Raw genomic sequence first — 60948 nt, forward strand, 5'->3', positions numbered from 1 at the left:
CAGGTCATATGAAGTATAATTATCTATAAAATAGCCACAATCTATGTGGAATCTAAGTCAACATTTAAAACTTTTAGGTTTAAAAGTTAAGGTCCCCAAGCTAGCTTGAGATAGCTTTAGCCAAAGCAAACCCAGCTGGCTCCAGATAATTTAAGCCAAAAAGGTAATATGAAGTATAGAATATCAATAAAATTGCCACAATCTATGTGAAATATAAATCAACATTTAAAGCTTTTAGGTTGGAAAGTTAAGGTCCCCCAACTGGCACTAGATAGCTTAAGCCAAAAGGCCCCCCAGCTGGCTCCAGATAGCTTAAGCCAGAGGCCCCCCAGCTGGCTCCAGTTCGTTTAAACCAGAGAACCCCCAGCTGGCTCCAGATAGCTTAAACCAGAGGCCCCCCAGCTGGATCCAGATAGCTTAAACCAAACAGGTCATATGAAGTATAAATTATATATAAAATAGCCACAATCTATGTGGAATCTAAATCAACATTTAAAACTTTTAGGTTTAAAAGTTAAGGTCCCCAAGCTAGCTCCAGATAGCTTAAGCCAAAGGCCCCCCAGCTGGCTCCAGATAGCTTAAGCCAGAGGCCCCCCAGCTGGCTCCAGTTCGTTTAAACCAGAGAACCCCCAGCTGGCTCCAGATAGCTTAAACCAGAGGCCCCCCAGCTGGCTCCAGATAGCTTAAGCCAAAAAGGTAATATGAAGTATAGAATATCAATAAAATCGCCACAATCTACGTGAAACATAAATCAACATTTAAAGCTTTTAGGTTGGAAAGTTAAGGTCCCCCAGCTGGCACTAGATAGCTTAAGCCAAAGGCCCCCCAGCTGGCTCCAGATAGCTTAAGCCAGAGGCCCCCCAGCTGGCTCCAGTTCGTTTAAACCAGAGAACTCCCAGCTGGCTCCAGATAGCTTAAACCAGAGGCCCCCCAGCTGGCTCCAGATAGCTTAAGCCAGAGGCCCCCCAGCTGGATCCAGATAGCTTAAACCAAACAGGAGATATGAAGTATAAATTATCTATAAAATAGCCACAATCTACAGTATATCTCAAAAGTGAGTACACCCTTTAGATTTTTGCAAATATTCTGTTATATCCTTTCAGGGGATAACATTATCCTACTGAAACTTTGATATAACTTAAAGTAGTCAGTGTGCTGCTTGAATAACAGTATAGATTTATTGTCCTTTGAAAATTACTCAGTACACAGCTGTTAATGTCTAAACAGCTGGCAACAAAAGTGAGTACACCCCATAGTGAACATGTCTAAATTGTGCCCAAAGTGTCAATATTTTGTGTGACCACCATTGTTATCTAGCACTGCTTTAACCCTCCTGGGCATGGAATTCACCAGAGCTGCACAGGTTGCTTCTGGAATCTTCTTCCACTCCTCCACGACGACATCACGGAGCGCACGGATGTTGGACACCTTGCACTCCTCCACCTTCCTCTTGAGGATGCCCCACATGTGCTCAATTGGGTTTAGGTCTGGAGACATACTTGGCCAGTCCATCACCTTAACCTTCAGCTTCTTCAGCAAGGCCGTTGTCATCTTGGAGGTGTGTTTAGGGTCATTATCATGTTGGAAAACTGCCCTACGGCCCAGTTTCCGAAGAGAGGGGATCATGCTCTGCTGCAGGATGTCACAGTATATATTGGAATTCATGTGTCCCTCAATGAAATGCAGCTCCCCAGTGCCGGCAGCACTCATGCAGCCCCAGACCATGATGCTGCCACCACCATGCTTGACTGTAGGCAAAACACATTTGTCTTGGTACTCCTCACCAGGGTGCCGCCACACACGCCGGACACCATCTGACCCAAACAGGTTTATTTTGGTCTCATCAGACCACAGGACATGGTTCCAGTAACTCATGTTCTTGGATTCATTGTCTTCAGCAAACTGTTTGCGGGCTTTCTTATGCATCGGTTTCAGAAGGGGCTTCTGTCTGGGGCGACGGCCATACAAACCGATTTGATGCAGTGTGCGGCGTATGGTCTGGGCACTGACAGGCTGACATCCCACTTCTGCAACCTCTGCAGCAATGCTGGAAGCACTCGCACGTCTATTTTTGGAAACCAACCTCTGGATATGACGCTGAGCACGTGGACTCAACTTCTTTGGTCGACCCTGGCGAGGCCTGTTCCGAGTGGAACCTGTCCTGGAAAACCGCTGTATGATCTTAGCCACTGTGCTGCAACTCATTTTCATGGTGTTGGCAATCTTCTTATAGCCAAGGCCATCTTTGTGAAGCGCAATAATCCTTTTTTTCAGCCGCTCAGAGAGTTCCTTGCCATGAGGTGCCATGTTGTCCAGCATTCAGAGAGAATTGTGCCCAAAACACCAAATTTAACAGCCCTGCTTATCATTTACACCTGAATCCTTGTAACACTAACGAGTCACATGACACCAGGGCGGGAAAACAACATCATTGGGCACAATTAGGACATGTTCACTATGGGGTGTACTCACTTTTGTTGCCAGCTGTTTAGACATTAACAGCTGTGTACTGAGTAATTTTCAAAGGACAATAAATCTATACTGTTATTCAAGCAGCACACTGACTACTTTAAGTTATATCAAAGTTTCAGTAGGATAATGTTATCCCCTGAAAGGATAAAACAGAATATTTGCAAAAATCTAAAGGGTGTACTCACTTTTGAGATATACTGTATGTGGAATCTAAGTCAACATTTAAAACTTTTAGGTTTAAAAGTTAAGGTCCCCAATCTAGCTCCAGATAGCTTAAGCCAGAGGCCCCCCAGCTGGCTCCAGTTCGTTTAAACCAGAGAACCCCCAGCTGGCTCCAGATAGCTTAAGCCAAAGGCCCCCCCAGCTGGCTCCAGATAATTTAAGCCAAAAAGGTAATATGAAGTATAGAATATCAATAAAATTGCCACAATCTATGTGAAATATAAATCAACATTTAAAGCTTTTAGGTTGGAAAGTTAAGGTCCCCCAACTGGCACTAGATAGCTTAAGCCAAAAGGCCCCCCAGCTGGCTCCAGATAGCTTAAGCCAGAGGCCCCCCAGCTGGCTCCAGTTCGTTTAAACCAGAGAAGCCCCAGCTGGCTCCAGATAGCTTAAACCAGAGGCCCCCCAGCTGGATCCAGATAGCTTAAACCAAACAGGTCATATGAAGTATAAATTATATATAAAATAGCCACAATCTATGTGGAATCTAAATCAACATTTAAAACTTTTAGGTTTAAAAGTTAAGGTCCCCAATCTAGCTCCAGATAGCTTAAGCCAGAGGCCCCCCAGCTGGCTCCAGATAGCTTAAGCCAGAGGCCCCCCAGCTGGCTCCAGTTCGTTTAAACCAGAGAACCCCCAGGTGGCTCCAGATAGCTTAAACCAGAGGCCCCCCAGCTGGCTCCAGATAGCTTAAGCCAAAAAGGTAATATGAAGTATAGAATATCAATAAAATCGCCACAATCTACGTGAAACATAAATCAACATTTAAAGCTTTTAGGTTGGAAAGTTAAGGTCCCCCAGCTGGCACTAGATAGCTTAAGCCAAAGGCCCCCCAGCTGGCTCCAGATAGCTTAAGCCAGAGGCCCCCCAGCTGGCTCCAGTTCGTTTAAACCAGAGAACTCCCAGCTGGCTCCAGATAGCTTAAACCAGAGGCCCCCCCAGCTGGCTCCAGATAGCTTTAGCCAAAGGCCCCCCAGCTGGCTCCAGATAATTTAAGCCAAAAAGGTAATATGAAGTATAGAATATCAATAAAATTGCCACAATCTATGTGAAATATAAATCAACATTTAAAGCTTTTAGTTTGGAAAGTTAAGGTCCCCCAGCTGGCACTAGATAGCTTAAGCCAAAGGCCCCCCAGCTGGCTCCAGATAGCTTAAGCCAGAGGCCCCCCAGCTGGCTCCAGTTCGTTTAAACCAGAGAACCCCCAGCTGGCTCCAGATAGCTTAAACCAGAGGCCCCCCAGCTGGATCCAGATAGCTTAAGCCAAACAGGTCATATGAAGTATAATTTATCTATAAAATAGCCACAATCTATGTGGAATCTAAGTCAACATTTAAAACTTTTAGGTTTAAAAGTTAAGGTCCCCAAGCTAGCTTGAGATAGCTTTAGCCAAAGCAAACCCAGCTGGCTCCAGATAATTTAAGCCAAAAAGGTAATATGAAGTATAGAATATCAATAAAATTGCCACAATCTATGTGAAATATAAATCAACATTTAAAGCTTTTAGGTTGGAAAGTTAAGGTCCCCCAACTGGCACTAGATAGCTTAAGCCAAAAGGCCCCCCAGCTGGCTCCAGATAGCTTAAGCCAGAGGCCCCCCAGCTGGCTCCAGTTCGTTTAAACCAGAGAACCCCCAGCTGGCTCCAGATAGCTTAAACCAGAGGCCCCCCAGCTGGATCCAGATAGCTTAAACCAAACAGGTCATATGAAGTATAAATTATATATAAAATAGCCACAATCTATGTGGAATCTAAATCAACATTTAAAACTTTTAGGTTTAAAAGTTAAGGTCCCCAATCTAGCTCCAGATAGCTTAAGCCAGAGGCCCCCCAGCTGGCTCCAGATAGTTTAAGCCAGAGGCCCCCCAGCTGGCTCCAGTTCGTTTAAACCAGAGAACCCCCAGGTGGCTCTAGATAGCTTAAACCAGAGGCCCCCCAGCTGGCTCCAGATAGCTTAAGCCAAAAAGGTAATATGAAGTATAGAATATCAATAAAATCGCCACAATCTACGTGAAACATAAATCAACATTTAAAGCTTTTAGGTTGGAAAGTTAAGGTCCCCCAGCTGGCACTAGATAGCTTAAGCCAAAGGCCCCCCAGCTGGCTCCAGATAGCTTAAGCCAGAGGCCCCCCAGCTGGCTCCAGTTCGTTTAAACCAGAGAACTCCCAGCTGGCTCCAGATAGCTTAAACCAGAGGCCCCCCAGCTGGCTCCAGATAGCTTTAGCCAAAGGCCCCCCAGCTGGCTCCAGATAATTTAAGCCAAAAAGGTAATATGAAGTATAGAATATCAATAAAATTGCCACAATCTATGTGAAATATAAATCAACATTTAAAGCTTTTAGTTTGGAAAGTTAAGGTCCCCCAGCTGGCACTAGATAGCTTAAGCCAAAGGCCCCCCAGCTGGCTCCAGATAGCTTAAGCCAGAGGCCCCCCAGCTGGCTCCAGTTCGTTTAAACCAGAGAACCCCCAGCTGGCTCCAGATAGCTTAAACCAGAGGCCCCCCAGCTGGATCCAGATAGCTTAAGCCAAACAGGTCATATGAAGTATAATTTATCTATAAAATAGCCACAATCTATGTGGAATCTAAGTCAACATTTAAAACTTTTAGGTTTAAAAGTTAAGGTCCCCAAGCTAGCTTGAGATAGCTTTAGCCAAAGCAAACCCAGCTGGCTCCAGATAATTTAAGCCAAAAAGGTAATATGAAGTATAGAATATCAATAAAATTGCCACAATCTATGTGAAATATAAATCAACATTTAAAGCTTTTAGGTTGGAAAGTTAAGGTCCCCCAACTGGCACTAGATAGCTTAAGCCAAAAGGCCCCCCAGCTGGCTCCAGATAGCTTAAGCCAGAGGCCCCCCAGCTGGCTCCAGTTCGTTTAAACCAGAGAACCCCCAGCTGGCTCCAGATAGCTTAAACCAGAGGCCCCCCAGCTGGATCCAGATAGCTTAAACCAAACAGGTCATATGAAGTATAAATTATATATAAAATAGCCACAATCTATGTGGAATCTAAATCAACATTTAAAACTTTTAGGTTTAAAAGTTAAGGTCCCCAAGCTAGCTCCAGATAGCTTAAGCCAAAGGCCCCCCAGCTGGCTCCAGATAGCTTAAGCCAGAGGCCCCCCAGCTGGCTCCAGTTCGTTTAAACCAGAGAACCCCCAGCTGGCTCCAGATAGCTTAAACCAGAGGCCCCCCAGCTGGCTCCAGATAGCTTAAGCCAAAAAGGTAATATGAAGTATAGAATATCAATAAAATCGCCACAATCTACGTGAAACATAAATCAACATTTAAAGCTTTTAGGTTGGAAAGTTAAGGTCCCCCAGCTGGCACTAGATAGCTTAAGCCAAAGGCCCCCCAGCTGGCTCCAGATAGCTTAAGCCAGAGGCCCCCCAGCTGGCTCCAGTTCGTTTAAACCAGAGAACTCCCAGCTGGCTCCAGATAGCTTAAACCAGAGGCCCCCCAGCTGGCTCCAGATAGCTTAAGCCAGAGGCCCCCCAGCTGGATCCAGATAGCTTAAACCAAACAGGAGATATGAAGTATAAATTATCTATAAAATAGCCACAATCTACAGTATATCTCAAAAGTGAGTACACCCTTTAGATTTTTGCAAATATTCTGTTATATCCTTTCAGGGGATAACATTATCCTACTGAAACTTTGATATAACTTAAAGTAGTCAGTGTGCTGCTTGAATAACAGTATAGATTTATTGTCCTTTGAAAATTACTCAGTACACAGCTGTTAATGTCTAAACAGCTGGCAACAAAAGTGAGTACACCCCATAGTGAACATGTCTAAATTGTGCCCAAAGTGTCAATATTTTGTGTGACCACCATTGTTATCTAGCACTGCTTTAACCCTCCTGGGCATGGAATTCACCAGAGCTGCACAGGTTGCTTCTGGAATCTTCTTCCACTCCTCCACGACGACATCACGGAGCGCACGGATGTTGGACACCTTGCACTCCTCCACCTTCCTCTTGAGGATGCCCCACATGTGCTCAATTGGGTTTAGGTCTGGAGACATACTTGGCCAGTCCATCACCTTAACCTTCAGCTTCTTCAGCAAGGCCGTTGTCATCTTGGAGGTGTGTTTAGGGTCATTATCATGTTGGAAAACTGCCCTACGGCCCAGTTTCCGAAGAGAGGGGATCATGCTCTGCTGCAGGATGTCACAGTATATATTGGAATTCATGTGTCCCTCAATGAAATGCAGCTCCCCAGTGCCGGCAGCACTCATGCAGCCCCAGACCATGATGCTGCCACCACCATGCTTGACTGTAGGCAAAACACATTTGTCTTGGTACTCCTCACCAGGGTGCCGCCACACACGCCGGACACCATCTGACCCAAACAGGTTTATTTTGGTCTCATCAGACCACAGGACATGGTTCCAGTAACTCATGTTCTTGGATTCATTGTCTTCAGCAAACTGTTTGCGGGCTTTCTTATGCATCGGTTTCAGAAGGGGCTTCTGTCTGGGGCGACGGCCATACAAACCGATTTGATGCAGTGTGCGGCGTATGGTCTGGGCACTGACAGGCTGACATCCCACTTCTGCAACCTCTGCAGCAATGCTGGAAGCACTCGCACGTCTATTTTTGGAAACCAACCTCTGGATATGACGCTGAGCACGTGGACTCAACTTCTTTGGTCGACCCTGGCGAGGCCTGTTCCGAGTGGAACCTGTCCTGGAAAACCGCTGTATGATCTTAGCCACTGTGCTGCAACTCATTTTCATGGTGTTGGCAATCTTCTTATAGCCAAGGCCATCTTTGTGAAGCGCAATAATCCTTTTTTTCAGCCGCTCAGAGAGTTCCTTGCCATGAGGTGCCATGTTGTCCAGCATTCAGAGAGAATTGTGCCCAAAACACCAAATTTAACAGCCCTGCTTATCATTTACACCTGAATCCTTGTAACACTAACGAGTCACATGACACCAGGGCGGGAAAACAACATCATTGGGCACAATTAGGACATGTTCACTATGGGGTGTACTCACTTTTGTTGCCAGCTGTTTAGACATTAACAGCTGTGTACTGAGTAATTTTCAAAGGACAATAAATCTATACTGTTATTCAAGCAGCACACTGACTACTTTAAGTTATATCAAAGTTTCAGTAGGATAATGTTATCCCCTGAAAGGATAAAACAGAATATTTGCAAAAATCTAAAGGGTGTACTCACTTTTGAGATATACTGTATGTGGAATCTAAGTCAACATTTAAAACTTTTAGGTTTAAAAGTTAAGGTCCCCAATCTAGCTCCAGATAGCTTAAGCCAGAGGCCCCCCAGCTGGCTCCAGTTCGTTTAAACCAGAGAACCCCCAGCTGGCTCCAGATAGCTTAAGCCAAAGGCCCCCCCAGCTGGCTCCAGATAATTTAAGCCAAAAAGAATATATAAAGTATAGAATATCAATAAAATCGCCACAATCTATGTGAAAAATAAATCAACATTTAAAGCTTTTAGGTTGGAAAGTTAAGGTCCCCCAGCTGGCACTAGATAGCTTAAGCCAAAGGCCCCCCAGCTGGCTCCAGATAGCTTAAGCCAGAGGCCCCCCAGCTGAATCCAGTTCGTTTAAACCAGAGAACCCCCAGCTGGCTCCAGATAGCTTAAACCAGAGGCCCCCCAGCTGGATCCAGATAGCTTAAGCCAAAGGCCCCCCAGCTGGATCCAGATAGCTTAAACCAAACAGGTCATATGAAGTATAAATTATCTATAAAATAGCCACAATCTATGTGGAATCTAAATCAACATTTAAAACTTTTAGGTTTAAAAGTTAAGGTCCCCAAGCTAGCTTGAGATAGCTTTAGCCAAAGCAAACCCAGCTGGCTCCAGATAATTTAAGCCAAAAAGGTAATATGAAGTATAGAATATCAATAAAATTGCCACAATCTATGTGAAATATAAATCAACATTTAAAGCTTTTAGGTTGGAAAGTTAAGGTCCCCCAACTGGCACTAGATAGCTTAAGCCAAAAGGCCCCCCAGCTGGCTCCAGATAGCTTAAGCCAGAGGCCCCCCAGCTGGCTCCAGTTCGTTTAAACCAGAGAACCCCCAGCTGGCTCCAGATAGCTTAAACCAGAGGCCCCCCAGCTGGATCCAGATAGCTTAAACCAAACAGGTCATATGAAGTATAAATTATATATAAAATAGCCACAATCTATGTGGAATCTAAATCAACATTTAAAACTTTTAGGTTTAAAAGTTAAGGTCCCCAAGCTAGCTCCAGATAGCTTAAGCCAAAGGCCCCCCAGCTGGCTCCAGATAGCTTAAGCCAGAGGCCCCCCAGCTGGCTCCAGTTCGTTTAAACCAGAGAACCCCCAGCTGGCTCCAGATAGCTTAAACCAGAGGCCCCCCAGCTGGCTCCAGATAGCTTAAGCCAAAAAGGTAATATGAAGTATAGAATATCAATAAAATCGCCACAATCTACGTGAAACATAAATCAACATTTAAAGCTTTTAGGTTGGAAAGTTAAGGTCCCCCAGCTGGCACTAGATAGCTTAAGCCAAAGGCCCCCCAGCTGGCTCCAGATAGCTTAAGCCAGAGGCCCCCCAGCTGGCTCCAGTTCGTTTAAACCAGAGAACTCCCAGCTGGCTCCAGATAGCTTAAACCAGAGGCCCCCCAGCTGGCTCCAGATAGCTTAAGCCAGAGGCCCCCCAGCTGGATCCAGATAGCTTAAACCAAACAGGAGATATGAAGTATAAATTATCTATAAAATAGCCACAATCTACAGTATATCTCAAAAGTGAGTACACCCTTTAGATTTTTGCAAATATTCTGTTATATCCTTTCAGGGGATAACATTATCCTACTGAAACTTTGATATAACTTAAAGTAGTCAGTGTGCTGCTTGAATAACAGTATAGATTTATTGTCCTTTGAAAATTACTCAGTACACAGCTGTTAATGTCTAAACAGCTGGCAACAAAAGTGAGTACACCCCATAGTGAACATGTCTAAATTGTGCCCAAAGTGTCAATATTTTGTGTGACCACCATTGTTATCTAGCACTGCTTTAACCCTCCTGGGCATGGAATTCACCAGAGCTGCACAGGTTGCTTCTGGAATCTTCTTCCACTCCTCCACGACGACATCACGGAGCGCACGGATGTTGGACACCTTGCACTCCTCCACCTTCCTCTTGAGGATGCCCCACATGTGCTCAATTGGGTTTAGGTCTGGAGACATACTTGGCCAGTCCATCACCTTAACCTTCAGCTTCTTCAGCAAGGCCGTTGTCATCTTGGAGGTGTGTTTAGGGTCATTATCATGTTGGAAAACTGCCCTACGGCCCAGTTTCCGAAGAGAGGGGATCATGCTCTGCTGCAGGATGTCACAGTATATATTGGAATTCATGTGTCCCTCAATGAAATGCAGCTCCCCAGTGCCGGCAGCACTCATGCAGCCCCAGACCATGATGCTGCCACCACCATGCTTGACTGTAGGCAAAACACATTTGTCTTGGTACTCCTCACCAGGGTGCCGCCACACACGCCGGACACCATCTGACCCAAACAGGTTTATTTTGGTCTCATCAGACCACAGGACATGGTTCCAGTAACTCATGTTCTTGGATTCATTGTCTTCAGCAAACTGTTTGCGGGCTTTCTTATGCATCGGTTTCAGAAGGGGCTTCTGTCTGGGGCGACGGCCATACAAACCGATTTGATGCAGTGTGCGGCGTATGGTCTGGGCACTGACAGGCTGACATCCCACTTCTGCAACCTCTGCAGCAATGCTGGAAGCACTCGCACGTCTATTTTTGGAAACCAACCTCTGGATATGACGCTGAGCACGTGGACTCAACTTCTTTGGTCGACCCTGGCGAGGCCTGTTCCGAGTGGAACCTGTCCTGGAAAACCGCTGTATGATCTTAGCCACTGTGCTGCAACTCATTTTCATGGTGTTGGCAATCTTCTTATAGCCAAGGCCATCTTTGTGAAGCGCAATAATCCTTTTTTTCAGCCGCTCAGAGAGTTCCTTGCCATGAGGTGCCATGTTGTCCAGCATTCAGAGAGAATTGTGCCCAAAACACCAAATTTAACAGCCCTGCTTATCATTTACACCTGAATCCTTGTAACACTAACGAGTCACATGACACCAGGGCGGGAAAACAACATCATTGGGCACAATTAGGACATGTTCACTATGGGGTGTACTCACTTTTGTTGCCAGCTGTTTAGACATTAACAGCTGTGTACTGAGTAATTTTCAAAGGACAATAAATCTATACTGTTATTCAAGCAGCACACTGACTACTTTAAGTTATATCAAAGTTTCAGTAGGATAATGTTATCCCCTGAAAGGATAAAACAGAATATTTGCAAAAATCTAAAGGGTGTACTCACTTTTGAGATATACTGTATGTGGAATCTAAGTCAACATTTAAAACTTTTAGGTTTAAAAGTTAAGGTCCCCAATCTAGCTCCAGATAGCTTAAGCCAGAGGCCCCCCAGCTGGCTCCAGTTCGTTTAAACCAGAGAACCCCCAGCTGGCTCCAGATAGCTTAAGCCAAAGGCCCCCCCAGCTGGCTCCAGATAATTTAAGCCAAAAAGAATATATGAAGTATAGAATATCAATAAAATCGCCACAATCTATGTGAAAAATAAATCAACATTTAAAGCTTTTAGGTTGGAAAGTTAAGGTCCCCCAGCTGGCACTAGATAGCTTAAGCCAAAGGCCCCCCAGCTGGCTCCAGATAGCTTAAGCCAGAGGCCCCCCAGCTGAATCCAGTTCGTTTAAACCAGAGAACCCCCAGCTGGCTCCAGATAGCTTAAACCAGAGGCCCCCCAGCTGGATCCAGATAGCTTAAGCCAAAGGCCCCCCAGCTGGATCCAGATAGCTTAAACCAAACAGGTCATATGAAGTATAAATTATCTATAAAATAGCCACAATCTATGTGGAATCTAAATCAACATTTAAAACTTTTAGGTTTAAAAGTTAAGGTCCCCAAGCTAGCTCCAGATAGCTTAAGCCAAAGGTCCCCCAGCTGGCTCCAGATAGCTTAAGCCAAAGGCCACCCAGCTGGCTCCAGATAGCTTAAACCAGAGAACCCCCAGCTGGCTCCAGATAGCTTAAACCAGAGGCCCCCCAGCTGGATCCAGATAGCTTAAACCAAACAGGTCATATGAAGTTTAAATTATATATAAAATAGCCACAATCTATGTGGAATCTAAATCAACATTTAAAACTTTTAGGTTTAAAAGTTAAGGTCCCCAAGCTTGCTCGAGATAGCTTTAGCCAAAGCAAACCCAGCTGGCTCCAGATAATTTAAGCCAAAAAGGTAATATGAAGTATAGAATATCAATAAAATTGCCACAATCTATGTGAAATATAAATCAACATTTAAAGCTTTTAGTTTGGAAAGTTAAGGTCCCCCAGCTGGCACTAGATAGCTTAAGCCAAAAGGCCCCCCAGCTGGCTCCAGATAGCTTAAGCCAGAGGCCCCCCAGCTGGCTCCAGTTCGTTTAAACCAGAGAACCCCCAGCTGGCTCCAGATAGCTTAAGCCAGAGGCCCCCCAGCTGGATCCAGATAGCTTAAACCAAACAGGAGATATGAAGTATAAATTATCTATAAAATAGCCACAATCTATTTGGAATCTAAGTCAACATTTAAAACTTTTAGGTTTAAAAGTTAAGGTCCCCAATCTAGCTCCAGATAGCTTAAGCCAGAGGCCCCCCAGCTGGCTCCAGTTCGTTTAAACCAGAGAACCCCCAGCTGGCTCCAGATAGCTTAAACCAGAGGCCCCCCAGCTGGATCCAGATAATTTAAGACAAAAAAGGTAATATGAAGTATAGAATATCAATAAAATCGCCACAATCTATGTGAAATATAAATCAACATTTAAAGCTTTTAGGTTTGAAAGTTAAGGCCTCCCAGCTGGATCCAGATAGCTTAAACCAAACAGGTCATATGAAGTATAAATTATCTATGAAATAGCCACAATCTATGTGGAATCTAAGTCAACATTTAAAACTTTTAGGTTTAAAAGTTAAGGTCCCAAAGCTAGCTCCAGATAGCGTAAGCCAAAGGTCCCCCAGCTGGCTCCAGATAGCTTAAGCCAAACAGGTCATATGAAATATAGAATATCTATAAAATAGCCACAATCTATGTGGAATCTAAGTCAACATTTAAAACTTTTAGGTTTAAAAGTTAAGGTCCCCAATCTAGCTCCAGATAGCTTAAACCAGAGGCCACCCAGCTGGCTCCAGATAGCTTAAGCCAAAGGCCCCCCAGCTGATTCCAGATAGCTTAAGCCAAAAAGGTAATATGAAGTATAGAATATCAATAAAATCGCCACAATCTATGTGAAATATAAATCAACATTTAAAACTTTTAGGTTGGAAAGTTAAGGCCCCCCAGCTGGCTCCAGATAGCTTAAGCCAAAGGCCCCCCAGCTGGCTCCAGATAGCTTAAGCCAGAGGCCCCCCAGCTGGCTCCAGTTCGTTTAAACCAGAGAACCCCCAGCTGGCTCCAGATAGCTTAAACCAGAGGCCCCCCAGCTGGATCCAGATTGCTTAAGCCAAAGGCCCCCCAGCTGGCTCCAGATAATTTAAGACAAAAAGGTAATATGAAGTATAGAATATCAAAAAAATCGCCACAATCTATGTGAAATATAAATCAACATTTAAAGCTTTTAGGTTTGAAAGTTAAGGCCTCCCAGCTGGATCCAGATAGCTTAAACCAAACAGGTCATATGAAGTATAAATTATCTATGAAATAGCCACAATCTATGTGGAATCTAAGTCAACATTTAAAACTTTTAGGTTTAAAAGTTAAGGTCCCAAAGCTAGCTCCAGATAGCTTAAGCCAAAGGTCCCCCAGCTGGCTCCAGATAGCTTAAGCCAAACAGGTCATATGAAGTATAGAATATCTATAAAATAGCCACAATCTATGTGGAATCTAAGTCAACATTTAAAACTTTTAGGTTTAAAAGTTAAGGTCCCCAATCTAGCTCCAGATAGCTTAAACCAGAGGCCACCCAGCTGGTTCCAGATAGCTTAAGCCAAAAAGGTAATATGAAGTATAGAATATCAATAAAATCGCCACAATCTATGTGAAACATAAATCAACATTTAAAGCTTTTAGGTTGGAAAGTTAAGGTCCCCCAGCTGGCACTAGATAGCTTAAGCCAAAGGCCCCCCAGCTGGCTCCAGATAGCTTAAGCCAAAGGCCACCCAGCTGGCTCCAGATAGCTTAAGCCAAAGGCCACCCAGCTGGCTCCAGATAGCTTAAACCAGAGAACCCCCAGCTGGCTCCAGATAGCTTAAACCAGAGGCCCCCCAGCTGGATCCAGATAGCTTAAACCAAACAGGTCATATGAAGTATAAATTATATATAAAATAGCCACAATCTATGTGGAATCTAAATCAACATTTAAAACTTTTAGGTTTAAAAGTTAAGGTCCCCAAGCTAGCTCCAGATAGCTTAAGCCAAAGGTCCCCCAGCTGGCTCCAGATAGCTTAAGCCAGAGGCCCCCCAGCTGGCTCCAGTTCGTTTAAACCAGAGAACCCCCAGCTGGCTCCAGATAGCTTAAACCAGAGGCCCCCCAGCTGGCTCCAGATAGCTTAAGCCAAAAAGGTAATATGAAGTATAGAATATCAATAAAATCGCCACAATCTACGTGAAACATAAATCAACATTTAAAGCTTTTAGGTTGGAAAGTTAAGGTCCCCCAGCTGGCACTAGATAGCTTAAGCCAAAGGCCCCCCAGCTGGCTCCAGATAGCTTAAGCCAAAGGCCACCCAGCTGGCTCCAGATAGCTTAAGCCAAAGGCCACCCAGCTGGCTCCAGATAGCTTAAACCAGAGAACCCCCAGCTGGCTCCAGATAGCTTAAACCAGAGGCCCCCCAGCTGGATCCAGATAGCTTAAACCAAACAGGTCATATGAAGTATAAATTATATATAAAATAGCCACAATCTATGTGGAATCTAAATCAACATTTAAAACTTTTAGGTTTAAAAGTTAAGGTCCCCAAGCTAGCTCCAGATAGCTTAAGCCAAAGGTCCCCCAGCTGGCTCCAGATAGCTTAAGCCAGAGGCCCCCCAGCTGGCTCCAGTTCGTTTAAACCAGAGAACCCCCAGCTGGCTCCAGATAGCTTAAACCAGAGGCCCCCCAGCTGGCTCCAGATAGCTTAAGCCAAAAAGGTAATATGAAGTATAGAATATCAATAAAATCGCCACAATCTACGTGAAACATAAATCAACATTTAAAGCTTTTAGGTTGGAAAGTTAAGGTCCCCCAGCTGGCACTAGATAGCTTAAGCCAAAGGCCCCCCAGCTGGCTCCAGATAGCTTAAGCCAGAGGCCCCCCAGCTGGCTCCAGTTCGTTTAAACCAGAGAACTCCCAGCTGGCTCCAGATAGCTTAAACCAGAGGCCCCCCAGCTGGCTCCAGATAGCTTTAGCCAAAGGCCCCCCAGCTGGCTCCAGATAATTTAAGCCAAAAAGGTAATATGAAGTATAGAATATCAATAAAATTGCCACAATCTATGTGAAATATAAATCAACATTTAAAGCTTTTAGTTTGGAAAGTTAAGGTCCCCCAGCTGGCACTAGATAGCTTAAGCCAAAGGCCCCCCAGCTGGCTCCAGATAGCTTAAGCCAGAGGCCCCCCAGCTGGCCCCAGTTCGTTTAAACCAGAGAACCCCCAGCTGGCTCCAGATAGCTTAAACCAGAGGCCCCCCAGCTGGATCCAGATAGCTTAAGCCAAACAGGTCATATGAAGTATAATTTATCTATAAAATAGCCACAATCTATGTGGAATCTAAGTCAACATTTAAAACTTTTAGGTTTAAAAGTTAAGGTCCCCAAGCTAGCTTGAGATAGCTTTAGCCAAAGCAAACCCAGCTGGCTCCAGATAATTTAAGCCAAAAAGGTAATATGAAGTATAGAATATCAATAAAATTGCCACAATCTATGTGAAATATAAATCAACATTTAAAGCTTTTAGGTTGGAAAGTTAAGGTCCCCCAGCTGGCACTAGATAGCTTAAGCCAAAAGGCCCCCCAGCTGGCTCCAGATAGCTTAAGCCAGAGGCCCCCCAGCTGGCTCCAGTTCGTTTAAACCAGAGAACCCCCAGCTGGCTCCAGATAGCTTAAGCCAGAGGCCCCCCAGCTGGATCCAGATAGCTTAAACCAAACAGGAGATATGAAGTATAAATTATCTATAAAATAGCCACAATCTATGTGGAATCTAAGTCAACATTTAAAACTTTTAGGTTTAAAAGTTAAGGTCCCCAATCTAGCTCCAGATAGCTTAAGCCAAAGGTCCCCCAGCTGGCTCCAGACAGCTTAAGCCAAACATGTCATATGAAGTATAGAATATCAATAAAATCGCCACAATCTATGTGAAATATAAATCAACATTTAAAGCTTTTAGGTTGGAAAGTTAAGGTCCCCCAGCTGGCACTAGATAGCTTAAGCCAAAGGCCCCCCAGCTGGCTCCAGATAGCTTAAGCCAGAGGCCCCCCAGCTGGCTCCAGTTCGTTTAAACCAGAGAACCCCCAGCTGGCTCCAGATAGCTTAAACCAGAGGCCCCCCAGCTGGATCCAGATAATTTAAGACAAAAAGGTAATATGAAGTATAGAATATCAATAAAATCGCCACAATCTATGTGAAATATAAATCAACATTTAAAGCTTTTAGGTTTGAAAGTTAAGGCCTCTCAGCTGGCTCCAGATAGCTTAAGCCAAACAGGTCATATGAAGTATAGAATATCTATAAAATAGCCACAATCTATGTGGAATCTAAATCAACATTTAAAACTTTTAGGTTTAAAAGTTAAGGTCCCCAAGCTAGCTCCAGATAGCTTAAGCCAAAGGTCCCCCAGCTGGCTCCAGATAGCTTAAGCCAAACAGGTCATATGAAGTATAAAATCGGCACAATCTATGTGAAACATAAATCAACATTTAAAGCTTTTAGGTTGGAAAGTTAAGGTCCCCCAGCTGGCACTAGATATCTTAAGCCAAAGGCCCCCCAGCTGGCTCCAGATAATTTAAGACAAAAAGGTAATATGAAGTATAGAATATCAATAAAATCGCCACAATCTATGTGAAATATAAATCAACATTTAAAGCTTTTAGGTTTGAAAGTTAAGGCCTCCCAGCTGGATCCAGATAGCTTAAACCAAACAGGTCATATGAAGTATAAATTATCTATAAAATAGCCACAATCTATGTGGAATCTAAGTCAACATTTAAAACTTTTAGGTTTAAAAGTTAAGGTCCCAAAGCTAGCTCCAGATAGCTTAAGCCAAAGGTCCCCCAGCTGGCTCCAGATAGCTTAAGCCAAACAGGTCATATGAAGTATAGAATATCTATAAAATAGCCACAATCTATGTGGAATCTAAGTCAACATTTAAAACTTTTAGGTTTAAAAGTTAAGGTCCCCAATCTAGCTCCAGATAGCTTAAACCAGAGGCCACCCAGCTGGCTCCAGATAGCTTAAGCCAAAGGCCCCCCAGCTGGTTCCAGACAGCTTAAGCCAAAAAGGTAATATGAAGTATAGAATATCAATAAAATCGCCACAATCTATGTGAAATATAAATCAACATTTAAAGCTTTTAGGTTGGAAAGTTAAGGTCCCCCAGCTGGCACTAGATAGCTTAAGCCAGAGGCCCCCCAGCTGGCTCCAGTTCGTTTAAACCAAAGGCCCCCCAGCTGGCTCCAGATAGCTTAAGCCAGAGGCCCCCCAGCTGGCTCCAGTTCGTTTAAACCAGAGAACTCCCAGCTGGCTCCAGATAGCTTAAACCAGAGGCCACCCAGCTGGCTCCAGATAGCTTAAGCCAAAGGCCCCCCAGCTGGCTCCAGATAATTTAAGCCAAAAAGGTAATATGAAGTATAGAATATCAATAAAATCGCCACAATCTATGTGAAAAATAAATCAACATTTAAAGCTTTTAGGTTGGAAAGTTAAGGTCCCCCAGCTGGCACTAGATAGCTTAAGCCAAAGGCCCCCCAGCTGGCTTCAGATAGCTTAAGCCAGAGGCCCCCCAGCTGAATCCAGTTCGTTTAAACCAGAGAACCCCCAGCTGGCTCCAGATAGCTTAAACCAGAGGCCCCCCAGCTGGATCCAGATAGCTTAAGCCAAAGGCCCCCCAGCTGGATCCAGATAGCTTAAACCAAACAGGTCATATGAAGTATAAATTATCTATAAAATAGCCACAATCTATGTGGAATCTAAATCAACATTTAAAACTTTTAGGTTTAAAAGTTAAGGTCCCCAAGCTAGCTCCAGATAGCTTAAGCCAAAGGTCCCCCAGCTGGCTCCAGATAGCTTAAGCCAGAGGCCCCCCAGCTGGCTCCAGTTCGTTTAAACCAGAGAACCCCCAGCTGGCTCCAGATAGCTTAAACCAGAGGCCCCCCAGCTGGCTCCAGATAGCTTAAGCCAAAAAGGTAATATGAAGTATAGAATATCAATAAAATCGCCACAATCTACGTGAAACATAAATCAACATTTAAAGCTTTTAGGTTGGAAAGTTAAGGTCCCCCAGCTGGCACTAGATAGCTTAAGCCAAAGGCCCCCCAGCTGGCTCCAGATAGCTTAAGCCAGAGGCCCCCCAGCTGGCTCCAGTTCGTTTAAACCAGAGAACTCCCAGCTGGCTCCAGATAGCTTAAACCAGAGGCCCCCCAGCTGGCTCCAGATAGCTTTAGCCAAAGGCCCCCCAGCTGGCTCCAGATAATTTAAGCCAAAAAGGTAATATGAAGTATAGAATATCAATAAAATTGCCACAATCTATGTGAAATATAAATCAACATTTAAAGCTTTTAGTTTGGAAAGTTAAGGTCCCCCAGCTGGCACTAGATAGCTTAAGCCAAAGGCCCCCCAGCTGGCTCCAGATAGCTTAAGCCAGAGGCCCCCCAGCTGGCTCCAGTTCGTTTAAACCAGAGAACCCCCAGCTGGCTCCAGATAGCTTAAACCAGAGGCCCCCCAGCTGGATCCAGATAGCTTAAGCCAAACAGGTCATATGAAGTATAATTTATCTATAAAATAGCCACAATCTATGTGGAATCTAAGTCAACATTTAAAACTTTTAGGTTTAAAAGTTAAGGTCCCCAAGCTAGCTCCAGATAGCTTAAGCCAAAGGTCCCCCAGCTGGCTCCAGATAGCTTAAGCCAGAGGCCCCCCAGCTGGCTCCAGTTCGTTTAAACCAGAGAACCCCCAGCTGGCTCCAGATAGCTTAAACCAGAGGCCCCCCAGCTGGCTCCAGATAGCTTAAGCCAAAAAGGTAATATGAAGTATAGAATATCAATAAAATCGCCACAATCTACGTGAAACATAAATCAACATTTAAAGCTTTTAGGTTGGAAAGTTAAGGTCCCCCAGCTGGCACTAGATAGCTTAAGCCAAAGGCCCCCCAGCTGGCTCCAGATAGCTTAAGCCAGAGGCCCCCCAGCTGGCTCCAGTTCGTTTAAACCAGAGAACCCCCAGCTGGCTCCAGATAGCTTAAACCAGAGGCCCCCCAGCTGGATCCAGATAGCTTAAGCCAAACAGGTCATATGAAGTATAATTTATCTATAAAATAGCCACAATCTATGTGGAATCTAAGTCAACATTTAAAACTTTTAGGTTTAAAAGTTAAGGTCCCCAAGCTAGCTTGAGATAGCTTTAGCCAAAGCAAACCCAGCTGGCTCCAGATAATTTAAGCCAAAAAGGTAATATGAAGTATAGAATATCAATAAAATTGCCACAATCTATGTGAAATATAAATCAACATTTAAAGCTTTTAGGTTGGAAAGTTAAGGTCCCCCAACTGGCACTAGATAGCTTAAGCCAATAGGCCCCCCAGCTGGCTCCAGATAGCTTAAGCCAGAGGCCCCCCAGCTGGCTCCAGTTCGTTTAAACCAGAGAACCCCCAGCTGGCTCCAGATAGCTTAAACCAGAGGCCCCCCAGCTGGATCCAGATAGCTTAAACCAAACAGGTCATATGAAGTATAAATTATATATAAAATAGCCACAATCTATGTGGAATCTAAATCAACATTTAAAGCTTTTAGGTTGGAAAGTTAAGGTCCCCCAGCTGGCACTAGATAGCTTAAGCCAAAGGCCCCCCAGCTGGCTCCAGATAGCTTAAGCCAGAGGCCCCCCAGCTGGCTCCAAATAGCTTAAGCCAAAAAGGTAATATGAAGTATAGAATATCAATAAAATCGCCACAATCTATGTGAAACATAAATCAACATTTAAAGCTTTTAGGTTGGAAAGTTAAGGTCCCCCAGCTGGCACTAGATAGCTTAAGCCAAAGGCCCCCCAGCTGGCTCCAGATGGCTTAAGCCAGAGGCCCCCCAGCTGGCTCCAGTTCGTTTAAACCAGAGAACTCCCAGCTGGCTCCAGATAGCTTAAACCAGAGGCCCCCCAGCTGGCTCCAGATAGCTTTAGCCAAAGGCCCCCCAGCTGGCTCCAGATAATTTAAGCCAAAAAGGTAATATGAAGTATAGAATATCAATAAAATTGCCACAATCTATGTGAAATATAAATCAACATTTAAAGCTTTTAGTTTGGAAAGTTAAGGTCCCCCAGCTGGATCCAGATAGCTTAAACCAAACAGGTCATATGAAGTATAATTTATCTATAAAATAGCCACAATCTATGTGGAATCTAAATCAACATTTAAAGCTTTTAGTTTGGAAAGTTAAGGTCCCCCAGCTGGCACTAGATAGCTTAAGCCAAAAGGCCCCCCAGCTGGCTCCAGATAGCTTAAGCCAGAGAACCCCCAGCTGGCTCCAGATAGCTTAAACCAGAGGCCCCCCAGCTGGATCCAGATAATTTAAGACAAAAAAGGTAATATGAAGTATAGAATATCAATAAAATCGCCACAATCTATGTGAAATATAAATCAACATTTAAAGCTTTTAGGTTTGAAAGTTAAGGCCTCCCAGCTGGATCCAGATAGCTTAAACCAAACAGGTCATATGAAGTATAAATTATCTATGAAATAGCCACAATCTATGTGGAATCTAAGTCAACATTTAAAACTTTTAGGTTTAAAAGTTAAGGTCCCCAATCTAGCTCCAGATAGCGTAAGCCAAAGGTCCCCCAGCTGGCTCCAGATAGCTTAAGCCAAAGGCCCCCCAGCTGATTCCAGATAGCTTAAGCCAAAAAGGTAATATGAAGTATAGAATATCAATAAAATCGCCACAATCTATGTGAAATATAAATCAACATTTAAAACTTTTAGGTTGGAAAGTTAAGGCCCCCCAGCTGGCTCCAGATAGCTTAAGCCAAAGGTCCCCCAGCTGGCTCCAGACAGCTTAAGCCAAACAGGTCATATGAAGTATAGAATATCAATAAAATCGCCACAATCTATGTGAAATATAAATCAACATTTAAAGCTTTTAGGTTTGAAAGTTAAGGCCTCCCAGCTGGATCCAGATAGCTTAAACCAAACAGGTCATATGAAGTATAAATTATCTATAAAATAGCCACAATCTATGTGGAATCTAAGTCAACATTTAAAACTTTTAGGTTTAAAAGTTAAGGTCCCAAAGCTAGCTCCAGATAGCTTAAGCCAAACAGGTCATATGAAGTATAGAATATCTATAAAATAGCCACAATCTATGTGGAATCTAAGTCAACATTTAAAACTTTTAGGTTTAAAAGTTAAGGTCCCCAATCTAGCTCCAGATAGCTTAAACCAGAGGCCACCCAGCTGGCTCCAGATAGCTTAAGCCAAAGGCCCCCCAGCTGGTTCCAGATAGCTTAAGCCAAAAAGGTAATATGAAGTATAGAATATCAATAAAATCGCCACAATCTATGTGAAATATAAATCAACATTTAAAGCTTTTAGGTTGGAAAGTTAAGGTCCCCCAGCTGGCACTAGATAGCTTAAGCCAAAGGCCCCCCAGCTGGCTCCAGATAGCTTAAGCCAGAGGCCCCCCAGCTGGCTCCAGTTCGTTTAAACCAGAGAACTCCCAGCTGGCTCCAGATAGCTTAAACCAGATGCCACCCAGCTGGCTCCAGATAGCTTAAGCCAAAGGCCCCCCAGCTGGCTCCAGATAATTTAAGCCAAAAAAGGTAATATGAAGTATAGAATATCAATAAAATCGCCACAATCTATGTGAAATATAAATCAACATTTAAAGCTTTTAGGTTGGAAAGTTAAGGTCCCCCAGCTGGCACTAGATAGCTTAAGCCAAAGGCCCCCTAGCTGGCTCCAGATAGCTTAAGCCAGAGGCCCCCCAGCTGGATCCAGATAGCTTAAACCAAACAGGAGATATGAAGTATAAATTATCTATAAAATAGCCACAATCTATGTGTAATCTAAGTCAACATTTAAAACTTTTAGGTTTAAAAGTTAAGGTCCCCAATCTAGCTCCAGATAGCTTAACCCAAAGGTCCCCCAGCTGGCTCCAGACAGCTTAAGCCAAACATGTCATATGAAGTATAGAATATCAATAAAATCGCCACAATCTATGTGAAATATAAATCAACATTTAAAGCTTTTAGGTTTGAAAGTTAAGGCCTCCCAGCTGGATCCAGATAGCTTAAACCAGATGCCACCCAGCTGGCTCCAGATAGCTTAAGCCAAAGGCCCCCCAGCTGGCTCCAGATAATTTAAGCCAAAAAAGGTAATATGAAGTATAGAATATCAATAAAATCGCCACAATCTATGTGAAATATAAATCAACATTTAAAGCTTTTAGGTTGGAAAGTTAAGGTCCCCCAGCTGGCACTAGATAGCTTAAGCCAAAGGCCCCCTAGCTGGCTCCAGATAGCTTAAGCCAGAGGCCCCCCAGCTGGATCCAGATAGCTTAAACCAAACAGGAGATATGAAGTATAAATTATCTATAAAATAGCCACAATCTATGTGTAATCTAAGTCAACATTTAAAACTTTTAGGTTTAAAAGTTAAGGTCCCCAATCTAGCTCCAGATAGCTTAACCCAAAGGTCCCCCAGCTGGCTCCAGACAGCTTAAGCCAAACATGTCATATGAAGTATAGAATATCAATAAAATCACCACAATCTATGTGAAATATAAATCAACATTTAAAGCTTTTAGGTTTGAAAGTTAAGGCCTCCCAGCTGGATCCAGATAGCTTAAGCCAAACAGGTCATATGAAGTATAGAATATCTATAAAATAGCCACAATCTATTTGGAATCTAAGTCAACATTTAAAACTTTTAGGTTTAAAAGTTAAGGTCCCCAATCTAGCTCCAGATAGCTTAAACCAGAGGCCACCCAGCTGGCTCCAGATAGCTTAAGCCAAAGGCCCCCCAGCTGGCTCCAGATAGCTTAAGCCAGAGGCCCCCCAGCTGGCTCCAGTTCGTTTAAACCAGAGAACCCCCAGCTGGCTCCAGATAGCTTAAACCAGAGGCCACCCAGCTGGCTCCAGATAGCTTGAGCCAAAGGCCCCCCAGCTGGCTCCAGATAATTTAAGCCAAAAAGGTCATATGAAGTATAAATTATCTATAAAATAGCCACAATCTATGTGGAATCTAAGTCAACATTTAAAACTTTTAGGTTTAAAAGTTAAGGTCCCCAAGCTAGCTCCAGATAATTTAAGCCAAAAAGGTAATATGAAGTATAGAATATCAATAAAATCGACACAATCTATGTGAAATATAAATCAACATTTAAAGCTTTTAGGTTGGAAAGTTAAGGTCCCCCAGCTGGCACTAGATATCTTAAGCCAAAGGCCCCCCAGCTGGCTCCAGATAGCTTAAGCCAGAGGCCCCCCAGCTGGCTCCAGTTCGTTTAAACCAGAGAACCCCCAGCTGGCTCCAGATAGCTTAAACCAGAGGCCCCCCAGCTAGATCCAGATAGCTTAAACCAAAGGCCCCCCAGCTGGCTCCAGATAATTTAAGCCAAAAAGGTAATATGAAGTATAGAATATCAATAAAGTCGCCACAATCTATGTGAAATATAAATCAACATTTAAAGCTTTTAGGTTGGAAAGTTAAGGCCCCCCCAGCTGGATCCAGATAGCTTAAACCAAACAGGTCATATGAAGTATAAATTATCTATAAAATAGCCACAATCTATGTGGAATCTAAATCAACATTTAAAACTTTTAGGTTTAAAAGTTAAGGTCCCAAAGCTAGCTCCAGATCGCTTAAGCCAAAGGTCCCCCAGCTGGCTCCAGATAGCTTAAGCCAGAGGCCCCCCAGCTGGCTCCAGTTCGTTTAAACCAGAGAACCCCCAGCTGGCTCCAGATAGCTTTAACCAGAGGCCCCCCATCTGCTCAAGATAATTTAAGGCAAACTGGTAATTTGAAGTATAAATTATCTATAAAATAGCCACAATCTATGTGGAATCTAAAACTTTTAGGTTTAAAAGTTAAGGTCCCCAAGCTAGCTCCAAATAGCTTAAACCAGGGCACCCCAGCTGGCTCCAGATAGCTTAAGCCAAACAGGTCATATGAAGTATAGAATATCTATAAAATCGGCACAATCTATGTGAAACATAAATCAACATTTAAAGCTATTAGGTTTGAAAGTTAAGGTCCCCCAGCTGGCTCCAGATAGCTTAAACCAGAGGCCCCCCAGCTTGCTCCAGATATCTTAAACCAGAGGCCCCCCAGCTGGCTCCAGATAATTTAAGCCAAACAGGTAATACATGGAATCGCAGTTTCGGGCTTCCGGTGGAATCGCAATGCATTCTGGGGTGGCAAGACTAGAAAAGTGAGCACAAACTCCACAAACACCACCATATTGGATTTATTCTCTACGTGTTTACATTTTACTTAGCTTATTCTTCAAGCGTTTTTACATTGTATTTGGCTAGTTTTTAGTGTGTAAGCATCGCTCTTCTAGTTATGGGATTTGGACACCGACATTGTGTGGTGAAAGGATGTTCGAGCAGTGGGAGAAAGCTAAATAAATGGGCAGAATCTCATTGTGAGCTTCACGATTGCAAAAATTGCGACTGCAAGCCCCCGTTCGAACTATTTCCATTTCCAACCGCACTAAAGAACAAAGACAGAAGGCTAGCATGGACCAAAGCTGTAAAGAGACAGGATTACAATGGGAAGAAATCTTCGCGGATTTGCAATGAGAATTTCATGCAAGGAAAACCAACAAATGAATTCCCTGATCCTGAACTCGACCTGGGGTATGTAGTCTATCTACTTGATTTATATATTGACAAATGTACTTTCTATATATTGAGTTGTATAATAATTAACAAACACAAGTTAGGTATATATTTATAATAGCTTACCCTGCAACACAACTGCAATAAGCACTTATGATATGATATCGCCAGTTTTCATCCATGCCGAATGTGGCGTATGGGAAACTTTCATTGAATGTGTACATTTTGCTTTCAAAAAGCAATACTCAGAATCTGCGAGAGGATTGAAAGATATTTGTTTGAACCAGCCAGAGTCAAACAGTCTAAATGCTTTGCCTTCTTTGTATTCGTTCAAAGTTCGTTTATGAAACTCGACATCGTTCCCTGGGTGGTCAGACATTAAAAATAATGTTATATCGCTGAGGTACATCGGCGGCCAAGAAGTCATGCTGTTGTTTTCATTGACCCAGCCATCCTGCAATGTCAAGGGATCAGGCACTGAAACGCCACTCGGCATAACCAAAAGCTTCGTCTTTTCTTTTTCTGTGATTGAAAGTCTTTCGTTAGCTGTTGGTTGCTCCTCAATGCCCATCTCTGATGCAGCAAACACCCTGGCAATAAGCTCGTTTTGTTCCTGAAACCTTTAAATTCCGCTTGCGGCAAAATACTTTCAAAGCTTCGACTTTACACATCTGAACCTCATCATAAGAAAGGAGTTCAGAACTCATTGTAGAGTAGTAGGTTTGTTTACAACACGCTCGAAGAATAAGCTTGCAGTCACAATTTTTGCAATCGTGAAGCTCACAATGAGATTCTGCCCATTTAATTAGCTTTTTCCCCACTGCTCGAACATCCTTTCACCACACAATTCCGGTGTCCAAATCCCATAACTTAAAACTAGCCAAATACAATGTAAAAACGCTTGAAGAATAAGCTAAGTAAAATGTAAACACGTAGAGAATAAATCCAATATGGAGGCGCTTGTGGAGTTGGTGCTCACTTTTCTAGTCTTGCCACCCCAGAATGCATTGCGATTCCACCGGAAGCCCGAAACTGCGATTCCATGTCTATGAAGTATACATTTTCTATAAAATCGCCACAATCTATGTGAAATATAAATCAACATATAAAACTGGAGGGCCTCTGGCTCAAGCTATCTGGAGCCAGCTGGGGGGAAGAATAAGCACACTGTCTCAGGAGTCTGTAGTTTGGGACAGTTTACAATTCTTCACGGTTTCTTTGTCTTGTCAGGTTGGCTAGTTCCATTTCTATCTATTTCTATCTTATTTCTATGCAAACCCACTTTGACAACATGAACAAGTGAAAATGTCTTTCTGTTACAAAGTTGTCTCCGAATGGGAAAGTGAAGTATAATGAATGTCATACGTAAACATTACAATAAGAAGTGCCACAGTCAATCCATGAAGGAACAAAGATGACAGAGAGGAAATGTAGTTGGGAGAAGTAGGAGGTGTAGGAAAGTAAGGAAGGAAAGGAGAGTGTGAGGATAGATAGTTCACAGAAGGAGCGAGATGAAGGAAAAGAGGAGTGAGTAAACTAAATATTTGTCTTCCCTGATTTCCCGTTGCAGCCAGTCAAAGAGCAGCGTCGATGTCTTTGCCCTCAGGGTTCAGCCTTCGCCTTGTTTCTCGGCCTGAAATGTACATTAAATGTTTAGAACCCAGTGACAGTAAATGTGCAGAAGCCTTTTACATCTGCGCTCAAATAAAAATGTAACTGAATCCAGCTATACCTCTCAAAGAGACACAGAATTTGGCAACAATTCATTAATTTTCATGAAGAGCAGTAACATTTGCAATAAAAAGCGCAAAGACATAATTGGAAACAATACGAATCAATCTTTTCACACAAACCTGTACCAGTGTAATCATTTTCCAATAAGTCATCAATTGTAAGAGGAAAGGAGGATCTGTTTTAATATTCTTAGAGGAAATAATTGTCTTCATGTCAAAAGAAAAACCTTTCTGCAGTCATAAATCAGTGAAATCAAAAAGCACTTACTTGTACAGACAGGACTGAATCAGAAATACCATTTTAAACTTTGACACATTAACTTGTGATTGAAAATTCACATGGTTTCTAGGAAACTAAAATATTTTTAAAACATGCATATAAAGAAATAAAAGGAGTAAGCACAGTGCTGAACAATATGTTCGTCAGCTGGTAAAATCTTACCTTGTCTCTTCTTCAGTGTCTGTCGCAGATCGTGGAGAGTTGTTTGGGGTCTTCCACTGAAGACGAGACGTGTTTCTTGCTCCAGGATCTGTGTTCAAATGAGGGATTTGTGTACAGACGATCTTTTATACTGATGAGCAGATAGTTCTAGAATGCATGCATCACAATGCATTTAGAAGGCTCATTACCATATTTTGGAACCTTGACAAAAAAACGGAAAATGCTGATTATTTGAATGTTGTTTTTTAAATTATCTAAACCAGGGGTGTCAAACTCATTTTAGTTCAGGGGCCACATACAGCCCAATTTGATCTCAAGTGGGCCGGACTAGTAACATCACAGCATAATAACCTATAAATAACGAGATCTCAAAATGTTTCCCTTTGTTTTAGTGCAAAAAAGTACACGTACATTCTGAAAATGTTCACATTTAATGAACTATCTTTTTACAAAACATTATGAACAACCTAAAAGTGCAATTTCAACAATATTATGCCTCAGTTTATCATTTAGTTGCATTACAACTTACAGATCACAGTGTATATCAGGCACAAAACATTTAGTCACAGGTATCTGGACCAATATAGTATTTTACTTTATGATCAAAACAACTTGTCAAGATATATAAATCATTTAAAAATTGCATTCATTTCCACATCTGTGTAGTAATCCTGACACACCACACAAATACAAATACAAACTAAAGTGGCAACTATTAAGGAAGAAGGTGAAGTTCTCCCCCTGCCTTGTAAATGTATACATGAAAATACATAAAGGTTGTGTCTCTTTGTACTGCAGCTGCTGACTGACATTATATTTCACACTGTTCAATGTCTTTAAATATTTCCACAGTAAGTATTAATTTTCACAGAAATATATTCTTACAGAAATATATAACGTGCAAAAGTGTCTGAAGCAGTATTTTACATTAAGTTACTTACTCACTGTTTGCTCCTGAAACTTGGCATATTTTAGCGTCACAAGTGCATCAATATCAGGGGTCAAATCCTGAGGAGCCACTTTCAGGATGTCATTTAAGTGTTTGTGTGAGCCTTGAGCGCAGCTTTGTTTTAGTGATGCTCATTACAGAGAAAAGTTGTTCACAAAGGTAGGTAGTCCCGAACATGCACAAAACCTTTGCCGCGAGGGCTGTCAATGTGGGGTACACTGGCAAGAGATGCTGATAAAAGGTGTCCAAGCCCACCGAGGCAAATGTGTCCTTCAAATCTGAATCACACTTCAAGTTCAAGTTGGATGTCGACAGATCAGAAGCCTTGACCGTGAACGGCGAGTTAAACACTACAGCCTGGCTTTGATGCTAATGCTATTTCGCTAGCAATAAGGTAGCTTTCACTGCTGCATCGCCGATATCTCTGCTACGGGTAACAACAGACTGCTGTTTCTTCAGACCGGCTAACAATTCATGTATCTTCTCAGTTGTCCTTGCAAGCTGTTGTATGTTTCGCCATGATGAGTCTCATAGTGACGCTAAATATTATAATTGTTGAGCCCTGAAACCTGCCGCGAACACACCGAGCACACAGCTTTCCCACTCACCTCTGTGAATAAATGGAAACGGTCCATTTCTCTTGGAAAACTCTTCACTCCGTGTGCACTTTTCTCCTTATTTGACAGACATTTTGGGTAATGAGGTGTAATGTTGACAGAACCCGCCAGCTCCAGACGTTATTTTACCGGCAGCTCCAGCATGAACAGTTTGCTTGCTCGGCAGTGTTTGCTTGTGCGACCCCCAGTGGACACATTTCAAATAGCACTTACTTCTTTTGAAAATTTGAAGTTAAGAGAGACTTTCAAGACGTGTTTTATCTGGAATGTGGGTGAAGCCAACCTCTCTGTTTGAAGGTAAGGTAAGTTAATTTTCATTGTACGCTTCAAACACAAAGTGTTCAGTGCTTTACAAGAGCATAAACATACCAAACAAATTCAACAGAAAATAAGACAATTCATAAAACAGAAAGAAAAAGAAGAAATCACGGCCTTATTTATCTGCGGGGGATTACTTTGTGGATGCATGCATCTTGTGTCCCTATTTAAGTATGCAGATTTGGATGTGTGACCGCCGCCCGCTTGATTGGCTGCGGCGACACCTCCTCCTCCCACCTTGATGAAGACCGGCTGTGATTGGTGTGCACCTGTTCCGGCTGTCCCATCCGAGGCGCACTGGAGAGACCGGTGACTACAAATGCCAGGCCAGCTCGACAGTCAGGGCTGCTGGTGTTGTCAGCCATGTGTCTCGTACTTGTGTGTGTGGATACTAGAGTATCGTATATTGTCGGTTGAAATTCTGTGTACTGTATCCTAGGTGTTGGAACTAGATTTATCTTTGGCTCGTTAATTGTTGAGAAGTTTGCAGCGTTTTCTGTTAGACTTTAGGGTGCCCCGGCGCTGTTTTATGTGTTATCAAAGTTTGTTTTGTTAGTTTGGCTTTGATGCCTTATTTGCTCTTGTGTTAAGAGCCCTACTTTTGTTCTTTGTGGTGTCGTTAAAAGCAATTGTTTGTCAAATTGTCCACCATATTTAATAAATATATCTTATTTTGCCATCAACATCTGGTGTATGTTACTCCCGTTTCCCTCGCCGAGCCGGGGTCGTAACAAGTAGAAATACAGAATATTTATTGGATTTAAGAGGAGCAGAAGTATAAGAATGTAACATCTTTAAATATCCTCACACAAAAAAAGGGGCAAACAGAAAAGATTTAAGCTTTGCTTTAAAACAACTGAGGATCAGGGTTGAGCCCAAAAGCTACCAAAGATTAGAAACTAAAATGAAAATACATCTAGGTGTTAGTATTAGTGCTACTAGTAGTGGTGATGAGAGTATCCGGCCATTAATATATGGAAACATACAGTGTTTCACAATCCTCTGTAGTTTTAAAGTCCAGGTCTGACACAAGTAAAGTAAATGGCGTGACATGTTGTCACATGCTGCTACAACAATGATTCAGCTTATTGGAGTAATACAACAGGACGTGTTGTCAGGACGTCAGGGGATGAGCATGCAAAATTCCGTCTGGTCGGTTGGTTGACATACCGTACATACTTCCTTCAACTGCTCTGTGGCAAAGCTTAAACCTGGCCTGTAAAACAACTCTCACAACAAAAACAAAGCATCCACAACGCCTTCAAGAACATGTCATTTCATAGTTTTAATTCGTACAGTTAAATGTGTGAAATATTAACACACTAACAACTCTGCTGGTATGGAAGTCCCGGGCAAATAAACTGCCAGTGTGTTTAAATTGCATAGAAATAAAGTCTCTTGTCTTCCCGCTTCTTCATGTGGTCAGTCTTTCAAAATAAAAGTTCTTAGAGTGCGTATTTTGATAACTTCTGGGTAAAAATCCAATTAGATGTTGATGACCACTTGGGCATCAGCTGTTCTCATGTTGTCCAGTTCCTTAGAAACGTAATCACTTTCTATGGGGTTGAACAGGTTGATGGCTGTGTGAGAGTCACACTCTCACCCTGTTGCTTTCAGGGTCTGAAAGTGTTTCGAGCATCATTAGAATGCATCTATGAACCCTCTGAAGAGACTTTATTTGCATTGTGTGACTGATTTGAGAGGAAACCTCAGAAAGAGAGATAAACAAAGATAAACATTGAAACTGACAGATGTGCAGATATAAATGTGGAGACGAGAGGAAGAGAAGACACAGAGAGGCACAAAGGTATTTGAGCTGCTGATTGCAGATTAATCCTGCAGAACTACATTTTTTACCAAAAAACGTTTCCTACACAGCCACAGGAACATTGTCAAACCAAAGCAATCACAATCTCTGATTCTGATGACCTGCTAGGAATCTAAATGTGAATTTTGTAACGAGGATTGTGATGGTTCAATTTGCAAAAAAATCCCATCCTGTACCTGAGCTGAGGCCCCAATAAAACTATTTAATTCTAAATACTAGTAAATAAGGTCTATAAATAACACACACACACACACTTTTTTTTTACAAAGTCTATTGTATTAACTGCATCGCACTCCTCACTATTGTTTTAGGACCATGATTGAACAAAAGGGAGACAAACATCGATATTGATACAAATAGGGGAAGCTTCTTTTAATCTTGCATATTTTTTGTTTATGTGGTAGCCTATCCTCTATATATAGACACACTTTTTAATATTATTTTATTGGAGTCACTGATTATCCTTTTTGAAGAAGTTATTTAAGCAGCATTTGAGGGTTGCAATCTTTTATGACAGAAATCAAAAGTTTAGGGAACAAAGACATTTTGGGTGAGTTAACAAAGGGGTGCAAACATTATTTTGAAACTGCACGCTGATGATACAGCCGCGTAAAAAATATCCAGATCGTTATCACTTAAAAGCTTTGTCGAAACTCCCCTCTCCCGTTGTTTGCTGTTGCAGGAGCATATGAGAAAGCTCTGCTGCGCACGGCGCGCCACACCTGTCCTATTTGGGGACTTGAGGCAGACAGGTAAAACCGAAGCCTCGCCCACTGCCAGGTTTCAGCCGGACTTGTTTTTATAAGCAGCTGTTGGAGCTGTCAAAAGTCAGTCGCTCCTGTTTCAATCACTACACTGAGTTTGGGAGCAAGAACACACACATAGACACACACATCAACGACAGCAGCAATCATGCCAAGGCGATCAACGCAGGAGTGGATCCGGTTATCCTTGCGCACCCCGGGCATCCTGATCTTCGGGATGGTTTTTGCTCCCTGTGGCTGGATCTTGAACCTCACCGCCACCGTGGCCCCTAACTGGAGGACCCTCCATAACCTCCCCGACCTTCCGGCAGATACCTTCATCCAGCAAGGCATCTGGGAGATCTGCAGGGCCAACTCGATCGACACAAGAGCAGACTGCACCTTGGAGGACACAAGATATTTCGGTAACCAGGTTATCGAGGTCGCCCAGGGTTTGATGGTGGCCTCCCTCATCGTGACCCTAATCGGGCTGGCCGTAGCCATCCCGGGGGTGCGCTGCTGGAGAGACAGGCCTAACTGGGTTGTGGCCGGTCTGGGTGGACTGCTGATCTTCCTCTCAGGTGTCATGGTCATCATACCCATCGCCTGGTACACCCACATCCTCAAAGAAGTCACAACGGTGAGCGATACCACAGATGTGCGCGTCGGCTACTGCATCATCCTGGGCTACATCGGCGGGATCTTTGAAATCATTGGCGGCTTCGTCATGTTCATCGGGATCTGTCGTTGCTGTGGAGGAAAGAACCGAGGTGAGACGCGGATTGAGGAGGTCACGGGCGCCCGGTTCTCTAACCAGAAGCGGCCGACGAGACGAGTTGAAGTGCCGAGCCTGAACCGGGCCAGGAGTGCCGCCAGCAGCATTCCGTACTCCAAGGACTCCATGGATGAAGATGTGTCCTTTCCCCGGGCCAAGAGCCCCGCAGTCCCGTCCATCAACACCTCCTACGGCGGCAGACCCTATGATGTCGATTTATGAGAAGAGGAAAACGACTAAGAGATGGATATGACTATTTGTACAAGAGACTGAGAGTGTGAAATATTCTAGGAAGAAGCAATGGTGATTGACTTTATAATATTACAAATTGTGCCCACTTTTGTAAAACTGTATAATATACTGGAGGTTTTAGTAATAAAATAGGACACACTAATGCCATAAAGTTGATTTATTTTGAGAGTATAATGGAATATGGTAGGGATACCAGGAGATTAAATCCCTTATGAAATCCCTGTAAACTCATTAAGTGAGGCAGAATCACTTTAAACACCTCGTTTTTTATTAGCCCACAAATTAGGACAGTATCAAGGTACTTGAAGGCATACATCTATAATAGTCTTACATGATGTGTGGGTGACAGAACCGCAGTTGCTGAGTTATAGATGACTCATTATAATATCATTATGATATACAATGGGCCTATACTTCAAGCAGTGCAGCAAAGGTGAAGATGATATGAATATTATAAGAAAATAGAAGGAAAGTAAAAGTGAAGAATTCTGTATTCTGCTTTGTTTGTACATTTGCAAAAAATAATCTTCTATTTTTATGTAAATAAAAAGATGCACTTTACAATTATGGCCAACCTTTTAGGCTACCGGTTGAAAAAAAAAAGCATCTTGAGGTGATCAACATTGTTCTATTTGCTCTGTGCTGTTTATTAAATGTGCACTGTTTCATAACACCAGATGACTGAGTCCTTTTCCTCAACTTAATATCACACATCTTCAGATTTTTACGGCAAGAGAGCATGGCAAGAACAAAAAACGTTTTTTAAAGATATTTGATAAGTGGGAATAACTGTGATAATGCCAGTAATGCAGTGAGGTTTGATGTTTATGTGCAGTATTCTATCTTATGTGGCCAGAAGTCTTTACCTCATGCGTACAGACAATGTTGCCTGACCGGTCTGAGTGGTTTGTTTCTTTCAGTAGCTTGTCAAACAACATTACCTCTTCTGTTTAAACTGGCTTAACATCTCAAACAAAGCAACACTGTAGTGAACAAGTGTCTCTCTATAGCTCCTGGCTGGTCAAGTCTTTTGTTGTTAAATTGGCCTCTAAGAAATCATGACGCAGTTCTCCCTGCAGGACCTGTTGAATGCCATAGTGAGAAGTGAAGTGAAAGGCACTTTGAAGCAAAGTTTAGCCAGTTTTATGTTGTCCAAGGCTCAGACACTGGGACACATCACTGAGCGTGCCATAATGAGTGCATCAGCTCCTACAGATGTGTTGTGTTTCACGCTGGTGTCCATTAAATTGCATAAAATGCACTGACTTATAAAATGACAGTCCGAGACAGGTGGGGTGAGGAAACATGGTGCATTTAGGGTGTGACAAAAGACGTCTCTATTTATGGTCTCATTCTCCTGGGCTGCTGAGAAGCTTTCTTCTGTCTGTCCACTCGCAAATAGTTACCTTTCAAAAACAATTGTATTACACTTCCATAAACTTTCATAAAGTTGGGAGACTCAATTGTGAAAATTGGTTCATCAGAGCCTGAAATAGCCAGACTTAGTTTCTAGTATGGGTCAAGCTCCAAAAATGATGGATCCCATAATGTAACTAATAACACACACACTTTTTAAATACCCAAATGCCCTCATCATAAAGCAGGATGTCTGCAGCTAATCTCACATGCCACTGGACCCATCAGCCTAATATTTCTTTATATTTAATATATTAATATGACTGTATGCTAAAGGATTTCCCGTGGCTGTCATCATTTTTGACCCGTAAGTGTTCAACAACTGCTTTAGTAGCAAAAGGCATTTCCAGCATGTTTGCCTAAAAACAAGCCTTAGCTAATCTGTTGCAGGCCACGTGTTGTAACATAGCACTAACTTTTAAAATACTATAGTGTATTTTTGCTCCTCCTGTAAAACAAACATTCCAGGTATGCTCATTAACAGGAAAGCAGGTGTCGTCATTGTATCGCCCTCATGGCAGATCCTTCTTGTTCCTCATCGTAACAGATACATTTTATACACAGATCAGTCTCTCAGTCTCTGGCCCAGCTGAGTTTAGTAAACACTGAAGCTGATACCATCATGTCACTGGATCACAGAAAGAGGTTAGAGAGGCAGGGTGCATGTTGTTGGTGTACACAATACTGTGGCATTCAGTGCTTATATATAGCACATTGGTATGTTGGGGGTTGTGTTCAGTCTATTTGAAAGCTGGTGAACAAACAGCACAATACACACGGAACAAAAAGTGTATGTGTATGATACACAAATCAGTGCCTCTACAGATCAGCTTGTTCCACATTTGCAAAGCTACGACTGTACAGAGCCAACAATACAATATGTAAAACATGGCTGCACCTACCAGCAGAAGTTGTATTTACGAGAGACTAAAACAAAAGCAGATATATTCAATTGTCTTTTGACATGATTATTCTGTAACGATAGCTTGTTGTGTTTATTTTTAAAGTGTACGGTGCCATTCATGACAGGAGAGGAATTTTAAAATGAAGCAAAACAGGTTCTGGGAAGGTGTGCGCACATCAGTTTCAGGTTTTGACAGATCATTTCTCGTCAGTACACTTATGTACTAAGTTGCTTAGCAACAATGGATTACTTTTATCCTTCTCTGAAATAAAATGACGCATTTATATTTTCAAAAACTTGTCAACAGGTGAACATTTATTATCTTCTGTCAGCCTGACCATCACTACCTACAGAGAAGAATGACAAACTTTTCAGCCACTTACGATGCATTTATGTACACACATGCAGTATTTGTACACACACCTGGGCACACATGATTAGACCATCATTCAAATATCTATCTATGAGCATTTCAGTTTGAAAACATGAATTATTGTGTAATCCAGCAACACAAACAGAAAGACATCGTAAAAAAGCTGCGTCTTGCTAATGCTTGTGGGTATCAATACAAAACGGCATTTAAACATAATAATTCAGTCAGTGTAGAAAAGAAACGGAAAATACAGCATTAAAAAAAGCACTCAACAGTGGCTACGTTCCTCAGAGTATCTAAAGATAATGACAAATTAAATCTGGTTCAAATCCCTGGTTCCCCCCCCCCCCCCCCCGTGTGAAATGGATTGCTGTCAAAAGTATTTTTGGTTTTTAACAACTGTACGAAGTCGCTCCAGCGTTTAGTACAAAACCATGGCAGCTGGAATCATCCCTTCAGCAGCCACCTGAGCTTTCTCTGCATTTAAAGGAATTTTTAAATGCATTATTTCCCTAAATGACAGTGTTAGGACACAATCAGCGTATCTATGGTAACAAGCTTCTGCATATATGAAATGTGATAAAGGAATACAGTTTTACAGAATAGACAAATCCTGACATTTGCATTTAAACTACAAACTTTAGTCCAGTCATTTCATTGCAAAGTGATTCAGTGTGTGGAAAGTCAAAAATAATGCACAAAACGCCAAAATGATTGCATCCCCTGATGAGATTGATCGTTACAAATTCAGTTTATGTTTAATCATTATTCTTTAGCACTAGATGTCACAATAACTCATCAAAATTCTATAAATAACTAAATATTAAAGTGAACACACATACAAAGCTGGTGATGGTTACAGGGCTTTACACAGGACATAAAACATTTTTATTGCACTAATAAGCAAATAATGGTTGTGACAAAACCTCATTCCCAAACAGTTTTTCATGCATCAATTTTCCTTCCTTTTTTTTTTTAACGTATCCCTAAATGTGTTGTAGAGCTGGAAACACCACAAATGTCGCCCACAGCTTCAATAAGCTGCAAATCCAGCTCAATATAATACCAGTGTGATACACATGTCTGTAAACACACCGTCAGTCATCTGGCTAAATGAACAGCTTTAAAACTCTGAGATACGTAATCCATAGGTCCTCAATGAATCACGTGTTTGGGGATATGCTTTAAAAGTTACATTTTTCGGTCATCAAATGATACATGAAAAACATGCTTACTGCAGTGAAGTTGTGTCACCGTTAAAGCTCTGTTTCTGAGAAGGTGCACAATCAGTCGTAGAGGAGCCACTAGTCAGCCATCGAGAAAGAATGGTGGATCTTTTTCTTTTTTTTTTTACAAAATTCAACAAACTGCGCTGGAAGCGTGCTGCAGAAGAATGCTGGTGGAAGTTCAACAATGCCATGGTTGACCTAGTTGAGAACGAGAGAGTCATTGTTTTTTTCTGTCTGTTATGCTAACAAAAAGGTTCAGATTTAGACACAAGGTGTCAGCAGGCTGTGAGTTAAAGGTTCCCTGTGGAGTGTTTGACCCCTTGTAGTGCTGTGGAGCATTGTTTGAAAGTTTTGGCCCCTTTTTTGTATAGTATATACGGGGGAGCAATTCACTTCCTGCCATTACACATTTGACACATACGCAGCAATGTGCAAATAAAGGCAGTGAAGAAGAACACTGCTAGTAAGAAAACATGGATGTAAACAATATAGTTATTAGAATTATTATTTTTTAATCCCTTTGTAAAAAATGTATGATAAAAAAATGCACTCGTCATTGTTTGTTACATACAATGTGTGTTGGTGATAATTACTGTATGTGAACACGACGAAGTACAATAGCCCACAAGGTTTTAAGGTGTTGTAATTCACTTTTGTTGTAGTAATATTTCCTTAAATTAAATAATACTTTTTCACACTTCACAAATTTGGTAATAATAAATAAAATAAGAATTTTGGAATAGTTCCTCCAAAATGCCTACCCCAGATATAATGGAGATTTACCCACATTACACGACGATGTTGTAGCCATGTGCTGCTGCATGATGTCTCCTGTTGACAGACATAAACACAATATTAATTTGTGAACATTTCTCATCTTTTGTTAATGTAATTGAACGCACAGAATATGAACAAACACTATTTTAGCACATAGCAACCTCTATAATAGACATACCAAATACTCACTTGAGGCAGTTTTGAACAGCTGCCTTCGTTGCTCGTCTATCATTCTTTGGTTACATGATGAAACCTTTCATTGTCTTTCATTAGTGGAGACATGTTTACAAATGTAAATAAAATCCTGCTTTTCAGTGCATCACGAATAGTGGAAAAGTCACTACTTTCTTAGTCTATTCAGCCAAGGTGACTATCACTGCTCAAGCTTGTTATCCCATTCTTCTTCTTCTCCTCTTTATCACAAACCACACAGCTTCCTGTTTTCCAGGAAAAAGAAGTGTTAAAAGGAATATTCAACACTTCGGGACAGTGCACCTTTATCTTTTCTATTCAAGAGTGAGATGAGAGGATCAATCTCACGTCTGGTGCTGGAGTCATGACGTAGTTCGCTTGCTTTAGCACAAAGACAGGATTGTGGGGAAATTAGCGTAGCTATGCCCAAAATATACAGATTTCTTAGCAAAACTGAATTTCAACTTTAAACGAACATTACACAGCGCTTTAGACCTTTAGTGGTTGTTGTATACATGTTTTTCACTTCAGCCAGGCTAGCCGTTTCCCTCCGCTTCCAGTCTTAATGCTAAGCTAGGCTAACCACGCCCTAACCGCAGTGACGTCATCCTTCTCATGTCACGGTCAAATAGAAAGCAAATAAGCGTTTTTCCTAAAAAAAAAAAAAAAAGGTGAAATAATTCCCCTCAAGAACAGATATTTCCGTACCTGTTCCTCTTATTTTGCTTCTGCCTCATCTTTGCGATGAAGAAAGCCACAATCAGCACCCCGAGGATGACGGCCAGCACACTCAGAGTCAGCGGTACACTTAAGGCCCCGTTGACCGTGTCCTCGCAGAATTCTCCCCGGTAGCCCAGCTCACAGGTGCACACGAGACCGGTGCCGCCACCCGGTTCACCCACACAGGCACCATGGTCATTGCACTGAGTCTCTCCACAGGTCGGCAGGCTGAAGTCGATGCCTCTCAGTTGGGGAGGAGGGAAAGAAGTGGCCATCGTAGAGGAGGGAGTGGAAGCAAGGGAGGAAACACTGGCCCGCTAAAGGAGGGAACGATTCATGGAGTAGGAGAAGAGGAGATTATAATGGTAGGAGACCACACCTTATAAAACACAAGGTAAACATGACACAGCCTTTTCTGTAAGATATATCATATGGCTGTGCTGAGTCACCAGTCAAAATGTCTGCAAGTTTTTTTTTTTTTTTGTTGTTAAGTCTGTTAAGTGTTAACTTGCTGAAGTTCTGTAACTGCAACATTCAGTTAATCACTTTTCTTTAGCAGGGGGAAATACACTTTATAGAAATAAAGGCGATCAGATACTTTCCCATCAACCAGTGATTCTTACTTCATCACATTTTATGAATATCTTTCTCCCCTTTGCCAACTTTAATTTGGTATTCAACCAGTATGGTGCAGTTTTGGTGGCTGGAGTGATTGCATTGTGCCCAAACTAACATTGTATAGACTGTGCTGCCTTCAGGTCCCCGACAGAAATGCTAGAATTGCTCGCTTTGTATGCAAAAGAATAATGTGAACATGTATGACAGGGACAGTCAAGATTTTCTACGGCATGAAGGCATCAAGTGATTTTAAATATAAATGGATCCCATTCTCATCATGTGACCAAACTTTATATAATCCCCCAAAACATAAACATCCGTTTCTACATTTCTATATGTAAAACACCAAAAACACAAGCTGTGTGTGAACAGGACAATTTCCTCTGCTCGTAAACAGTAAACAGACTACAGAGACCAAAGTGACCAAAACAACTACAAAGAGATGTAAAAAGAAAAATAATTATAAAATAGACCAAAAAAATTACAAAGAGACACAAAATGACTCCTAAAGGACACAAAACACAAGGAGAAAAACAATTATATAGTCTGTGTGTATCAGTTGCTGTGTGGTGTCTCGCCCTTAGACATATTTTACTTTTAAATCATCACATACAAATGACCAAATATGCCTGACAGCCTAACACATCAGGAAGTGTAAGAAACTTTTTTTTGCAGTTCTTTCTACATGAAAAACACAAGGAAATAATCCTCAGCAACACCAGTCGTTTCATAATCAACAACAGCGACATAAACCCAAAGGGAGACAGACCACGCCTGAGCCGCTTATTATCAACTCATAACTCCTATTAAAGAAACATCAACCTTGACCTAATGACAAAACAAATGGCCCGTTAAAGGGCACTGTAAGATTCAGCTGAACCTAAAACAATGCACCAAATGAAACTGCACAACACATTCACTTACATACTGGATGGATGGATAAAAATATTAGGATAAAATGTTACTATAACTGCCATGTTGTAACACAGCCTCCTGCCGTATAAATAGATCAGTGTGGGAAAAGTCACTTCCGAGATAAGAATGAGCATTATGTAAAGATATGCAGCCCGACAGGTGATAAGTGGTGATGGTGAAGATATGTTACTTCTCAAGCATCTCGTCATTCAGGTTTTCGACCAGCACAGCAGGATTCCATCGACTTCGGGGCAGGTTTACAATATAGTGAGATAGGCAAGCAGCATATCAAAATACGACAAAATGAAAAACATTCATACTCACAGAAGCAAAGAACGCAGAACTGGCGTCATAAAATGCACGCTGTGGAGTTTCAACTTGTGTGATCCAGGTGTGTGTAAGCTTAAGGTCCTGGGTCAATGAAAAAGAATTTCCTCTTTCAGTGAGGGAATCTGCAACAAAGGGAAGGAGGGAAGCGGAAGAAAGCCGAGACCTGTGAATACCTGCCTCCTTTTTTTGCCATACACACACACACACACCCCCTCCCTCTGCCTTATCTTTAAATGGGGTTGAGTCATACAGTCTTGCTCACACAGAATATATGCGACATCTATGTAGCAGCTTTACATTTCATAAGGAGTGTGTAAACTAATCTCATGCTTCAGTTATTCGCAGCAATCAATGCTCTGGCATCCCTGGGAAACCTCATTTGAGACCGTGTCTCATAAATAACCACACAGGACACCAAATTACACAGAAAAACAAAAGTACATAAAATGTGTAAAATAAATTAAACTGGCATTCATTCCAGCATTTTAAACACATCACTGTTCATGAGAATTGGATGCTGAATAACCAACGGAAACACACACACACCCTTTCTGTACCTAAGAACTATTATACTGAATGACAGGAGGTGTGTTCACCATTCAAGTGGGGGAAGGAAGACAAGTTGGAGCAAGACAAGCAGATAAGACTCGTGTCTGTAACGCACAACACTTAATCGGTTGCGCAATCGTCAGAAAATGCTTTATAGTGGATTTCTTAGGCCTAAGGGAAATTAGTTTTTTTGGTTAAGGCTTGAAAGTTTTAGTTTAGTGACATGAGATGGCAATGTTGATCTGTTCAGTCCAACAACTACTGGATAGATTACATTTTGCACAGACATTCCTGGTCCACAGAAGAAAGTAAAACCCCTCCATTACCAAATTGGTGATGAACAATAAGTCGGCAGTGAGTGATGAGTTCACTGTCACCCAGCTGTGGTTGGTCAGTCAGAGGGGGGCGGAGCTAACGCAGCAGACTCCTCTTCAACTAGCGCGTGTAGCGGCGTAGAAAACTGTTTTTTCCTAGCGTTGGGAGTTAACAGTTAGTGGGGCTGAACGAACAAAGACAAGCGCGATGACTACAAACGAGTTGTTTGCATGCTTGTATAAAGTCTAAATAGTGGGACTTAAGTTTCACCAATGGATTGCAGTAATAGACCCAAATGTGACCATTAAATGTCCAAAGTCAATACTTTGACCTCCTATTACAGTTTGAGCTGCAGTTTGGCTGATACACAGGTAGAAGTGCCAAAACAAAAAGGGATGTTTCATGCCAAATGTTTCTGGAACTAAGAATGGGGAACAAAAAGGGAACAAGAATGTCACAAGGAAGCATTCGATCAAAACTATCAGACTACAAAGGGGCTGCAACAACATTTTGGCAGCACGCATGAACTGAAAGGAGAGCTGTTCGGATGAGGCAGTCACACACGAGACAGTAAGATGACAAGCACATAGGCAATTGCAGAAAAGCGCCGTTAATGAAAACACCGAAGCAGTGTCACCACAGCAGCATTATTCAGATAACACGCACAAATAGAGGGCTGGAAACAGGAAGTCACATCAGAAGCACTGAACAATGACCGACAGGTAAAGACGGAAAGGCATGAAGAGATTGAACATGGTGACAAATCAGCCTCCGACTGGAGGGTCGTGATGGGGAAATATCATAAAACCAATTAAACTATCAATAACGCAGCAAGTTAAACCACATCCTCGCCTGCTTTTAACATGCGACAGATGTCTAATAAAAAAAATTAGAAGAGAAACTCAAATTATCTGTAAACTCTTAGTCACAATCTGAAGGTTTGTGTTTTTGCCAAAAAGAGCAATATTAAGATAATTTTATATTTGACACAAAGTTGTCTCTAGTTCATCATTTAGCTATAGAGGTAATGTATAACGAATCCTTTGACCTTTCTCCATCGTGTTATTTTGTGGCCAAACTGCAAAATGTAAAGAGAAACTACAAACTAATGAAAGCAAACAAAAGAATCTTTGCTTATAAATGATAAATATATTGGAATATAAATCAGACCCGTTTTTAGTAATAAAAACCTTAAAGCAAAATGAAAATCTGAACATGAGAACTTTCAGAAGTTGTTGCGCAAGTTGGAGATTAAAATGAGCAGAGCAAAGATTTTTGGTTAATCTTTTTTCACTTTTATTGCACCAAAAGACAGTCCATCAGTCACTGGATGACATATTTCAGAATATAAAACTTCTATTTGAGCTGTAAAGACTTTAACGCCAGCGGGGGGTTCTTCACATCTGAGGAGTCCAGCTCCTGGGGAGAAGAAAAGATTAGCCCTTAGTTAATAAACTAATGAAGGCATCTCTTACTTTAGAAATATACCCAATAAGACCGGCCCATCTGAAAATGTACTTGATAAATAAAAGTTGTAGAAATCCCTCCACTCTAGTTTTTATTCATGAAGGTTAAGCAGAACTAAATTGTCGTCAGAATACATTTCATTATATACTGATAATCCTGTATTGTAAAAAACAGGAAAATTATAATGCCACAGTAAATAAAAAGTCGTGCAACCTTTTGGCGAGTTCTTGAGACGCAACAGATTATTATTTTAGAAACTTGCAGCCTTTTGGCAAATTAAATTAATTTGTAAAGGAAATTCAATACTTCTATAATAAAATAGTATTCTGTATGTCTAATTGGTCTAAAGGTTACTCAAGTCTGATTAGAAAGAAATCAAGAATTTAAGTTAAGATTATTCTGTCTTACTACAACTATATCCCTCTATCTCTCCATATCTCCACCTCTCTACCTCCTACAGAGCTCTACCTCTACATCTCCATCTCTCTACCTCTCTACCTCGACATCTCTAGCCTCTACATCTCTACCTCTACTATCTCTACAGTCTACATCTCATCTCTCTACATCTACAGCTCTCTAACTCTACATCTCTCTATACTATCTATACATCTATAATTCCTTAAATCTATACATCTATTCTATCCATCCATCTATATCTCTATCACTACCTCTTAAACATCTATACCTATACACAATCTCTATCTCCTCTACATCTCTCTACATCTACAGCTTCTACATCTACATCTCGCTACATCTACATCTCTCTACATCCTACATCTCTCTACATCTACATCTCGCATCACATCTCTACATCTACATCTCTCTACATCTACATCGTCCATCTATCTATCCATCTAACATCTATCCTACCATCTACTATCCATCTACATCTATCTATCCATCTACATCTATCTATCCATCTACATCTATCTATCCATCTACATCTATCTATCCATCTACATCTATCTATCCATCTACATCTATCTATCCATCTACATCTATCTATCCATCTACATCTATCTATCCATCTATCTATATCTATCTATCCATCTATATCTCTATCTCTACATCTATATCTCTCTACATCTCTCTACATCTCTATCTCTCTACATCTCTATCTCTCTACATCTCTCTACATCTCTATCTCTATCTCTCTACATCTCTATCTCTCTACATCTCTATCTCTCTACATCTCTATCTCTCTACATCTCTCTACATCTCTCTACATCTCTATCTCTATCTCTATCTCTCTACATCTCTACATCTCTCTACATCTCTCTACATCTACATCTCTCTACATCTACATCTCTCTACATCTACATCTCTCTACATCTACATCTCTCTACATCTACATCTCTCTACATCTACATCTCTCTCTCTACATCTACATCTCTCTACATCTACATCTCTCTACATCTACATCTCTCTACATCTACATCTCTCTATCTATACATATATCTATACATCTATATCTATCTATACATATATCTATACATCTATATCTATCTATCCATCTATATCTCTATCTCTATATCTATCTATCCATCTATATCTCTATCTCTACCTCTATACCTCTACATCTCTATCTCTACCTCTATACCTCTACATCTCTATCTCTACATCTATACCTCTACATCTCTACATCTCTACATCTATACCTCTACATCTATACCTCTACATCTATACCTCTACATCTATACCTCTACATCTATACCTCTACATCTATACCTCTACATCTATCTCTATCCATCTATATCTCTCTATCCATCTATATCTCTCTATCCATCTATATCTCTCTATCCATCTATATCTCTCTATCCATCTATATCTCTCTATCCATCTATATCTCTCTATCCATCTATATCTCTATCCATCTATATATCTCTATCCATCTATATCTCTATATCTCTATATCTCCATCTATCTATATCTATATCTCTCTATATCTCCATCTATATCTCTATCTATCTATCTCCATCTATCTATCTCTATCTCTCTCTATCTATATCTCCATCTATCTCTCTATCTCTCTATATCTATCTATATATCTTTATCTCTATCTATCTATATCTCTCCATCTATCTATCTATATCTATCTATCTATATCTCTATCCATCTATCTATCTTTCTATATCTCTATCTATACCTCTATCCATCTATCTATATCTCTATATCTCTATCTCTATATATCTATCTCTATCTCTATACCTATCTCTATACATCTATATCTCTATCTATCCCTCCATCTATCTATCTATCTCTATCTATCCATCTATATCTCTATCTATCTCTATCTCTATATCTCTATATCTATATACATCTATATCTCTATCTATCTATACATCTATACATCTATATCTCTATCTATACATCTCTATATATCTCCATCTATCTATATATCTATCTATATCTCTATTTATCTCTATCTATATATCTCTATCTGTCTATATCTCTATCTATCTCTCTATTTATATCTCTATCTATATCTCTATCTATATCTATATCTCTATCTCTCTATATCTCTATCCATACATACGCCACATTAATGGTTCATATACTTAAATTAAGAATCTGATTATTTATCCAAATGAAATTACCTCGGACTCTGAGTCGTAGTTTTCACATGGCAGGCCCATGTTGGCCATCAGCGTTTCCTTCTCTATGGATTTGCGTCTGATGGACGTCCAGGTTTTCCTCACGGCTCTCCTATAGAAACAAGATTTAAAAAGCCAAATGTTAGTTTTCTGTATAGGTCAGAGTTGCGTACAAAATAATTTTGAAGTGTTTTAGAAGTCCACGGTCTCACTCATTTTCAAATCGAATGGCCAGGGTGCAAAAGAAAAACACTCTTCCTCATGCTCAGTACCTTTTAGTGAAAATAAAAGCAACAGACACCAACACGGCAACGAGGCAGAGGACACCGAGGATCACAGCCACGTGGCTTTTTCCAGCTTCTGCCTCTTGACAGGACTCTCCCTTGTAACCAGCCGTACACTGGCAGCGAGTCACTTTGCCTTCTGTTACGCAGTTGCCATGACCGCTGCAGCGCTGGAGATCACAGGATGTGGCTTTTTTAACTGAGAGAACAGAGTTTTTTGGGGCTTTGGGTAAAGGCAAGGAGGAAGAATAGGGAGGGCGGCCATCACTGGGTTTGGAGTTTGTGTTTGGACCTGAAGAGAAAGGCAATGTTAGGGATTATGATACACTATTAAAGATGTATCGCCATTACTTGCTAAGATATTGAAACTGATGTTCATCATATTATTTATTACTATACACTTATGGAAACCTCAGGAGGAGCCTTTCCCCTGTTTCCAGCCTTTGAGGATTAGAATGGTGAACTACTCGTTTAACTTTATCTCATAGGCAATATAGTACTAAACTAGAAACTATGTTTCGGGACTCTACGACTTACAGAGCTTCTTGCCACTCGGATATTCAATCACATCATATGATCTTTTTTTCTCAGTTATTGTACAGTTAAATATATTTTCCCCCAAAACTGTACCAACCAAACCTTTACAAAACAGTTCACGTGATTTCGGGTACTTCTAAAAAAATAGAATCAAACATGGGGCCTATAATAAGAAACATTTAGGGTAATATTTTAACATGTTAAATTTAGTCCAGAGCTTAACTAAACAAAGTCATACCTACTGAGGAGGTGAATGAAACATCAACACGACTGATGGGATTATTCTGACATCTCATCTACCTGGCTACAGTTCCTTGTGTTGGGTAATAAAGATTTGGATGGAAACTCACAGTCCTGTTCATCCGACTGGTCTGGACAGTCCATGTGTCCGTCACAGAACTTGCTGCTGCTGATACACTTGCTACCGTCAAAACAGGATTCTTCCCCAGTGGGGCAGTCGGGGAGCGCAGCACAGGAAGTACCATTGGTGGCGTAGAAGCCCCGGCCGCATTTACACACGTGACCTCCGGGATAGGGCAGGCACAGCTGGACACATCCCCCGTTGTTCTCGGAGCAGCCATTAGTTCCTGGAGGAAATTGGTAAAAAAGAGGATTCGCAAATTAAGTAACACAAAACTTTTGCCATTTCTGGCAGGAAATCAAAGTGACAGCTTTTCACACCTAAAATAAAGCACGAGGGAAAATGGAAGAGACTGAATTCTCTTGATTAATGGCTGTCCACTGAATTTCAAATAAATAAATCACTTATTACCAATTTATCTCAGAGTGTGTCGTATGCTGTACAGTCTGTAAAGCCCACTGAGACAAAAGTGTAATGTGTAATATTGGGCTATATAAATAAATTTGATCTCACATTTAGATATCACTTCTTCTAGCCTGAAACAGCAATGTGGTTACCATCTAATTGAGAACTTTCTTCTGAAAGAGTTACAGCATTTATTGTTTATTTTCTTTTATAGGATCCTCATTAACATCATCTTCCTGGAGCTTCTTATTGTGTAAAACTATGTTAAGACGCACTTCTGTTCATCTGTAATGTCCTATTGTGGTTAAATAGGCTCCTTGTGTCTACATAAAGTAGCTTGTATCATGGGAATAAACATGGCAGACAGATCTTTCATTAGACCTGCTCTCATGTCCATCAACAGTTTATGGACTAAGCAGGGCCTCCTGGCTGTGTTATTATATCATTTGCTTTGGCAGACTGAGAACATGCGCAACAGGGGTGTGTCGCCATTGGATGAATGGATAATTGTGAAAGAAGAAATTGGGCTCGTTACTTAAATTGTTTTTGAAATATTGTGCAAAGACTTCATGTTGACATTTAACTCATGCACAGGCTGAGAGTTTCAATATGTATAGTCAAAGATTCACAGTATTTGTATGTGCGCGGTTGTGCTTAACCAAAATATCACTTCAATTCTAACAGACTGATAACGCAGTGGTCCCCAACCACCGGTCCGCAGACCGGTACCAGTCCGTGGGTCATTTGGTACCGGGCCGCACAGAAAAATTGAATAAAAAAATATTTTATTTTGAAAGAGGTTTTATTTTGAAAATCACCGGCTACATCCATCTGTGCGTCTGTGTCTCTTGACACGTGTCTAGACGCTCGTCTCAGTCATGTGATACTTTACTTCAAAAACTAAGCCCACAAGCAACAATGAGAGGAAAACAAACGTCTTTAAAGAGCTTTTTTGGAAAAGGGAAAAGACCCAATGAGGAGACATTTAAAAAACAATATCAGGAGTCACTTAAAATACGTGTTTATCACTACAGGTGATTCTCATGTGCCGCTCTGCATAATATACAGGCTCGCAAATGAGGCAATGAAGCCTTCATAACGGCTTCGCCGGCACCCGGCATTAAAAGACAAGCACTGGGAGTTTTGTGAAAGAAAAGAATATGAACAAGAAGGACATAAACAATTACTGATGGCCACCACATCAACACATGAGTGCACGGAGAGCGTCATACTTAGTGACTAACTAAGAGAAGAAACCTTTTACTATTGGTGAAGAATTTATCCCCCTATATTGGACCGGCTCGTTGCAGAGACACAAGTTCAGGGCTCCCACTAATTCAGCGTAATGGTGAGTTTTTTTATGCACTTTATATTTGTTCTTATACCGGATGTATCATTTTATTTCGTCATATTTACCCCCCCCCACTTTGAAGGCCGGTCCGTGAAGATATTGTCTTACATGAAACCGGTCCGTGGCGCTAAAAAGGTTGGAGACCGCTGTGATAACAGACTTCATTCTAGCACGACCATTCTTGTGTCTTGTAACGTTACAATATCAATGGCCTCTTCAGTTCTTCCCAAAGTAGTTCAAATGGCGGTGCATTTCGGATTCAGATACTGCTTTACTGGTCATGAGGTATATTCATTAGTTATACATGCGTTTTGTTATTAACATTAGCAAAAAAACAAACTGCACTTCGAAACTGTATTTTTTCGAATGTATGCTTGGACTGCAAGAGTGCGCGACAGCTCAGGAGAATAGTGTGTTGAGCTCAACTCATTATCTCTCTACACTCACACTCACACTCACACACACACACACACACACACACACACACCTTGCCAAGCCCTGTCTCTCTGCAGGTATCACATCACTGCCATCTATTCAACTCAAACTGAGCCTTTCATTCTGCCCTCAGTGTCCGATAACACTTTTCTGCTTACTGCATTCAGAAACAAAAAGCAAAGTAGAGGTGAAAAAAGAAGTGTACAAGTGTGATGGAGTAATTCCTGACTTATGACTAGAAAACTGGTTTGGTGGGCTTGTTTTCCAAATTAAGCCAACAGTGTGCTGCAAGCCTGTTGGTTAGCATTACAAACCAGGGCAGGAAATAATGCATCATGTGAAAAGGATTTCAGTGTTGACAAGCCACTTTCACAATTTCACCGGTCAAACTAACATTATGTTTTTGATCCGTCAGAATCTCCACATGGTGCATGTTATGATTGCACGTGGTTGTGACATCAGCTGTGGTAAATTAGCACTATGGTGCCATTCCCATCAATCCCAGTCTGTTCTGGAGTTTTCTACATCCTGTCGTGCCTCTCCTGCCATCTAGTGGCCATTTGGGAGTCTTCCAATTCTGTGAAGGTCTGTAAATCTGCCCATCTCAACTATGACCCGCATATATATAGGACAGCTGTCAGTACAAGTTCTCCAGATTGTATACGTTTAGCATTCTAGTAATCCCTGCAGGTTTTCTTTCACCTGCCTGAGAGCTGTTAATCTATTTTCCCATTTGTTTTATAATAGCTTACCTCCCTGTTGCATATAGTAGCTGCTGACCAAGTCAATGGCTTTTTACTCAACCGGCTGTGTTAAAGCTAGATAGACACTCACCAGACTGACTGTCGTTGCTGTAGGCTTTGACTTCCACCACGCTCGTCTTTGTCTCAAACCACAGTTGGTTAGACTGGAGGCCGTCACTGAACCACAGTTTGTTTACATCTACAGTTTGGAAACAAACAAAATTAAGCAAAAATTCTATAAAGCATAAAAATAAAAAAAACTACTGAAGTTTCTACAGAACAAAACAAAACAAAAGCTACTGATAATGTGGGTAGAGAGGAAACGTGTGTTCATTAATCAGACTGAATATAAATATTTGAAAGAAACAGGTCTGATGGAGAGGAGAGGTACTGGTGATTACAAGTGGATGTTTAAAGATGTATAACGGTACAGATTGCAGAGAAGAGGTTGTCTAAATAATTAAATGTTACATTAGTCAGCAGCCTGAAGGGAATGAAGACAGATGAAACGCAGGTGAAAGCTAAGTTGTACGATAAATTAACTTCTACAAGCAGAACTAAACATGTCATTAGAGTGGAATAGAAGCCCTAAGACTTCCCCGGAAGACACTGTGGGTGTTTAAGTGGGAATGACTGTTGTCCACCTCCACACTCTTGCTGTGCTTCCTTACCTTTGTCCAGGGTGACCCAGAGGAGGATGTTCCCAACGTGTGTAAAGGAGATGAGCAGACCTGACCGGGTTCTGTACCGTTTATATCCCTTTCCATCCACTCCAATAGAGCTGATAACACCTTCCCCTGGAGGAAACCGTAACCACACAGGTAAACACAGGCAGACCGAAACAAACACAACAATGTGTTCTTATTAAGTAATCAAGTATTTTTAGACTCCTCACCTGTGTCAGCCCAGTAAATCATGTTTGGATCTTGATTGGAAAAGACCACCGTGGTGGGGAGGATGGATTTCTTCCACAGTACCGCTTTGTTACGGCCATCCATCCAGGCGCAGTTCACCTCGGTCTGGCTCTTTCCCCCTGGCATGACTATCGCTGTGTAGCAAAGTCGTCCCGAGGAAGGATGCAGTGCAATGGACGTGGTGGCCTGAGTGGATGAACACGACCTCGGTTAAGTTTAACCAGGAATTCAAAATAATTGTGTCGGGCAAGCAAGGAAAGGAACTCAAAGAAATGTGAGGGGACATTTGTACAATATGGCTAAAAGGCTCCTGAGGAAATCCAACAATGGCCGTCAAACATTTCAAACCCCCACAGCAGGCACTTACATGGATACCGCAAAACTAAAATTACTGTACAGTATTTGTGAGTTTTGCGGTCGCTGCATTTGTGAAGTCCAGTACATGCAAACATCTGCAGACTAAATTAGTTCGCAATCATTGAGACTGAAAACACATCTTCAACAGATTTAAATAATCTAAGATCTAGATTGTGGAAAAATTACAGCTCAACAATGTTCGTTTATTGTCTTTGTCTTTTTAAGGTTTTGTAAAAATGCCATTTATCCTTCTTGAACTAACAATTTGAATGCAGGAGGCCTTTTGTCAGGACAATCTCAGATGGTCCACAAGAGAAAGAAACTGCAGCAAAGTCAAAAGAAGATGTAGGCAAAGTTAAAGAAACAAGTATGCAGGGAGGAAGGAGTTATGGAAATTCCAGAGGTAAAGGAGATGATGGATGAGCAGTGAAGCAGAGCCTACTTCACCTTCAGTGATCCCTGCAGCAGTGAGGTGGTGTATCCGTTGAGGTGGGAGGTCACATGAAGATCAGGCCTCGCAGTGCTGCTCCAGTAGAGGTTGGAGGTCACCCAGTCAACTGCCAGAGCTGTGACTGCATCATCCTTGTGGGACAGAGAAATTTAGTGAAGCTGAATAAGAGTCACCAATTGTCAACCAATTTAAAATTTCGATTGTCCAAGAAATTAATTCCACATAGAACAACTACTACTGAATTTCCCTCGGGATAAATAAAGTATCCATCTATTAACTCAGGAACCTATGGCTCTTTCGATGACGAGATATGGCTCGCAGACAATTTTTAACAAATAATTATACCGTGTCATTTAAAGTAAAACATTTAGTAACGGCTTTTGTTTTAGTTCTCCCCTCTCCTTTCCTCCACTCTGTCTGTAACTGTGTGTGCTGTGTGTGTGTGTGTGTGTGTATGTGTGTGTGTGTGTGTGTGTGTATGTATGTATAGGGGGCAGAGCCCTGCCCTTCGTGAAACAGCAGAGGAGAAACTGCGCAAAGCAAGCAGTTGACCAGAGGTGTCAAACTCAATCACAGAGAGGGCCAACATTAAGGCATCGTTTCGGGGGTGAAGCTTGGAAACTGCAGCGCCCACAGAGTCACACTCTGCCTTGAGTGTGTCTTTACACTGGAGGTCAATCAGCTCTATTTGGATGTTCACATGTGCTGTTTCCACGTCAACTGCAAACGGATTGCTGAGCAGTTCATGCGCAGTCGGGAACACAGCGGTGGAGATGGTTAGTGTTTGGAAGGACGTAGTGACCAAAGTTTCCTTAATGCATCCGAGTCTCCCACAGGCAGCTCGGCTTGGAAAGCTCTCACTGCATCATACATGTCCGTGATCACACGGCCCTGAAGCTGCAGGTTTAACAGTGAGATGCTTCGTTATGTCGCACAAACAGGCCAGCTCACATTGCCACTTTTCGTCCCAGAGATCTGTGATGAGTTTCCCTTTGCTTCCAAAAACGGCCAGATTTCCTCACGCACCTCGAAAAATCTATTCAGCACTTTCCCTCGACTGAGCCATCGCACCGCCATGTTCAGAATGTATCTCCTCAGGAAAAGACTTACATTGACTCTTATAAAGTTTCCTGTCTGTGTTACGGTGCTTATTACATGTTCCATCTCCAGAGCTTCCTGGTGCTCTTTTCATCACATCGCAGGCGCTCCGTCTGTCCCGTCAGTTTGTCCCGGGGCAGTTTCATTTCTCACACACTTAGATACTTCCTCAAATATGTATTTTCCCGTGGATGTGCCATGCATTGATTTAATTACCAAAACCAGTGGGCATTGCCAGGGGGGGCGGGGTAACACTGATAGCGCTTTTAGTACTCAGAGACTTGATGTACTTAAAACTCCATTTTATTAAATATATGGCTCTCAAGGAAATGTATTTAAAATAGTAAGAGGGAAGAAACATGGTAATACTGAAGGTCATGAAAAAGCGTGCAAGGCTTTTTTTTTTTCTTTTTAAATCAACTACAGTAACGGTACATGCTACAATCTTGTTTTATAGCTGGGTTCCATCAAAAATAAGAAAAAAAGCCTCAAAACATGGATTACAAAACAATTTGGGATTAAATTACATTTTCCTCCTAGGATTTAAGAAATTAGGATTTCCTTTGAAAAGCTGCGTATGCCTACCCCCAGCTTTAGGATTTGTCCAGAGGGCATCAGTCCCTGTCTCGACCTGGAGTTGCTCAGTTTCAGCACATTCACAGATCCTTGTCCTGCGTCAGCCACATACACAGAAAGCTCCTGGATGGACACATCCAGTCCCGATGCCTCGGTTACCCCGGGCAGGGCTAAGGCTCGGCCGTTTGGCATCTTTTTCAGAGCAACACCATCACGACGCATGGACTTCAAGTGGATCTACAAGTTAAAGAAGGGTGAGGTAAAAAGAGGACGTGACAAAGATTGAGAAGGAAAGAAAATATATTACTCAAAAAAGGAGAACTTTCTCAGAACTGTTTGGCAGGAATAAAAAGGCCAGCAGGTTCTCTGGTCTTTACACGACAATGGGATCACTCACCTGATAGACTGTGGTAGGAGACAGAAGCATGATGAACGTCGACTCCACAGGCAGAGAGCAGGTCATTTTGTCCTGGGAAAGGAGCAGCCCCTTTGGGCATCGGCACACTGCCGTAGGCCTCACTGGAGCTCCCGGCGACCCCAGTGCTCCAGATTTGTCGCTCGTGGCCGGGGCCAGGATGCAGAGGTGGGAGCAGTGTAGCTGCTCACAGGGGCTGCGAATGGCTTGCTGGGAAAGGGTATGCATCAGCTGGGGAGAGAGTAAACATGCATATCAAAGCTCATAGTTGTCACTTAATACTGTAGACATTATGCCCAAAACCACTTGAGTGTAATTATAGATTTAGCTGTGGGTATAAAATACTGAAATTAAAGGTTTTCCTGAAATCTGGCAACTCTTTCTTAGACATTTATGGTTACAGCGAACAGTGTTACAATCATAAAATATGAATATGTTGACATAACTACGCTCCCCAGGAGTAACAACCACAGCATTAGAAGTTGGAGCCTCACTTTCAGTCCAAATGGCTGCCCTGGTCTCTTCAAAAGAACCTTTTGATCTTTGCCGGTGTTCTTGTCAGCTGAGCGGATGGTTCTTCTTTTCGTGTCGGACCAGAACATCCTGTCATTGAACACCGCCACAGAGAAAGGGCTCGGTGTTTCGGCTAACTGGAGGATCTAGTGAGAGAAGTGTACCACCATCACCGTTCACAGCTGCCAGTCTACATCATTACGAAATCATTCGTTTGCCTCGATGTTTAAACTTTGCGGCCAGTAAAATATTTTTCTCTATGAGCCGACTCGTTTACCTTGACGTTGTCTCCATCCAGAGAGGCCGAGCCGATGCAGCGCAGCTTCTCGTCGGCCCAGTACACCCTGTTGTCCAGGAAGTCATAGGCCAGACTGACTGGCCACATCAGGCCTCGGCTCACCACCACCTTCCTCTTTGAACCGTCCATCCCAGCGCGCTCGATCTGAGGGGTGCTGCCGATCTCAGACCAAAGCATCATTCTGAAAATATTGATTAAGCAATGATCAAAGTTATGGGGTTGAAATTATATAGGGAATAAACATTATATTTTTTAAGCAGGTTGTGCAGTTTACCCTCTGTGTGGCAGCAGGACCAATGAGCTTGGCTGCTCCAGATCTTCGCCCAGGACCACAGTGTAGTCCTGAGATCTCACTGTGGTATCCCTCAGCTTCACAGCCAGAATCTGGCCCACCAGTCCATCCACCCAGTACAGGTTCTTACCAATCCAGTCCACCGCGATTGAATCCGACTTCACTCCTAAAACAAAATGTCATAAAAACAAATCTTGCTGGGTGCCTTAAATCAAGTCCAGTTTTTCTTCAAATCTTAGTTTTAGTTGACCATACAGACATCATTACAACACAACTGTAGACTTCCCGAGACAGCCGTACCTTTGATAAGTGTCCCTCTGTTGTCCTGAGTTTGTCATGTCAGCCCAGCGGATGCTCTGGTAGTCGGTGCTCAGCCAGTAAACTCTCTGGTGAGCCCAGTGATAATCCAGTGAGAAGACTGGCCGGTTGGTAGAGGACAGAATACGCAAGGTGCCACTATGGACTCCATGTAGTAAGAGCTCGGACTGCACTGACGCCAGAAGCAAAGGCTCGTCTAGAGATGGAAACATGACCAGTGAGTTTTTAGAGTAAGTAGCATACATAAGCAAATATTCAACAAAAAAAAAAACTGAAGAGCAAAGATCATTTTGTAAACAAAAACTTAAAAATCTTCCTTTTAACCCATATCTGAAGTATGTATTCACAGGCATTTGATTTGACGAGTTGGTTTGTTTGATCTAAAACCATTCAATCAAGTCCATTACCTAAGGCACTCCATGGTATACGGTTAGACTGATTTACGAACGTGTGGGCGAATTAAAATTTTATTATGCTACAATTGTAGGAAGTATATCATAGTGAACATTTTGATGGCTTGATTATTTGGTAAATTTATACTGACAATAATGTAATTGATGACAGGAACCACTTTCCAAACCGTTTGAACATTAAAGAGTGTTCAGCCCTCTGAGATTTTAGAGTCGGCTGCAAAAAAGCATTGCATTCACATAAGAGACAGACATGCAATACTTTTGGTCTTGCAGCTTTTGTTGTCAGGCTCCATGTAGAAGCCAGGGAGGCATTGACAGACGTAGGACCCGTCGGTGTTCAGGCAGGTGTGTTTGCATACGGCATGTGGCACTGCATTGCACTCGTCAATGTCCACACAGGAGACACCATTGGACTTTAGTCTGAAACCAGCAGCACAGTAACACTTCTGAAAAAATGAGGGGGAAAAAAAAGCAATTTTATGAGCTTGGTTTAGTCAAAATGTTATGTTTCTAGATATATTCGTCCATCTGTGACAGCTGATGAAATACAACATATTTATAAATAGACAAGAGTGAAGTTTGGGACAAAGCACCGCTCGCAGCCTAGGGAAGAAAAATAACTACATACAGATGCGTTCTGTACTGACCGGTCCTTTTGGCGTGCTGACACAGTGGTAGTCACACCGAGGTGCTGACGGGCTGGTACAGTTGTGTTGCACACATCCCGTGCCCTCGTCGGAAGTGTCGACACAGTTGGTAATGCCATTACACACCAGGCGGGAGTCCAGACACTCACCGCTGCCACACTGGTAAAGGTGAGAGGGGCATTTTCTCTGGCTGCCTGTGAAATCAGATGCACAAATAACATTGTTCTTAAGAGGTCTTCTACAGCGATTCAAATACATGTCACTTTATTGGATAGCATGTCCAGAAAGAATTTAAAAAGAAAATGTATGGATATTATGCTACATGAAGCCCTATTGAGATGGTAATGAAATACATTAGGGGCTCTACATCTTGTGCAGCTTAATGTACTTAAAAATGACAGCATGGATGCGTGACTGACTGCCCATTTATAACAAACAGTCTATTAAAGTAGTTTAAAACAATCATTTATAGAGCATGTCATCTCATGAAAATGATATTGCTGATTTCAAATGAACTAAAATTGCAGTCATTTTAAAAATGGATTATCCTTTTATAACGAATCCTATCCAAATACTCCTGAATATTCCTGATGATGTATGACAACAAAAGTGTCTGAATCGGATAATAAACCTGACTGATTCAGGAGCCAGGCAGGAGAGTAAACATGCTCACATTTGTCCTCGTCTGCGCTGTTGTGGCAGTCTTCCTTCCCGTCACACCTCCATGACAGAGGGATGCATTGACTTTGGTCTCCACACTGCAACTGGTATTCCCTGCACTTTGCTGGTGACGACATGCAGTTCTGGATACAAATGACAAAGTTTCAACCACTGATTTCCAACATCACTCAAAAAAGCATTCCCTTTCATCCTCCCTGTTGCCAAGCAAAGCTCCAGAATGAGCACCACAAAATGCTCGAGAAGCAAGGAAAGTCTCCCTCAGTTCTTCCCTCTACTCATCAATACAGATTTACTTCATCTCACTTCCAACTGTAACGCATTACCTTCTCGTCTGACCCGTCTTTGCAGTCGTCTTCGCCGTCACAGAGCCACTCTTTCTGCAGGCACTCGTGGCTGTTCGGGCATCGGCGCTGTGTTGGACAGCGCGGGGGTCTTGTGCAATACAGCTCATCAGAACGGTCATTGCAGTCTGGATATCCATCACACCTCAGGGCCTCAGACACACACTGACCGCTAAGACAGCGATACTGGTTAATCGCACAGTCTACCAAACCTGGGAAGATAACAGAAATGTGGGTATTATCGGCTCTTTGTAGATGTATGTTTTATATTCATCTTGTAGATGCATGTTTTATATTCATCTTACAAATATTTTACACAAGTGCTGGTTTGATCTGTATCTGGACATCACCTACCACACTTTACTTCATCCGACCCATCAACGCAGTCTCTCTCGCCATCACACAGGAAGGTCTCTGGTATACAGCGAGTGTTGTTATCACAGCGCTGTTGGCAGCTCTCAGTCACACTTGAACAACTAATTTCATCGGATTGGTCCTGACAGTCGTTCTGCCCATCGCACACTTTCTCCAGTGGGACACATCTATTCCCGTGAGCACACTGGAACTCATCTGGGGAAGAGGAAAGAGAGTCCTCAAAGATAATCCATTGCATTTAGATCACCCATGATTGACTGAACAACCACACTATCCAGTTCATAAGTTATTTTCCATGTACTGGTCTAACCATGGGTGGGTTCCTGGAACATTGTCAAATAACCCTAACCCTAGCTCTGGCCTAAAAAGAAAATGTATTTAGAAATCCATAAAAAAAATTCACTAAACTTATAGAAAATGCCATCAGTGGCGTCCACTGATAAAACACACGATCCCCACAGACAAACTGTAAAATATAAAGTTAATGGTGCTTTGACAATACGTTAGTTTAAAAAGGAACCATCTACTGTTTAAAATGTCACCATTTGATACACTTTTCCCGATTATAGCTTTAAGCCAATTTGCATTTGTAGTCCCTTTCCAGGTCAAAACAAAGAAACAGTCCTTTAACATTATGCATGACTATGGAGGCATTTTCCATGCAACTGAACAAGGAGATTGTGGCATTGCAATGCAAATAACTAACCTGCTTTGCACCGAGCAGCACATCCCTCTTCGTCTGATCCATCCTGGCAGTCTCTCTCTCCATCGCACACATGGCTGAACATAACACACTCCAGGCCGTCTTTACATGGCTTGAAACTATTGCGGCAACTCAGTGGGGTTGATCTGGCACTCGACTTGTTGGAGGCTGGGCAGAGAGAAAATTATGCATTTAATGAGTTATGAAAACACCCAGTTTAGATTCTGAGAGCTGGGCAAGGAAACAGTCCGGGATTGTTCTTCTTTGATTAACAGATGATGTACAATAAGTTATGTTAGCTTGCTAGCTGAGCAAAGATTATTGGATAAGGTTTCACTTATTGATTACTTTTGCAAAATGTTGTTTTGTGTTGTTGGCTTACAGGGAGCAGTAGGATGTGCTGATTGACAGTGCTTCTCATCTGAGCCGTCGTAACAGTGGGCACGGCCATCGCACACTTCCGTTTTGGGGACGCACATGCTTCGGTCACTGCATAGAAATTCATCTGATGTGCAGGAATAGGAAAAGGTGTCAATTTGAGAATCCGGGATGAGTCAATAAACCAGTAGCGGTTTTGCAAGAAATGGCTACTATAGCACACAGAGAAGTATAATTTTGAAAAGAGTATTCAAGCTAAAGCACTTCCACCATTTCTTTGAAACGTTAACACAGAATCCATGGCATTAGTTTGCTGGATACATAAACTATTGTCATGCTGACTCACTTACCTGGATTTTTGCATTGGCCCATACAATTATTTTCATCAAATCCATCAGGGCAGTCCATTTGTCCATCACACAGCAGGTTTTGAGAGATGCACTGGGATGAATGAGGACAGAGAACCGAAGGAGCGATGCAAGTTGATCCGGGAGTGAGAATAGGAGACTCTGTCGCAGCAGTAACAGGGTCTGGAAAGGAGAAACCTAAACCGTTAAACTCAAAGGTTTAAGCAGGATTGTTTGATAGCTAACCTTAAAAGTAAACCTAAACAAATAAAAGGAACATTAAAAGTAAAAATGTGTTTGTATTCAATTTATTATCAGGCTATCATTTCCATCCCTACGTTTTTAAATCTACTCATGAATCACAGCTTTCAAACTTGTATTGGTGGTAGGAACAATGCAGCTGCATTAGCATCATCACCAGTTGAGTATTTGAAAACTAGGACTGAAGACTTACCGCAGCCCATCTCATCCGTGCCATCCACGCAGTCTTTCTCTCCATCGCAGAGGAATTTATTTGGGATGCAGCGCTTGTCGTCGGTACAGCGATGCTCGCAGGGATTGCTTTTTGTCCAACAGTCCAGTTCATCAGACTGATCCCGACACTGCGACGTGCCATCACACACCTCAGCTTCCGGGATGCACATCTTCCCGTGGGCGCACTGAAACTCACCTGGGGTGGAGAACAAAGAAAACTGCATAATTAGTTGAAACAACATTGCTTTTAATTCACAGTTTGAAGAAGAATTGTATATAGTTCAACAGTCTATCAGATTTCAATGAAACTTCAAAATAAAGTAAAAATTGAAACAACCTTGTTTGCAGGTTTCTTGGCATCCCTGTTCATCAGATCCATCCATACAGTCATTCTCTCCGTCACAAACGTGGCTATATAAAACACACTCTTTTCCGTCATTACATGGCTTTGATCCCACACGGCACTTCAGGACGTTTGCTTGTGCTAAAGGCGAAGCTACGTTTGGGCAGTCCACCTCATCCGAGCCATCCCGGCAGTGAGAGCGACCGTCACAAACCAGACTCTTGGAGACGCAGCTCCGACTGTCTTTGCAGCGGAAGTCAGCTATTGAAGGTCAAAGAACAAGACATGAGCGGTATTGCATCAGATTTGTTCTGTATACTTCAAACTTACATAATAAGAATTGAGGCCATCAGGGACACAATTGCAAAAATATAATTAATTAATTGTTAGATACTCGATATCAAATATAACTTAATTACTTACTCTTGTATGGGCATCTTTTCACACAGTCCTCATCAGATCCATCAGGACAGTCTTTCCTTCCATCACAAAACTGTGTTGGGTTGATGCATAAAGAAGAGTCTGGACACAGAACTGAAGGGCTGTTGCAGGATGGCTTAGTGGGAGGCTCAGTAGATGTCTCGACGGGCAAAGGAGAATCATTTGAGTTGACATCTTCTGCAAGAATAGTAGTGGCAGAGTCTGTTATATTGTGTAATTGTTATCAGAAACAGCAAAGTGTGCTCGTCTACAAAGCACTTTTACATTAATTCCTTTGTAAACCTTTTAATGAAACTCACCACATCCTTCTTCATCAGATCCGTCGGGGCAGTCTCTCTCTCCATCACAAACGTGACTGAAGAGAACACATTCTGTCTCATCTCGACACAGTTTGGAGCCGAGGCGACACCTCAGGACGTTTGCTCGAGCTGCAGGAAGAGTTTCACTCCGACAGTTGAGCTCATCCGAGCCATCCCAGCAGTGAGAGCGGCCGTCACAAACCAGACTTCCTTGGAGACGCAGCTTCGTCGGTCTTTGCAGCGAAAGTCAGCTGTGAAAAGTAAAAGAGTAATCACAGAGAGGAATTTTATCACATTTGCTCTGTATACTTCACATACTGATGGATACTTTGATCCAGAGGCAAATTTAGGCATCCAGTAGCTTAAAAGACATGAGAATACACATCTGCCCCCCACTAAATAGTAAGTACAAAGAAAAAGAAAAAGAGATAAAGGCGGTTACAAATACAAAAGTAAAAATACAGGCTGTTATAAATACAAAATTACACTGCAACATTGACCACTGTTTTTGGTTTTGAACCCACTGCCATCCCGAGAGGAGTTGTACAGTCTTATGGCCAGGGGGACAAAAGAGTTCTTGAGCCGGTCTGTGGAGCAGGACAGGGACAGCAGTCTGCCGCTGAACATGCTGTGCAGAGGGTGTCCAGGATGGATAACAGTTTATCAAGGGTCCTTCTTTCTGCCACTGTTACCAGGGAGTCCAGCTCTGTGCCCACTACAGAGCCAGCCCTCCTCACCAGTCTGTCCAGCCGCCCTGGGTCCCTCTTCTTGCTGCTTCCTCCCCAACACCACAGCATAGAAGAGAACACTGGCCACCACAGCCTGGTAGAACATCAACAGCAGTTTTTTACAGATTTTGAAGTACCCCAGCCTTCTCAGAAAGGACAGACACCTCTGCCCTTTCTTGTGAAGAGTGTCCATATTTGCAGTCCAGTCCAGCTTGTCGTCCAACTGCAGCCCCAGATATTTGTCGGTCCTGACCACCTCCATGTCGACCCCCTCGATGGACACAGGTTGCAGGTGTGGCCTGATCCTTCGGAAGTCCACCACCATCTCCTTGGTCTTGGAGGTGTTCAGCTGCAGATGGTTCGACTTGGACCATCTCACAAAGTCCTCCACCAGACTCCTGTACTCCCCCTCTTGTCCATTCCTGACAGCCGACGATCACAGTGTCATCTGAGTATTTCTGCATGTGGCAGAGCTCAGAGTTGTGCTGGAAGTCAGAGGTGTAGAGGGTGAACAAGACAGGGGAAAGTATCGTCCCGTGGCGCTCCAGTGCTGCTGACCAGTGTCCGAAGTGCAGTGGTCTCTCTGAGGTAGCCCGTGATCCATCTCCCCAGATGTGAGTCCACCCTCATCACCGTCAGCTTATCTCTC

General features: G+C 42.2%; 2 protein-coding genes across 2 annotated transcripts; one reads left to right on the forward strand and one right to left on the reverse strand.

The window, feature by feature from the left end:
- The first annotated feature begins 31498 nt into the window (after window positions 1-31498).
- On the forward strand, window positions 31499-32436 carry LOC115016955 (claudin-23-like). The gene has a single exon (XM_029445100.1). The coding sequence runs from the start codon at window positions 31525-31527 to the stop codon at window positions 32350-32352; it is 828 nt and encodes a 275-aa protein (XP_029300960.1). The 5' UTR covers window positions 31499-31524; the 3' UTR covers window positions 32353-32436.
- A 9557-nt stretch (window positions 32437-41993) lies between these two features.
- Window positions 41994-60561, reverse strand: LOC115017005 (low-density lipoprotein receptor-related protein 2-like). Its single transcript, XM_029445165.1, is given in 28 exon segments — window positions 41994-42139; window positions 44785-44893; window positions 45054-45357; window positions 45953-46189; window positions 48989-49096; window positions 49569-49694; window positions 49793-49997; window positions 50616-50750; window positions 52303-52530; window positions 52691-52939; window positions 53203-53367; window positions 53499-53700; window positions 53794-53977; window positions 54112-54142; window positions 54144-54325; window positions 54802-54988; window positions 55190-55383; window positions 55863-55992; window positions 56194-56423; window positions 56566-56781; window positions 57293-57457; window positions 57672-57794; window positions 58018-58197; window positions 58469-58684; window positions 58826-59092; window positions 59255-59446; window positions 59572-59804; window positions 60437-60561. Coding segments are annotated over 28 exon segments (4986 nt in total). The 3' UTR covers window positions 41994-42076.
- Window positions 60562-60948: the final 387 nt, after the last annotated feature.

Source organism: Cottoperca gobio, chromosome 12 (assembly GCF_900634415.1).
Source record: "Cottoperca gobio chromosome 12, fCotGob3.1, whole genome shotgun sequence".
Classification (NCBI taxonomy): Eukaryota; Metazoa; Chordata; class Actinopteri; order Perciformes; family Bovichtidae; genus Cottoperca; species Cottoperca gobio.

Coding starts and splice junctions, on each gene's coding strand:
- LOC115016955 (XM_029445100.1), top strand. CDS start 31,525: ATGCCAAGGCGATCAACGCAGGAGTGGATCCGGTTATCCTTGCGCACC.